This window comes from Podarcis muralis, chromosome 16, assembly GCF_964188315.1.
Source record: "Podarcis muralis chromosome 16, rPodMur119.hap1.1, whole genome shotgun sequence".
In the NCBI taxonomy this organism is placed as follows: domain Eukaryota; kingdom Metazoa; phylum Chordata; class Lepidosauria; order Squamata; family Lacertidae; genus Podarcis; species Podarcis muralis.
The window spans coordinates 9597384-9654075 of record NC_135670.1 but is presented as its reverse complement, the minus strand read 5'-3'; the positions used below and the strand labels follow the sequence as shown (position 1 = coordinate 9654075).

Genomic DNA, 56692 nt, shown 5'->3' with positions numbered 1-56692 from the left:
GGGCAATATTGGGCTGTTTCATTGCCGGGACGTTTACTACGGAGGGAATGTCAAAAGGCAAAACGGGGGAAAGCAGGAAGAGGATACAATATTGAATTAAATGGGAGTCTGCATGATATAGTGAATTTCTGTTTAATTATAATTTGCTGATGTTTGGGGAGTTAACTTTACTGTTATATGTTAATAGATGATTGAATATCGCTTTATTCGATGTAAGTCGTTGCATTTTAAAGTTTTATTGTTTTATTGTGACTTTTTGAATTGGATTAGATTATTTTAAAGTGTGCAATCTTTGTTGTTATATTTTGGTGCTGTAAATCGTCTTCGGTATAGCAATATAGAAAGACAGTATACAAATTAATAGTAAACTGAAATGGAATACAGGTACAGACCACCCCGTCAGTCCGTTACAACCTAAGCTGCTCCAGATTCCACAATTTGGATGGAAAGGCCTGTTTTACAAGCAGAAGGTTCAACATACATATCTCTACACAGACCAGGGGGAAAGACTCCAGGCCTGAAACCCTGGAGAGCTTCTGCCAGTCAGTGTGGGCATTATTGAGCTAGGTGGACCAAAGCTTTGGCTCTGAATAAGGCAGCATCTGACATCCCTACCGAAGCCAACCCTATGAGCATGGAAATCTTAAGTGCTTCCTAGAGGGAGCCTGTTGCAGAGTGGCAGAATATGGCACCTGCTTTGCCAAAGGTTGGAGGTTTGATTCCCGGCCTCTGTAGGTATACCTGAGAGACTTGCTACCCAAAGTGCTGAAGAATGACTGCCAGTCAGTGTGAGTAGTATAAGGCAGTTTCCTATGCCCCTGTTTTAAAACCAGCCCTTTAACTCAGAACCATGAGAACTAGAATCTTGCGGTCATATTTAAGAGAAGGGCCGTAGGTCAGCAGGGCAGCACAGACAGGAAGGCACCAGGTTATTATTGATTGATTGATTGATTGATTGATTGATTGACTGATTGAATTTATATCCCGCCCTATATCCGGAGGTCTCAGAGCAGTTCACAGAATATATGAAACCACAAAATGCATAATCAAAATAAAAACAACAACCCAATAACACCCCCCCCCAAAAAAATACATTTTAAAAAGGCACTGGATCCTCACAACATTTAAAGTACGACAATGAACAAACCTGGACAGGAGCCACTCATTGGAAAAACCATGATCTCAGAAATGTCTGTGGCAATATTTATCAGTGAGGCAACACTAAGCTACAGGGACCATTTGGTCTCACTCGCTATATGGCAACTTCCTTTTTTATTTTTAGATTTGCACTTCTAACAAAATCTTATTGACTTTCCAATTATTTTTTAACGTTCTCAATCAGATGTAATTAACCATAGAAAAAACAGACACAAGACTCCCTCGCATCCTTGGACCTCCCTCCACCCTCCCAGGGGTTCCATGTTTAACATTTCCTGCTGCATATTTCATGTCCTCCATTTATTCCATTTATATTTTATATCGTAAGTCTCTGTTAACTCACAAGTGTTATTTCAGTCCTGTTAAAGAGCTCAGCTGTTTACAGGTATAAAATAAATTTCCTCCAGTCTTTAGCAAAACCTCGGTTTTCCTGGTGTCTGATATTTCTAGTCATTTTCGCCATCTCAACATAATCCATCGGTTTAACTTGCCGTTCTTCTCTGGTGGGGACTTTTCCGTCTTTCCATCTCTGGGCCAGCAACTTCTCTACCTTCCTTTCTCAACTCAGCCATTTTATCAGAACCGGGCAGGCGGACAGAGGTGGGGATGAAGGAGACAGCTTAAATCCCACAGAAAGCCTCACCTTGAGGGCCTGGTAGGCGCTGACGACGGGCGAGATCTTGTGGCCCGTGTGCGTCCGGCGAACACGACACAGCTGGCAGACTAAGCGCTGGCAGCTCTTGCAGTAATGCGTCACCTCTTCCCGGTGCTCTGGACACGTCAGACCCTGCGCAGGACACAGAAGGAGGCAGGTTAGTCACGGTTTTACTTTGTTCGAAGTCCCTGGCACTCGCGGACACAAACGCAGGCTTCCTAGTCTTTGTGGGATGAGGACTTTCCATTTGAATCTGTTACTTTAAGACAGGAAGCCTCAGATCCAGAGGTCGCAAATGAACTGGAAAGCGCCTACAAAGTGCGCCTTAGTAGCTCTCTGTGACGGGAAAAAGGCCTTTGGGAACAGGAAACAAGACCAAGGAAGATTCCTAAGGCATACCCTTGAGAAAGGCCCTGGATTGGGAGAAATGTGGGGGGAAACTTGGTCCGAAAACATGGACACACACACACCAAGAGGCAGTGTGGTGCAGTGGTTAAAGTGTCAGACTAGGACCTGGGAGAGTCCGGGGTTCAAATCCTGACCTGGCCATGAAACTCACTGGGTGGCCTTGGGCCAGTCACTGCCTCTCAGCCTAACCTACCTCACAGGGTTGTTGTTGTGGGGATTGAGGAAGAGGGAGAACCATGGAAGCCACCCTGGAGGAAATGTTGGGATATTATTATTATTATTATTATTATTATTATTATTATTATTATTATATGCTGCCCATCTGACTGAGTTGCACCAGCTACTCTTGGTGGCTTCTGACATATATAAAGGCATAATGAAACATTACAAAAGGCTTCCCTAAACAGGGCTGCCTTCAGATGTCTTTTAAAAGTCAGATAGTTGTTTATTTCCTTGACATCTGATGGGAGGGCTTTCCACAGGGCGGGTGCCACTACCAAGAAGGCCCTCTATCTGGTTCCATGTAAACTCACTTCTTGCAATGAGGGAACCGCCAGAAGGCCCTCGGAGCTGGATCTCAGTGTCCAGGCTGGACAATGGGGGTGGAGACGCTCCTTCCGGTATACAGAGCCAAACTGTTTAGGGCATGGGTAGGCAAACTAAGGCCCAGGGGCCAGATCCAGCCCAATCACCTTCTAAATCCGGCCCACGGACAGTCCGGGAATCAGTGTGTTTTTACATGAGTAGAATGTGTGCTTTTATTTAAAATGCATCTCTGGGTTATTTGTGGGGCATAGGAATTAGTTCATTTCCCCCCAAAAAATATAGCCCACCTCCCCCCCAAGGTCTGAGGGACAGTGGACCGGCCCCCTGCTGAAAAAGTTTGCTGACCCCTGGTTTAGGGCTTTAAAGGTCAGCACCAACACTTTGAACTGTGTTTGGAAATGTACTGGGAGCCAATGTAGATCCTTTAGGACCGGTATTAAATGGTCCTGGCACCAGCCTGGATTAGTTGCTGTTTCCAAGTCACTTCCAAATAAACAGCAAAGTCTTCCCTCTGGCCCTCGGAGGAGTTGGACGGAGCTCCTTACCTTGGGCCGGAACGTGAGCGTGGGTGGGGTGGGCTCGTGCTGGGCTTTCTGGGTACCCCACGGGTGGTAGAGCTTAAAGCACTCGTTGCAGAAGCTGGATTTGCACTCGGTGCAGCCCTTGGTGGCCTCCAGCTGCGGCGGCTTGCAGAACTGGCACATGATGGCGGCGCTGACGTTGATGGTGTGGCGGTAGCGCTCCACCACCCTCTCCAGCGTCAGGTTGCGGAAGAGGCTGCCCAGGCCCCTCTCGCCCAGGTCCACATCCCTCTGGCACAGCGGGCAGGGGAAGAGCACGCTCTGGGGGTGCAAGAGGCCGCCTCGCTTGCGCCCCGGGTACGTGCCGAAACCTGCAAGCACAGGGACACCAGAACAGAAGGCAAGGTGACGTTGCGCACACAGAAGATGCCTCCCCGGAAGATGCAGGGACTCCCATCAGCCTCGGGGAAACTGGCCCATGGGCAGGGCTGATGGGATTTGTAGTCCGGCAACATCCAGAGGGTCACAGGTTCCCCAACCCTGTCCCAGCCAATCAGGTGTGGGAACCTGCGAGCCCTCCCGGGTCTTGCTGGACTCCAACTCCCATCAACCTCAGCAAGCATGGCCATCAGTCAGAGGTGATGGGTATTGTAGTCCTTCGACATCTGGAGGGTCACAGGTTCCCCACTCCTGTCCTTGACACGTGTCCCAGCCAATCAGGGATCACATATGAAATGCGGTCAGAGACTGGCTTGGACGCTGAGGAGCGGTGGCTGGATACTGATGAGCGGCCACTGGGAGAAGTGGGGTTGGGAAAAGGGACCAGTGATCTGGGGGAGCCTGTAACAGCTAGGAGGCGAGAGGCAGGAGAAGCTGTACGATTGGAGGGTGAAGAACAAGTGCAGGAGGAGAGAGAGATGGGTCAGGCTGGTGGAGAGTCACAGGCTTCCACACCTCCTCTCCTGCCTCATCTCTCCTACTCCACTGTCTCCCAGGACCAGAAGAGGACTGAAGCAGGAGGAACAGAAGGCTAAAAGCAGGCGTAGTCTTCACCTGCTTGCGTTCAGCTCAGATGGAGAAGATACCACAAGCCAAAGTTAGGGACGGGGCCTCTCTGTTGTGGCAACAGCCTCATCGTGTGAACGCCCAGGAGTAGCTGAGAGACAGGAGACTGATGGACATCCCTTTTCTTTTGACAATAGTGAAATCCTTTCCCTGGACTTTCCTCGTTTGACCGTGGCATGTAAGCAGGTGTGGGGAACTTGTGGGCCCTCCAGATCTTGCTGATAACCCAAAGCCCCTCTTTCCACTTTCCTCCCACCCTGTTTCCCCAGTGCCAAATTTTAATTTGTAACATCCTCGGGGCAAGGACCTGCCCTTTTGTGCTTGCAGCACGAACTGCAAACATTCCTACGGCCCAACCGCTTTTACCTTCAACCAGGTAAAGTTAAAGGTAAGGGACCCCTGGACGGTTAAGTCCAGTCAAAGGCGACTATGGGGTTGCAGTGCTCATCTCGCTTTCAGGCCGAGAGAGCCGAGTTTGTCCGCAGATAGCTTTCCAGCTCATGTGGCCAGCATGACTGAACCGCTTCTGGCACAACAGGACACTGTGACGGAAGCCAGAGCACACAGAAACGCCATTTACCTTCCCGCCGGAGTGGTGCCTATTTATCTACTTGCACTGGTGTGCTTTCGAACTGCTAGGTTGGCAGGAGCTGGGACAGAGCAAACGGGAGCTCACTCCATCGTGGGGATTCAAACCACGACCTTTGGATTGGCAAGCCCAAGAGGCTAAGTAGTTTGGACCACAGCGCCACCCACGTCCCATCTTCCCCCAGGAGGGGATGCCCTTGCCCTACGTGTCTGCCAGCCCGCCAGCAGAGGGCACCGCCACACCGCCCTCCTCCCCACCTGACTTGAGGAGTCGGTCCAGGCGCTCTGGCTTGGGGATGACCCGGCGGCCCAGGCGAGGGCTCCGCGTGGCTGGCGTGGAGGCCGGCGAGGTGGGCTCGGAGGTGGGGTCCGGACAGACGTAGCCTTGCTGCAGCAGGACCTCGGTGGCGCAGATGTGGCAGACATTGTGCATGCAGGGAAGCACCAGGGGCTGCTTGTACATCTCCTTGCACACCGGGCACAACAGCTCCCTCTCCATGTTCTTCATGCTGGTCTGGAAGGACAAGGAAGGAGGGGAAAGGAAAACAGGTTTCAAGAGAACAAAACCGTGATTCCTGCAAATAGAGGCTGGTTCTAGCTCAACACCAGTATTATAACATACTGTAGGATCCCTGCAGAAGGGACCTAAGAGGTTTGGGGACAACAACAAGGGGTGCTGAGGGTGTAAATGACTACCAGACTTTGAAAAGCTGGTATCGCTGGATCAATTTTGTTCAATTACTTAAGGCTGAATAGTTTTAATTAGCTTTTGAATGCATGTTCAATTAATTTTGTTTTGCTCTGATTTACTGCCTGCGCCGCTTTTCGTTCGAAGGAATCCCAAAGCGGCTTACAAATAGTGAATAGCAATAACACAACGCCACAAATGCAGCATAAATCCCACAGAACAATGAACAAATCATCAGCCTAACTGTTGCAACCTATAAAGCACCGTTAGCAAAGCAACAACTACAAAAACAAGCTGAGCATGGCAATGAGAGCAAAAGTCGTCTTACACGATTAACGAACCAAAGGGGCATTTAGAATCTATTAAACAAGAATTAACAACGCTGATGAAATAGCAACCAAAAGAATAAATTGAGCACTGTTAAGTTCACGCAATGCACACACCCTTGTTGTTCCTGTTTTGAATTTTACCGTGTTACCATCTTCCTTAGTGGGTCGTCATGCAAACCGATATTCAAAGAATCGCAGAATTGTAGAGTTGGAAGGGGCCACAGGGGTCATCTAGCCCAACCCCCTGCAATGTAGGAGGCTGCAGGAGGCTCGAACCCACAACCGTGAGATTAAGAGTCTCATGCTCTACCAGCTGAGCTATCCTGACTGCTCTGAACAGTACTTTTTGTAGGGAGCGCTGAGGATGTGTTTATGTAACCAAGGCATAAATGAAAAAGTTTGGGAACCACTGGCTTAAAGGAAGGATGGGGGGGGGGGGAGGAAATACAGGGCAAAATAATGAATAATAAAAAATAAAAATAATAACGATAGCGGCTTCCTCCTCTTCGACACTCTCAAAGAGTTTGCCCACCGCTCGCGACCTCCCCTTGCAATCTGGAGCAGGGGTTGTAGTCTCACCTCTCCCTGGCCAATCACAAGGCAGCGTTGTGCTACAGGGAACCAGGCACAGGGCCTTTTCGGTAGTGGCGCCCGCCCTGTGGAACGCCCTCCCATCAGATGTCAAGGAGATAAACAACTACCTGACATTTAGAAGACATCTGAAGGCAGACCTGCTCAAGGAAGTTTTTAATGTGTGACATTCTAATGTATTTTTAATCTTTGCTGGAAGCCGCCCAGAGTGGCTGGGGAAGCCCAGCCACAAGGCCAGGGTACAAATAAGAAATTATTATTATTATTATTATTGTGCTGCCCATAGGAAGAACAGACCAACGGTGCGCCTTAGAACACTTCCCAGAATCCTTTGCAACATGCTTTGTTCCATGGCCAATGTGCAGGGGAGGGAAGCGTTTCCCTGCAGCGGCTAAGGGAAAGGATCCTGGTTGCTAGTTGCAATTATACCCCCCCCACCCACCCCGCTGCCGCCCCCCCCCAACCCAAAAAATACAGGCTCTGCCTTGAGATTTATATTCATCTCTTCAGGCTATGAAGTCTGAAGTCGCTAAAATAGCATCACCCACGCACAAGGTTTGTAAATGTACCCAAACCAAAAAAAGTTTAGCGAGGGGGGGACCCCAGCTGGGGGCTGGGGGACAGGGAATACAACCCCACAAGGACTGAGCATATTCACTGCGCCAACTAACTGTTGCGAAGAGCGGGGAAGGGAACAAAAAACTGAGAGTGGGAATCGAATGGAGCTGCTCTGGCTAGCTGGGATCCTGAACAAAAATGGCAAATTTTGTGGCATATCCCATCTGTATATTATGAGTATTAATGTATCATATTTGTATTAGCAGTAAGTATTCTGCATTTCCTATCACGCATAGGGTGTGTCTCATTTGCATCCTCAAACGACCCTGTGGGATAGGCAAAGCAGAAAGCAAATGACTGGCTTAAGTGCATCCATTAAAGCTTTGGGGGTTGCATGCGACTCAAAAATTTGCCCGTGTCCTGCCCATGGGTGCAAGCAAGGAAGCCCTTGAGGTCTTTCCTTGGCACCCACAAGGCTTCTGACCACACACACACACACACACACACACACACACACAAAAAAACCCTCCTTCAAAAGAGCATAGAGATGAAGGAGGAAGTTGCAAGAGTGACACTCTTTCCCACTTCCTCTCTCAGCTCTATGTGCTTTCCATGTGCTTAATTTACCGCTTCCGACTTTTACCCGGATCCCTTCAAAATGGCTGCATTTTCTGTCTCTTGGCGGGTGCAGCAGGGAGGAGATTTGGGGGACAACAGACCAGGAAGGGAGGCGACGCCCGTGATGTTCCCTCAAAAGTGCAAACGTGCCCACATGCCTGAAAAGGTTGCCAACCCCTCTAACCACTGCTCCATGCTACCTCACTAATAATGCTTAGCTGTCCTGCTTCACGTGTGTTCAAAGGGTCTCATTAATACACACACCCAACCACCTTGTAAACCAGGACACTGTTTAATATCCCCATTTTGCAGATGGGGCTGCAGGACTTGAGGCACAGAAATTTGCATCAGGGAACTTGCGGACCTGGGAACGTTGCGCAGTTCAGTTTTCCTTCAACCATTACACTGCAGTGTTTGGCCTCAGAAAATAACAAGAAGACCTGACCACTGACCCATCTAGTCCAGCATGTACTAGGATTTGGGTTCGAATCCTTCTTGAGTCACAACGGCCGACCAGATGCCTCAATAAATATTCGAACCCAAAAGAACTCTCCTTGCCTGTGTTTTGTAGAAAATGGGATTCAAAAACGTTACTGACCATGGAACCCCCTAAGCATGTACAGAGGGCCAGTCTCACTCTTGAGGCACCCCAGCAAGATTGCATGTGTCATGAAAGGGGGAAGTGACAGAAACATGAGTACAGTATGAGCCAGGCTTTGAGACTACATACAGCTCCTTCACTCCCACTCTAGATTATGTTACAAAATAAGGTGCCTTATACAGAGTCACCAACGAGCTCAGCACTCCCTGCACTGACTGGCAGCAGCTCTCCAGGGAAGATTCCCAGTCTTCCTTGGCAATGCTAAGATCCTTGGTCAAGCTAAGGATCTTACCCGCTATTTATTTGACCACCCAATGATTTGCACTGTAATTTGAATAAATTGCTGAAAAACCAGAGCGGTTTAACAATCAATCCCTCTTCCCAGGGAACTCTGGGAATTGTAGCTCTGTGAAGGGAATTGAGGACTCCTAACCACTCTCAGCATCCTTAACAAACTACAGCTCCCAGAATTCTTTGGGGGAAGCCATGACTGTTTAAAGTGGCTTCATAGTGCTTTAAATGTAGGCTGTGGATGTGGCCTATGTGGATGTGACTCAGAAGTAAGTCCCACTACTCACTGGTAAGTGGAAGCAAGACTGCGTCCTTAGTTATAGGGTAGTAGTTAATAGCAACACTGCAATGGTTAGGCCTGCCGTCTGTCCAGATTTATCCAGACATTACCAGGAAATGCAGCGCTTTATCCTGGATTGTAGGCAAGTCAATCGTGGTCTTTCGGTGTTTTTGTAAAAAAAAGAAAGCTCAACAACTTTGGGGTCTTCCTAAAAGAAAGCTCAAGAACTTTTGGGGTGTCCTGGCTTTTACTTTTTGAAATATGGCAACCCTAGCATTGGTGAAGTCTTTTCAAAGGGTGTTGATACTGTGAGGTAGGGGTGATATCAATAATAGAAGCATGATTTATTTTTTAAAAAAATCTATTCACACAGACATAAAATAGATTCCTAGAGTTTCTAAGGATTGAACCTGGAACCTTCTGAATGCAGGGCATTGTACTTAGCTACTGAGGTATGGACCTTCTATAATCCCCCCCCCAAAAAAAAAACCATCAGGAATTTATTTATGTTCTTACAATATGCAGAGACATGACCATTAGCGAGAGAAACATCACTCATTTCTGGGGACAAAGAGATTTCCCAGAGGTCAATAAACTATATGTGCAAGGGGCATAGCGCACACCTTGCATGCAGGAGGTCCTGGGTTCAATCCCTCACATCTCCAGGCAGGGCTGGGAATGCCCCCTGCCTGAAACTCCAGAGCGCAGCTGCCAGTCCGTGTCGACAGTGCTGAGCTAGATACACCAATGGTCTGATTCAGTATAAGGCAGCTTCCTCTGCTCCTATTTAAATCAGGCCTTTCTCTACAAACAGGAGGAGTGGGGGTCTTCCTTTATTTGTAGGGGGCGGTCCATAGCTCGGGGGGGGGGGGGGCAGAGCATCATCTGCTTTGAAAGTCCCAGGTTTCAATTCCCGGCATCTCCAGGAAGGGCTGTGTCTGAAACCCTGGAGAGCAGCTGCCAGTCAGTGCAGGGAATATACAGTATAATGCTCCAAATCAGTGTCAGCCGCTCACGCCCACCCACCCAGATTCCCCACTCGTGCAGCTCAAAGGCAGGGCCAGCCTGCTTTCCCCATCGCTCGGCACACAGGCTGGCGGGCGGCGGGGGTTATAGGGAGAGAGAGACCCCGCCTCCCAGTTCTTACAGGCAGTTTGGCAGCCAGCCCAGTCTCTGCTGCGTCCCATTCAAGGGCACTCTTGTCCTTTGGCCAGGGAGTGGGGTGGAGGGGGCTCTCCCCCTGCCCCAAAGCTCCATTGCCTTCCGCTCCGGCTGCCCAGCGATACAAGGCACCCGGGGAAGAAGGTGGTCCAAAAAACAGTAAAGAATCCCCAGTATCTGATCTTTTGCCAAAGAACCATTCATCTTGCAGCTTCCAGCCAAGGCTTCCCCACCTAGAGATCTGCCGCCACGGGGCCCCAAAGGCATTTCCCTTCCCTGCCATCCATCCATCCCCAAGGGACGGGCACTCACCTTGCCCAACGCCCGCCTGGATGCCATCTCTCTTGGCAAGCGAGAAGGGACACACACACACATACACACACACACAAAGCAGGAGGAGAGGGGAGGGGATGGATGGATGGAGAAGGGCGGGGAGGGAGGGAGGGAGGGAGAGAGCCACAGCGGAGGCAGACGCTGGACCAGGCAGGCCCTGGCAGCCAGCCCTGGGAGGAGGTTGCCATGGCGACGGAGGGATGTGCTCGGATGCTCACAGCATCCTTCACTTAGCCCTGAAGGGAGTCCGGGGAAAAACTGATGGAGCTTGGGGGGGGGGGGGAGGGAATGAGAGCGTCTAGGCTAGTTGTCAAGAGGGGAGGGGCAGCACCTATTTTATATGCGGGGGGTTATATGATTTCCAGGTTTTTTTGCGGGGGGGCAGCTCTTTTGATCCCAGTGGCAGCAACATGGATCCCTCATCATGCCGACGCACTCGGGAGACAATGGGACGCCCATACTAGATCTCTCTTCCTCACACCCCCCTCCCGCAAAGCATCCCTTCTCATAGCATACAGACAGGCACCCCCACATCGGCTGCCCTAGATTGGGGTGTTTTCTCCCCACACCCTTTTTCTCTCGCCCCCCCCCCCCCCGTTTTTCTATCCCTTGCGTCGCCCACCCTCTTTCCCCCCCGGTTCTCACGCTGATTCGGACGAGGGCATCCATGATCGACGTGAAGGAGTGGAGGTCCTCGCCCTCGGCCATGACTCCCGGGGGGGACGGGGGGCTTCCGGCCTCCGCACCCCCGCGCCGCCCCGGCAGCGCTTCGCAAACGCCTCGGTCTATTGCGGCCGAGAGCCCGGGCGAGCCGTCGGGGAGGGAGGAGGAGAGCCAGCAACGCGCATGCTCCTCCGGAGAGGCTCGGCTCCGGGCGCCCTGCCTCCCTCTCGCCGCCCCCCCCCCCGCGCTTTGAAGTGATGGAGGGCGCGTGTGAGTGTGTTGGGTTATTAATAATCATTATTTTATTGCTGGTGCAGCAGATCCCACATGTAGAGCGCTTTATGGGGGAGGAGGAGCAGCCAAGGGGAGCGGGGGGCAGAAGGTTGATGGGGAGCTGCCAGTCGCCACATGCCATCCCAGGGTGTGGTCATTTGTTGAAAGGCTTTGCTCCTGCTTTCCACAGGCTTTGCATGGGCAAGGGTGCATCTGAGCATAGGCAGAGTGCATTCCCTTAGCTTCTAAATCGGAAGGTGCAAGGTTTCGAGAAGCTGTACATTTTGCATTTATTACTATCGTCGTCGTGTCATTATCGTTAAACTGCAGTATTCATTCAAGTGACCAGGCCTATAAATGCGGAGGCAAGACTCGAACCCGCGACTTCCCGGGCCTGCCAACGTTCTCCGGCTCTGGTCCTTTGTTCGCTGAATGCGCGTGTGCTCCCCCTAGCGGCCAGCCGGATGAAATGAAACGCAGCAAAGCCTGCTATGGGCGCCGCCGGCCGCTAGGCGGGGAACGTGGCGCGACGCACGCTTCTCCGCCCCCTCTCAGGCGGCGGGGGAGAGCGGCGCGCTTGCGCGGAGGCGCAAATTACACGTCTCCGCTCAGAGCCGCGCCTGCGCGTCAGAGAGAACTCCCTCTCGCCGAGGGAAGGAGGCGCAAGAACGGCGCATGCGCGAGAGAGAAAAGAACCAGGGAACTTTGGTTCAAACCGGGAGCGGACACATCGGAGGGCGCTGCGCGGTGTATTATGGGTAATGTGGCATTGGGGTTGGGGAGGTGGGCGACATGCATGCTCCTGGCCTGGAGAGGGGTGGGCGCTGCTGCCAGCCTGTGCTCAGGGCGCCTTGTGGGTGAGGAGCATGGGCAATGGTGGCAGAGTGTGTGCTTTGAGTGCAGAAGGTTCAGTCCCCAGTGGCATCTCTGGGTAGAGCTGGGAACAGGCCTCCCCTGTCTGAAAGCCTGGGGAGCTGCTGCCAGCCTGTGTTGTTGTCGTTTAGTCGTGTCCGACTCTTCATGACCCCATGGACCAGAGCACGCCAGGCACTCCTGTCTTCCACTGCCTCCCGCAGTTTGGTCAAACTCATGCCGGTAGCTTCGAGAACACTGTCCACCATCTCGTCCTCTGCCGTACCCTTCTCCTTGTGCCCTCCATCTTTCCCAACATCAGGGTCTTTTCCAGGGAGTCTTCTCTTCTCATGAGGTGGCCAAAGTACTGGAGCCTCAGCTTCACGATCTGTCCTTCCAGTGAGCACTCAGGGCTGATTTCCTTAAGAATGGATGCGTTTGATCTTCTTGTAGTCTATGTGGGACTCTCAAGAGTCTCCTCCAGCACCATAATTCAAAAGCATCAATTCTTCGGCGATCAGCCTTCTTTATGGTCCAGCTCTCACTTCCATACATCACTACTGGGAAAACCATAGCTTGAACTATACGGACCTTTGTCGGCAAGGTGATGTCTCTGCTTTTTAAGATGCTGTGTAAGATGCCAGCCTGTGTAGGCAACACTAAGCTAAATGGACTCAGTATAAGGCGCCTTCCTGTGTCGTGGAGGTGCTGTCGCTCAGTGGCAGAGCATCGGCTTGGTCCCAGGTTCAATCCCTGCCATCTCCAAATAGGCCCCCACCTTCCTCAAACCCCAGAGAGCCACTGTGAGTCATTGCGGACAATACTGAGCTCAGCAGATGAATGGGCTGGCTGGGTTGCAAGGCAGCTTCCTAAGCTGAGGAGAGGCTGGAGCTCAGCAGTGGAGCATTTGCTTTGCATGTAGAGGGACCCAGTTCTAATCCCCTGCACCTGTACAGGTATGGGTAGACCAGGGACTGGGCACCTCAGACCTGGCAGCCAAATGTGGCCCAGCAGGCCCCTATCTCGTGCCCTCAGGCCGTGCCACACTGAGCCTCCATATCATACACCCTCACCAGGCCCTGTTTGACACTTTCCTTGAGTGATTTTTGGGTGTCAACTTGTAAACCCAGTTTGAGCGTCAGTTACAGTGGTACCTCGGGTTACATACGCCTCAGGTTACATAGCTTCAGGTTACAGACTCCATTAATCCAGAAATAGTACCTCGGGTTAAGAACTTTGCTTCAGGATGAGAACAGAAATCGTGCAGCGGCAGCAGGAGGCCCCATTAGCTAAAGTGGTACCTCAGGTTAAGAACAGTTTCAGGTTAAGAACGGACCTCCGGAATGAATAATGGTAAGTAGTTAACCCGAGGTACCACTGTACTCGGTTTCAGGGGCAGCAAAAAAAGCAGGGTTCGTGGCACAAAACTCTGACACCAGTTTGGAGTCAATCAGACAATGTTCAGTTTTGGGGTATACCTGTGGCCCCCAGTTTGAGCATCAGCTACTCAGTTTGCGGGGTGGGGTGACAGAAAACACAGGGATCACATCACAAAACTTTGGCACTGGTTTGGAGTCGATTGGCCAATGTTGGGTTTGGGGTATTAAATTGTGACCCCAGTTTGCTGTGTCAGTTACTCAGTTTGGGGGAAGGCAGCACAAAGTGTGGGGTTCGTGGCACAAAACAGCCCGAAAATGTTGTGCTCACATATTAATGGCGCTTGTCCTTTGTGCTTCTGCCAGCAGAGGCGAGTGACCCTTGTCTCTTTCTCTCTCCGCAGCTGTCGGCACGGGTACGTCGTTGGTGCTTTCGTCTCTCCTGTGCCTCCTGCTCTTCACCGGGATGCAGATGTACAGCCGCCAGCTGGCATCCAGCGAGTGGTTGACCATCCAAGGGGGCCTGCTGGGCTCTGCCCTCTTCATCTTCTCCCTTACCGTATCCTCCTACGTGCAGCATTTTGCTTGGGCATTTTCAGCTGGGCTGGGGCTGTCAGAATGGGATGGGGTCAAACGGGGCACCCATTGGCATCAGCTGATCCAGCAGGAAGGTGACGCATAAAGGGCTGCAGCTCTGTAGGTAATAATAATAATAATAATAATAGTAGCACCTTAAAGACCAACTAAGTTAGTTCTTGGTATGAGCTTTCGTGTGCATGCACACTTCTTCAGATACATGTGTATCTGAAGAAGTGTGCATGCACACGAAAGCTCATACCAAGAACTAACTTAGTTGGTCTTTAAGGTGCTACTGGAAGGAATTTTTTTGTTTTGACTATGGCAGACCAACACGGCTACCTATCTGTAATAATAATAGTAATAATATTAATAATAAAATTTATTTATACCCCGCCCTCCCCAGCCAAGGCCGGGCTCAGGGCAGCTAACAAGCAATAATAAAAACAAGTTGAATGAATACAACTTAAAAACAAGATTAAAATACAACAATTAAAATATTGAAACATTAAAATCTTAAAATGCAGCCTCATCACAGGAGGAGAAAGGAAAAAGAAAGAAAGGAAAAGGGGGAGGGAATCAAATTGGCTCCAAGCCAAAGGCCAGGCGGAACAACTCTGTCTTACAGGCCCTGCGGAAAGAAATCAGATCCTGCAGGGCCCTAGTCTCTGTGACAGAGCGTTCCACCAGGCTGGAGCCAGAGTTGAAAAGGCCCTGGCTCTGTTTGAGGCTAATCTAACTTCCTTAGGGCCCGGGACCACTAGGGGGTTGCTATTTATGGACCTTGAGGCTCTCAGTGGGGCAGACCGGGAGAGGCGGTCCCGTAGGTACGAGGGTCCTAGGGTCTGCTTTGTAGGAGATCCCAGGCTCCATCCCAGTCATTTCCAGGTAGGGCTGAGAACGTTCTCGTCTGAAACCTGGGCATTTTGCTGCCAGTCAGTGTAGGCACTCCTGAGCTAGAGGGGCCAGTGGTCTGAACTGCAGCTTCTTACGTCCCTGTGTTATAAGTGGTTCAGCCTCTGCTTTGCGGTGCAGAAGGTTCCCTGGCATTTTCAGGTAGAGCTAAGAGCTAACATTTTCTTCTAAATGTTTTATTTCCTCAAACGGTGCTGCGGAAGTAATATTGATTAAATTACTAAATATAAATTAACTGACCCACCCCCAGCTTGAACGCTGTTTCAAAACTCAGGTTACATTTCTTGGAAGTGCAATATATTCTACAAATAGCATTGAGAATCTTTTTTTTAAACATAATATTCAAAGTGCTGTTTTTCTAGAAAAAGAGGTGCCAGAATGCAGCGTGAACACCTCCATTGTCCTCTTAGAATGGCAACGGGGCCCACCTGAGAGGTGCCGGAACTGAATTTCAGTGAAAAAAGCCCTGATAATAATAGTAACAATAATAATACAGTGGTCCCTCGGGTTACAAACACCTCGGGTTACAAACACTTCGGATTACAGACTCCGCTAACCCGGAAATAGTACCTCGGGTTAAGAACTTTACCTCAGGATGAGAACAGAAATCGCGCGCTGGCGGCAGCAGAAGGCCCCATTAGCTAAAGTGGTACCTCAGGTTAAGAACGGACCTCCGGAACGAATTAAGTTCTTAACCAGAGGTACCACTGTACAGTGGAACCTCAGTTCTCAAATGTCTTCGTTGATGAACATTTCAGAACCCGAATGCCGGAAACCCGAAAGTAAATGCTTCAGTTTTCGAACGCGCTTCGGAAGCCGAACAAACTTCCGCTGTGTGTTTTTCAATTTTCACCATTGAAATTGACGTTCTCCCTTTGTGCCTCAGTTGTCGAACGTATCGGAATTCAAACAATCTTCCAGAACGAATTAAGTTCAACAACCAAGGTTCCACTGTAATAAAAATAATAATGTTATTATTTGTACCATGCCCAACTGACTGGGTTGCCCCAGCCACTCTGGGTGGCTTCCAACAGATACAAAAGCATAATAAAACATCAAGCATTAAGAACTTCCTAATTATTATAATAAATAATACTAATTTTTTGTTTACAGCGTTCATTGTTTTCAATAACCTGTGATCAAAACGCTCCAGCTACAAGCAATATATTTTACAGATTGCTTTACAATACAATAGAAATAATCCCTTGCAAGTAACGTTGGGACAATACCCTTTTTTGGGCCGAGAAGTTCTGCAACAAAATGTTGCAGTAGAGGGTGCTTTTGTTTAGGGAGCCAGCCAGCCGTGCCCTTCTCTATAATACTCCATTGCGCTCCCCCTCCCACCCAGTTTTCCATTTCCCCCCAACAGTAAGCCAGTCATCTGTGGTCGCTGAGCACACACAAACCTCAGAGTTCCCTCAGGCCTGCTGATCCCTTCCTCTTCCGTGTAGGTGGTTTGACTTGGACTACGTAAAAGGGTTGTCACTAACCACCTGAACTTTGGAAATAGAGGGAATCACATGAAATGACATCAGAAACGTGTAACCACATGCTTTCAATTCCCCCCAAACCATTAACTCCCGCCTGAATCAGCTTTCTAGAGAAGTTGGGAGGGTTGGCTTTGTTTTTTACTAAACTCATTATAAAGGTAAAGGTGGCGCTGTGGGTTAAACCACAGAGCCTAGGACTTGCCGATCAGAAGGTTGGCAGTTCGAATCCCCGCGACGGGCTGAGCTCCCGTTGCTCGGTCCCTGCTCCTGCCAACCTGGCAGTTCGAAAGCACCTCAAAGTGCAAGTAGATAAATAGGTACCGCTCTGGCGGGAAGGTAAATGGCGTTTCCGTGCGCTGCTCTGGTTCGCCAGAAGCGGCTTAGTCATGCTGGGCACATGGCCCGGAAGCTGTAAGCCAACTTCCTCGCCCAGTAAAGCGAGATGAGCGCCACAACCCCAGAGTTGGCCACGACTGGACCTAATGGTTAGGGGTCCCTTTACCTTTACCTTTAAAGGACCCCTGACAGTTAAGTCCATTCGTAAACGACTCTGGGGTTATGGTGCTTATCTCGCTTTATTGGCCGAGGGAGCCAGCGTTTGTCCGCAGACAGTTTTTCCGGATCATGTGTAGCATTATCCCTATTGCATCGCCAACAGATACCTTAGATAGCCCTTTTTTAAACAAGTGAAAAGTTCAGAAAAGTAATTAAAACCGATAAGCTAAAAACCAGTTTAAAACGCTAGACGACTTTCAACACATCTAGATAGTCTTGCTGAAGCAAAATCTTTTTGGTGGGTGCCGAAAAGAGCACAGCAAAGGGGCTGGCCTAGTGTCAAAAGGCAGGGACTTCCAACGCGCAAAGATCGGTTTATACAAGTGTGGAGCGCATGTTATGTGGCACCTGCGATCTCACAAGCAAACTGGGAATTATTATTATTTCTTAAATTTGTACACTGTACCACCCTTTGTCCGCAGATCTCAGGTAGGTTCACAACATTTTCCCCCTGGCCTGTGCTTCTGAGTGAATGAATCATAGAATCATAGAGTTGGAATAGACCACAAGGGCCATCGAGTCCAACCCCCTGCCAAGCAGGAAACACCATCAGAGCACTCCTGACATATGGTTGTCAAGCCTCTGCTTAAAGACCTCCAAAGAAGGAGACTCCGCCACACTCCTTGGCAGCAAATTCCACTGTCGAACAGCTCTTACTGTCAGGAAGTTCTTCCTAATGTTTAGGCGGAATCTTCTTTCTTGTAGTTTGGATCCATTGCTCCAAATGGTTCTACTTTGGCTACGTAAAGATTGTAGACCCCCAGATCTTGTCCATTTAGTGTGACGTTTTCCCTCTGTTTTCCCTCTGACGTTTTCCCTCTTTCCAAGTTCTCCAGAAAGCCTGAAGATGCTTTCTGGAGAACTTGGAAAGCTTACGCATTTCTGACCTTCCACCTCAATCTCTCTTCTTTCCAATGACCAAGCAGTGAGTGACAATCTTTATGTAGCAACAGAGGGGAGAGTATCTGTACGTCTGCGGGGGCAGGCTTCTTACTTCCCTGACATGTCAGCGGATGTTTTCCTTGACTTGAAACCCAGGCCTTCAACAACCTTGAAAATTTGATTTTCGGCAAAGGATTCCAAGCTAAGATCTTCCCTGAAAGTAAGCTGAAGGGATTTAGGGTGATCATTTTCTTTTCAGAGAGGTGGGGAGCTGAGAAATTGGCTGGCTTATATGTAGCAGCTGGTGATTGGCTGATATGGGGAGGGTTTTTTTTGGGGGGGGTAGGGCGGGGGTTGTTTACAAAATAATAATTTCTCGTCCTTTTTTTCCCCCTTGCCAAAACGCACCTCCTTTTCCTCCGCAGTTATTACCTGCCTGCTGCTGGCACTGTTTGCTTCAGGGCTGATTCATCGGGTCTGCGTCACCACCTGGTAAGAACGGGGGATTGTGTCCCAACACACACACACAGGTCGTAACAGATCCGGATTAAGGAAATCCAGCTTGCATCACATCTGAAGCTGCTGTCAGGGCCAGATCAGGAACAGAAGCCCCCACGATTAGCAGAGCAAGCAGGAAGGCCCCCAAAACACGGCCGATTGAAACAGGAATGTCGGAAGCTGCCTTATACTGAATCAGACCTCTGGTCTAGCTCAGCATTGTCCGCACTGACTGGCAGCAGCTCATGCAAAGGCTGCCAGGGACTGAACCGGGAGTCCTTCTGCTCTGTTGCCGATCTGAGTCCTCTCCCCTAAAAATAAAGCAAGATTCTAGTCCTCAAGGTTCTGGAGCAAGGGCTGGTTTAAATAAGGAGCCGTCTGACGTTGAGTGAGCTGATTCTCCGTCACGCTCAGTGTTGTCTGCACTGACTGGCAGCTGCTCTCCAGGGTTTCAGGCAGGGGGCACCCCCAGCCCTACCTGGTTTTAACCTTTAAAGCCCTATACGGCCTTGGACCCTTGTACCTACGGAACCGCCTCTCCTGGTATGTCCCACGGAGGAACTTACGGTCTTCAAACAAAAGCGTCCTGGAGGTCCCAGGCCACAGGGAGGTTAGGCTGGGCTCAACCAGAGCCAGGCCTTTTTCGGCTGTGGCTCCAATCTGGTGGAACGCTCTGTCACAAGAGACTAGGGCCCTGCGGGACTTGACATCTTTCCGCAGGGCCTGCAAGACAGAGCTGTTCCACCAGGCCTTTGGCCAGGGCACAGCCTGACTCCCTCCTTTGGCAATCTTCACAGAACTTTAGCCTAATGGTTGCCATCAATTTGAGTTGAATTAATTTTAATGAAATGATTTTAGAATGTTGTATTATTTTATTGTTGTTAGCCACCCTGAGCCCGGCTTCGGCTGGGGAGGGCGGGATATAAATAAAATTTATTATTATTATTAATATTACCTGGAGATGTCAGGGATTGAACCCAGCTCCTTCTGCATGCAAGGCAGATGCTCTACCACTGAGCCATGGCCCGTTCAAAGACATTGTTACACATCTGCAGACAAGCAGCTCTTCCCTCGCAAAAGGTTGGACTCCCAATGGCCGTCCTCCCAGGCTGTTGGCCATGGTGCTTGGGGGCTGATGGGAGTTGGAGTCCAGCAAGCTCTGCAGTTTCCGATAGCTCTGGTTTAGCAACATCGCCCCTCCTCTGGCCGCAGTCAGGGCTGATCGTCAGAGATGCAAACCTGGGTGTGGGGGTCAAGTCGGTCTGTGTGTAAGCTAGCCCACCGCACAACGGCGAAGATGTGCATTTGCCAGCACACCCACTTTTGCACGTGGCCCCCGGGGAAATTGCTCAGAAGAGAATGTGGCCCTCGAGGGGGAAAAGATTCCCCACGGCGGGACTAGGGAGCTGAGCTATGGAAAGGGAGGAGGTCCTTTGGGGTGCTCTCTGCAGGCCACGCCCCTTCCTCACAAGCCACGCCCCCTCCCTGGCCCTCCTTTGCAAAGCAGATGGTCTAGCCTTGAGCCCTTCCCTGCGATCGAGTCTTCCTTGCAACCCACTTACCCCTCTGGTTTTTCTTCCCAGTTTCATCTTCTCGATGATCGCCCTCTACTACATCAACAAGATCTCCTCCACGCTGTACCAGTCGACCACGCCGGTGCCCGTGGTTGCCAAGACGGTCAGTAAAGGCAGGAAGAGGAATTGAAGCAGAGGACCATCCTCAGCGCAGTCGGAACAGCCAATAAAACATTTCCTTTTTTAAAAACAAACAAGACCCCGTCCTCTTCTGAGCTTGTTATTTCAGATAAGGATGAGGGGGGGGAAGTCTCCGCCCCAATGTGCTTGCATTCCAGAACAGGTGTGGGGAAGCTTTGCCCCTCCAGATGTTGCTGTGTCAACAACAACAACAATAATAATAATAATAATTTATTATTTGTACCCCGCCCATCTGGCTGGGCTTCCCCATGCCTGTTCATCTCGGCCATGCCGCCTGGGGCTGATGGGAGTTCAACAATATCTCGAGGTCAAAGGACTGACCCCCAAACCTGTAAGTGCATTTGGTACGTGATCCCTGATTGGTTGGGACATGTGTCCAGGACAGAGATGGGGGACCCTCAATCCTCTAGGTCAGGGTCCCCCAAAGCTGTGTCTCCAGCTGTTTTCAGACTGCAACTCCCATCATCCCTAGCTAGCAGGACCAGTGGTCAGGGATGATGGGAACTGTAGTCTCAAAACATCTGGAGGGCCAAGTTTAAGGAAGCCTGCTCTAGGTGTTGCAGGACTACAATTCTAATCAGCCCTGAAGCATCAGCCATGCTGGCTGGGGGCTGATGGGAGCTGGAGTCCAAGAACATTGTTGAACTACAACTCCCATCAGCCCCTGCCATTGGCCACATTTGCTAGGGCTGATGGGAGCTGCAACATCAGGAGGGCCAGAGGTCCCCCACACCCTGCTTGAGGAGAATGACAGAACTTGGGAAAGAGGGAGCAAAAGGGAAGCACATGGGGGAGTAGGGAAATCAATAATAATAATAATAATAATAATAATAATAATAATAACAATAATAAAAATTGTACCCCACCCATCTGACTGGGTTGCCCCAGCCACTGGGCAGTTTCCAACATATATAAAAACATAATAAAACAGTACACATTAAAAGGCTTCCCTATACAGGGCTGCCTTCAGGTGTACTCTAAATGTCATATAGTTATTTATCTCTTTGACATCTGATGGGAGGGTGTTCCACAAGGCGGGCGCCACTACCGAGAAGGCCCTCTGCCTGGTTCCCTGTAGCTTCACTTCTCACAGTGAGGGAACTGCCAGAAGGCCCTCGGAGCTGGACCTCATTGTCCGGGCTGAACGATGGGGGTGGAGACGCTCCTTCAGGTATACTGGGCCGAGGTCTGTTAGGGTTTTAAAGGTCAGTACCAACATTCTGAATTGTGCTCGGAAACGTACTAGGAGCCAATGTAGGTCTTTCAAGTCTGGTGTTATGTGGCCTTGGCAGCCGCTCCCAGTCACCAGTCTAGCTGCCGCATTCTGGATTAGTTGTAGTTTCTGAGTCACCTTCAAATGTCACCCCATGTAGAGCGCATTGCAGTAGTCCAAGCGGGAGATAACCAGAGCATGCACCACTCTGGCGAGACAGGTAAGGTCTCAACTGGTGTCCTGGCTAGTAACCGTCAGTAGCTCTCCATGAATTTGTCTAAGTGTCTTTTATAGCCAGCCTAGGTTGTTGGCTGTCGCTGCCTCCTCTGGGAACCAGTTCCATAGTTTTTAAATATGCGCCTCATGGAAAAGTCCTTCCTTTTATGTCTCCGGGGTTTCAAGTAGTAGGGCTTGCTCCCAGCCTTACCTGGATCAAACCTGCGACTTTGCGTGCAAGGTGGACGCAATTACATACTCCAGCGACAAGTAATACCAATATTTCAAGCAACATTGTGTTTCCGCTGTCAATCGCCTGAGTAAACAATAATGCCGTTTAAATTCCTGCTGGCTGTGAACAATGGAGGCAGACGCACTTTGCCAGGAAGGGCATTTCGTAAACAAGGAGCTGCCACCAAGACGGCCGTCGGGTATCCATGCCAACTGGGCAGTCCCGTCCCCCCAACAGCACCACTCCTATGGCTCCGCTGCCAGTTGCGCAAGATAATACACCAGTCATGTGCCCATTACTAATGTGCCTTGCAGGGGGGTTGGACTAGATGACCGTTGGGTGCCCCTTCCAACTCTTATGATTCTATGATTTCCCAGCCTTGGGTCTCACTTGCTCTCTCACCACCATTGCTATGTGAGGAGGCCTCCGCCAGGGGGCGCTGCAGGACTGCCAGAGATCTGAGTCGTTTTTTAAAAGCGTCTGGATTGAGGAAGGCAAGCTGCAAGCCTCTGGTTTTAAATCACTGCAATTGTTGCACAAAAATAAAAGGGATTAGAACAAGCCTTGTTGTCTCTCAGGACGAAGCTTCACGAACAAAAAGGGCAGATGCACGTGCACAACAGGCCTACTATTCATTTGTATGAAATGACAACAAACAATAACACACTTTATAAGCTTTTTACAACAGCCCAGTAAGGTAGAATTGTTGTCGTTTAGTCGTGTCCGCCTCTTTGTGACCCCCTGGACCAGAGCACGCCAGGCACTTCTGTCTTCCACTGCCTCCCGCAGTTTGGTCAAACTCATGCTGGTAGCTTCGAGAACACTGTCCAACCATCTCGTCCTCTGTCGTCCCCTTCTCCTTGTGTCCTTGAGTCTTCTCTTCTCATGAGGTGGCCAAAGTATTGGAGCCTCAGCTTCAGGATCTGTCCTTCCAGTGAGCACTCAGGGCTGATTTCCTTCAGAATGGAGAGGTTTGATCTTCTTGCAGTCCATGGGACTCTCCAGAGTCTCCTCCAGCACCATAATTCAAAAGCATCCATTCTTCAGCGATCAGCCTTCTTTATGGTCCAGCTCTCACTTCCATACATCACTACTGGGAAAACCATAGCTTTAACAATACGGACCTTTGTCAGCAAGGTGATGCCTCTGCTTTTTAAGATGCTGTCTAGGTTTGTCATTGCTTTTCTCCCAAGAAGCAGGCGTCTTTTAATTTCATGACTGCTGTCATGATCTGCAGTGAGTAGGGTAGGATACAATACGATAATTATCTTCCTTTTGTAGGTGGGGCGAAAGGAGGGAGGTTGTGGCAGAGACACAATAAAGCCATGAAGGAATAAATGGGTTTTTAAGGTGCCACGAGACTGTTGTGGTCTCTCTCCCCCCCCCCCCCCATTTTATCCCCACATCCATCCTTTGAGGTATAGGTTAGACTGAGAAACAGGGACTGGCCCATGGTAAGCACTCTGGCTGAGTGGAGGACTGAGCCCTGGTTTCAGAGTTGAACCCAAACCATCGCACCATGCTGACTCTCCTAAACACACTCACCTGGGAATAAACAAGGAGGGTTACTTCTGATTCCTAGGACTGCAGTCGCGCGCACACACACACACACACACACACACACTGACTTTGGAGTAAACCCCATTGAAGCCAATGGAACTTACTCCTGTCATGACACAGGGCTGGACGGATCCATCAGAGAATTATACAGTCGGCAGGGACCCCAGGGGTCATCCAGCCTGACCCGTGCAATGCAGGAATTGCAGCCAAATCCCCGTTCTCTCAATCTCTCCTTTTTCCAACCTTAAATCCAGTTCTCCGCATTTCCTCGTGAAAATGTGTCAGAGTGTAATGTGGATTTTTCCTCACACGTTTCATTTTGACTTAACGTACAGATTTCGGCAATGGATTCTCCCTAACAAAATGCATTTAGTATGTTCTATATGGTCACCCGGGGGACGCGGGTGGCGCTGTGGGTAAAAGCCTCAGCGCCTAGGGCTTGCCGATCGAAAGGTCGGCGGTTCGAATCCCCGCGGCGGGGTGCGCTCCTGTTGCTCGGTCCCAGCGCCTGCCAACCTAGCAGTTCGAAAGCACCCCCGGGTGCAAGTAGATAAATAGGGACCGCTTACTGGCGGGAAGGTAAACGGCGTTTCCGTGTGCTGCGCTGGCTCGCCAGAGCAGCGATGTCACACTGGCCACGTGACCCGGAAGTGTCTCCGGACAGCGCTGGCCCCCGGCCTCTTGAGTGAGATGGGCGCACAACCCCAGAGTATGGCAAGACTGGCCCGTACGGTTTCCCCAGCCACTCTGGGCGGCTTCCAACAAAATATTAAAATACAATAGTCTGTCAAACATTAATAGCCCCTGGATGTCCCTTCCAACTCTACATATACAGTGGTACCTCTGGTTACGTACTTAATTCGTTCTGGTGGTCCGTTCTTAACTTGAAACTGTTCTTAACCTGAAGCACCACTTTTGCTAATGGGGCCTCCCGCTGCCGCTGTGCCACCGGAGCACGATTTCTGTTTTCATCCAGAAGCAAAGTTCTTAAACCGAGGTACTATTTCTGGGTTAGCAGAGTCTGTAACCTGAAGCGTATGTAACCCGAGGTACCACTGTACATTTGGATGGGTGCCCCTTCCCTCTCTCCCACAACCTTCCTTGCAGATGTCAGACAGCTCTCCTTCCATAAGCTCCCTGCCCCACCTCTTGAATTTCAGCCTGGGGGAGCAATTCAGGCTGGGATGAAGACCACCTCGTCTCTCCCCCTCTGCAACAAACCTGCCCCAGGTAGGTTCAAATGTCAACCCCTCCTTTCGAACACCAAGGCCTCCTTCCACCTTTGACCTCTGTCCCCCAGGCTGCAGGGAAAGAAAACAGTTGCCAGCCTGAGATTTTTTGAGGGGGGGGGGGAGGCCAAGGGTTTAGCAACAAGCACAGGGGGGCTGAGCCCCCTTCCCTATTCAGCCGCATTCCAGAGCGAAATCGCTCAACGCTCCTGTTTGTTTTGTAACTCAAACCTCTCCACAATTGCCTGTCTGCTCCTGTCCACCTTAACTTTCTGCCAGAGCTGAAAACCGATCCAGTTTCCCCTCAGCTCTTGTTGGGGAGGGCAGGGGGCTTTTCTCAGAAAGAAGCTGCGTCCTGACTTAGGAAGGGGCTGCGAGGTCTCCTTCCCACCCACCCTGTGCGATTTGGGACACGGGTGCAAAAAAAAGAGAGAGATCAGACAGTAGGCGGGCAGATTTTCCGAAATACAATAATTAAGGAGAGCATGGGCCATGTTCGCAGCCGAAGGGCCGCATTCTATCCTCGGAGATCCTCTGAGGGCCACATGCCAGGGATGGCTGGGGCCAGAGGCCAGAGTGCGCAGAGTACTGGTTGCTGTTGTTCAGGAGGCTTGTGTCCACACACTCGGACTGCCCAAGACACAATGAGCAAGAGACACGACGAGGAATTCAAGGGCAAATTCCAGCCAGGCAAAAACACTCTAGAAAGGTCCGAAGCAGGGACGGCAAGGGGTGTGGCCTGGGGAGAAAGTTTGAAGGGCCAAACAGCAGGACTCAGAGGGCCAGGTCCTGAATTTCCCCACCCTTGGCAGAAAGTATTTGGGACTATTGTGGGGGCCATAAATAAAGACCTATACATTGGGACAGAGAGAAGCGGTGGGAAAGATTTCTTCCCCAGCACACCTTCCCCTTCCCATCCCATAATATTTAGAGCTCAGGATCTCCCGGCGGAGTTGATTTGCAGCAGAGAAGGAGAGGATTATTCCTCTGAATGATGCATAATCCGTTTGCGGAATCTGTCGCCGCAGTGGAAAATGGGCTCAGACACCTCTGAGGGGGATTAAGGCAAATTAGGGGAAGAGGAGACGCCCGTCCACGGCTGGCGTTGGTCATGAGAGCGAGACGCAACCCTCCATAGCCAAAGGCAGTCTATCTCTCAATGCCTTATTGCTGGAGGCAGGGGGAGGCCTGTTCCGTTCCTGCCCGGCTGACGGGCTTCGCAAGAGGCGTCTGCCTGGCCGCAGCAAGGAAACAAGACATTGGGCTCGACGGGCCTGTTTAGCCATCATGGTTAGGAGCTGAGCATCCATGCTCAGAGGCAGTCTATCTCCGGGTACCAGTTTCTGGGTGGCGAACAGCAGCAGCCGGGAGGGGTGAAGGGGATACTGGGTGGCACCTCCGCATCCAGGACCAACATACTGCCAAATTTCTGCCATTGGAGAACAAGATGGGATAGCTCAGTCAGTAGAGCACGAGACTCCTAATCTCAGGGCTGTGGGTTCAAGCCCCACACTGGGCAAAATGTGGGTTCCTGCATGGATTGGAAATGCCCAAAAAAGATGCTAGATCATTTTTGTATGTCACCACAGCGGCAAGGCTGGTATTAGCAAAAAATTGGAAATCAAGAGTTTGGGGAGCTGGCTGACCTGACCGGAAGAATCCACGAACAGAAAGAGGAGGAATACCAAGATGATTGGATGAAATTTAAAGAATATTTAGCCAAATACTGTAATATAAGATAATTAAGAAGATACGTGAAAGCATTAAACAGGCCTAGGATTATAATATGAATGTTGTATAGTAAGATGGATTTAAGACAATGAGAAAAGAGATGAAGATAGTAAATGGAAGGAACTGATTGTAATAGAAAGATGTTTGGGAGAACTGTTACAAGGGAACATAATGAAATCCAGTTAGGGGGATTTGAGGAAGTCACGTAATAACGGAATTTAAAATGAATATAAGAAAGAATATGTGTTTATATTTATATTTTTTTATTTTTCTTGTAGTACAGTGGTACCTCAGGTTACATACGCCTCAGGTTACATACACTTCAGGTTACAGACTCTGCCAACCCAGAAATAGTGCTTCAGGTTAAGAACTTTGCTTCAGGATGAGAACAGAAATCGTGCTCTGGCGGCGTGGCGGCAGCAGGAGGCCCCATTAGCTAAAGTGGTGCTTCAGGTTAAGAACAGTTTCAGGTTAAGAACAGACCTCCGGAACGAATTAAGTACTTAACCCGAGGTACCACTGTATTGTAGTGTGTGTTTTGTTTTGTATGTTTTATTCATTATAGATGTAAAAAATCAATAAAAAAAATTGGGGGGGGGGGGGAATGTGGATTCCTGCATTGGACCAAATGATCCTTGTCCAACTCTACAATTCTATGAGCCAGGCTGGAAGGACACAAGCCATGAATTTAAAACTATGGGGCTACAGGGGCTGGTGGTTCTGACCTGGCCATGGCATTATTGACGGCCTTCTTTATAAGCGGAGCCTCCATGCAGAGGGGCAGTCTATCTCCATGCACCTTGGGACAGCCAACAGGAGATGGCAGTCCTCATCAGTGGTCTTCCTAGTAAGAGCCAGCCGGCCGCTTTGCTGGACTGGGAGGGCCAGAAGGGAATAAGAGCCCCGCAGGGTGCAGAATATTTCCCACCTGCGTTCAGCCGAAGTTCAAAGCCTGAAGCGCAGGGCTCAGCAAGAGTTTTAGAGGCATTAGGCCTGGACCACACAGATGTTCGCAGATCCTTCCTCCCCACCTCTTCATCTCCTGGGTCTTTTCTATTTTCCCCGCACAGCCTTTGTCCCGGGATCGCCTTTCCTCAAGTTCCAGACTCCCAGCGCTTACTCATAACACAGCTGTGCTCCGTAGGCTGAGCTTTTTGAAAACGCAGCATATGTCTCACTGTTCTGGGAGACGCCATGGATGAGTTGCCTGCCTGCCTGCCTGCCTCGAGGGGTCATCGTAGAGACTGTTTGGAGTTTGCAGCGCTGATCAGGATGTGTGTTTTTTTACTGGGGCGCTGGTTGAAGACAGACAAGCTCCTCCACCCTGCAAGTTTTAAGGGTTATGCAGACTATTGGCTGTCTGCAATCTTAGCCCTACTGAGAGTAGTCCCACTGACATTCATAGACCAACCTAGAAAGCGGCTGTGAGTTTTAATCTGTTTGCAGTCTATTGCTATTTAAACTTTGTGGAAGTTTTAAATTATTGTCATTCCTTTTTCCTGTTGATCTTATCGTTCTATCTTTTTGAAAATCGCTCTTTTTTTATTACAGTGGCATATCAATTTTATGAGATAACTTAATTTACGCGCATTAATTTTCTCTTTTTTGTAATAGTATTTTGTTCTTTTTTTCCATCTAGAAAGTTACATTTGTTACTCAACAATTATATTCCAATTCAACAAAACTAGTGACATTTGTGCCCACCCAACACTGATGTTTAATTTCATCACACTAATTTTCACTATGTCTATAGCCCCTAAGGAGATCAAGATCAAGCCTTTTATCCTCACAACAGCCCTGGGAGGTAGGCCAGGTCGATGGGCAGTGAAATGCATGGCGGAGTGCAGGATTTGAACCCTGGTCTCCTAGTTCGAAACCCAATACACTATGCAGACTCTCCTGTGCACATATTTAACTGCAACCCTATAAACATTTACCTGGGCATTACCTCCGCAGAAAAACAAAGAAGCTTACTTCTCCTGACCTAAAGGCTGCCACCCCATAAGTTCACACTTTCCTGGGAGTAAGCCCCGGGATCGCCTGCAGAGGATGGCACCAGGCTGCTTAAAAAATAAAAAATATCCTTATTCACACGGTGCATAATTAAACTCTGTAATCTGCTCCCAGGAGAATTAGCGGTGGCCAGCAACTTTGGATGGCTTTAAAGAGGATTAGATAAATTCATTCAGGAGACTATCAATAGCTCCTAGTCAGAGCAGCTTATATATTTGCCTCCAGTATCTGAGGTAATATATTGAGCGACAGAATAATTTGGCCACAATAAGGAAATTTTGTCCACGGTATGAATATTTCCCACTTAGTCGTTTTGACACTTTGGCACCCTCTTTGCGAAATTTTAACAATTCCAAAATGCAGATGCGCTTTCACTTTCGCAAGATTGAATATACTGCCTTCGGCTGCACTTGAGGGTTGATTTCAAAAAATTCCACTGCGGAAAAAATGCTGATGTCCATGTGGAGATGGCAGAATGGAGTCGGTGCTCATGTGCTTCTGGCTTGCAATCTTTATAAAGATTTGAGGAGTGAGGTTATTACCCCTCTATTGTTGTCCATGCCGGGTCGCTCAACAACCATTGCTACCATGTCCTTTCTTTGAGCAGATCAAGATGGTCAGGTGACAGCAAAAACTGCAAGGTTTTTAATAGGGGCAATTAGAATAAGATCTAGGTAAAGGTAAAGGTACCCCTGCCCGTACGGGCCAGTCTTGTCAGACTCTAGGGTTGTGCGCCCATCTCACTCAAGAGGCCGGGGGCCAGCGCTGTCCGGAGACACTTCCGGGTCACGTGGCCAGCGTGACATCGCTGCATCTGGCGAGCCAGCGCAGCACACGGAACGTCGTTTACCTTCCCGCTGTTAAGCGGTCCCTATTTATCTACTTGCACCCGGGGGTGCTTTCGAACTGCTAGGTTGGCAGGCGCTGGGACCGAGCGACGGGAGCGCACCCCGCCGCGGGGATTCGAACTGCCGACCATGCGATCAGCAAGTCCTAGGCGCTGAGGTTTTACCCACAGCGCCACCCGCGTCCCAGAATAAGATCTATTATCTGATTATTAATGTAAACCTCCAAAATGTATTTTGTGTAGTTAAGTTTCTACCTCTGTCTGCAGTACATATTATTTTATTGCTATGGCTAGTGGCTAATGCAAAAAAAAAAAATTATTATTCTATTAGCCAGAGCAGCTTATATACCTATTTGCCTCCGGTATCTGAGAAAATATACCTCTGAACACCAGTTGCTGGGAATCTGTCGCTCTCAGGTCCAGCTTGTCGACATCCTATTGGGATGTTTAGCTAGATGGGCCTTTGTCTGCATCCTCTTAGAATCATAGAATTATAGAGGTGGAAGGGACCCAGGGGTCATCTAGCCCAACCCCCATAATTCAGAAACCTTTGGGCTCGAACCCATGACCCCTAAGTGTCTTATGCTCTACCGACTGAGCTATCCTGCAGAGATCTTCTTAGGATCTTCTTACCATCCTTCAGGGACGCGGGTGGCACTGTGGGTTAAACCACAGAGCCTAGGGCTTGCCGATCAGAAGGTTGGCGGTTCAAATCCCCGTGACGTGGTGAGCTCCCGTTGCTCGGTCCCTGCTCCTGCCAACCTAGCAGTTCAAAAGCAAGCCAGTGCAAGTAGATAAATAGGTACCACTCTGGCGGGAAGGTAAACGGCATTTCCGTGTACTGCTCTGGTTCTCCAGAAGCGGCTTAGTCATGCTGGCCACATGATCAGCTGTATACCGGCTCCCTCAGCCAATAAAGCGAGATGAGCGCCGCAACCCCAGAGTCGGCCACGACTGGACCTAATGGTCAGGGGTCCCTTTACCTTTACCACCCTTCAGAGAAAAGTGGCCAGATCCTGCAGAGATCTTTTAAGGATCTTACAAGATCTTAACAATCCTTCTGAGGGGAAAAAAGGAGATGCGCCCTTTTCGCACTGGGGATTCTGTGGCATAATCCTCACTAAGTTTACAACTTTAATCTCCTCTTCAAAAAAAGATCATTGCCCTACATCCCAGAAAACATATCGATGTAACTCCTAAGCAGCCAGCAGGGTCAAGCATGATGGGAGTTGGAGTCCGCCAACATCTGGAGGGCCGCAGGTTCCCCATTCCTGATTTAGAGGATCCAGAAGCCTTGCCTGGGATCAGTCAGGGCATTCCACAGAAATCCGCTTGCTCCGCTCCCCCTCTACCCTCTCTGTTTAGACCTGCACAAACAGCCAGGGAAATCCTAGGAAAACCAGGCAGGTAGCAGCAGGCCCAAGCGCTGAGAATCTATTTACTTGACATTTGAAACAAGGGCAGATATTCTCTCCTTTTTTCCTCCCCAAAGGGAGGCAGGGCTGGAAAATAACCACCTGCCCTCCTCGCCTGCTGAGATCTGACTCCAGGCGACCAGGAGCGTTGTATATTTTTGCAAAGTGGAAGAACATCTTTTCTTTTCTTATCGCTTTCGGGCTAACGGAAAGGTCCCCCCAAAAACCAAGTACAGTGGTACCTCAGGTTACATACGCTTCAGGTTATATACGCTTCAGGTTACAGACTCCGCTAACCCAGAAATAGTGCTTCGGGTTAAGAACTTTGCTTCAGGTTGAGAACAGAAATCGTGCTCCGGTGGTGCAGCAGCAGCAGCAGGAGGCCCCATTAGCTAAAGTGGTGCTTCAGGTTAAGAACAGTTACAGGTTAAGTATGGACCTCCGGAACGAATTAAGTATTTAACCCGAGGTACCACTGTATATATAGAAAGTATCAAAGGTGGTGACAGTAATATTAATGCAACAAAACAACAACACCACAAACGGCTTATAAGTATAAAACCAAATTTACTAGAAATAATAACTAGAATAGAGATAGACTTGTAACCATTCAAGCCAAGCCAGCTTTCAAATAGGGCTGGGAACTCTGAAAAGACGCTGCCGGTCAGTGCAGACAACACTGACCTAGCTGGACCCAATGGTCTGACTTAAACCAAGGCAGATTCTCGGCTTTCCCCCTGCCCTGCTGCCCACGACTCTGTTCAAGGGCGACGAAGCAGGTTGAGCCCATGTGTGCGGCGCATGTTCTCAGCCACCACCTCATGCGCCCAGGGCCAAGGCACTTTGGAGTCCCTGCTACCTGCAAGAAATGACATCCATTCATCAGGTTCTTTTGACAGGATCTCTCCTGGCTCCATCTCGCTGACTGACAGAACAGTTGGAAGAGCCTCTCCCAGGCCAAAAAAAAGCTGAGATGTTAACTCTTGGGTGTGTGCAAAGAGATGTATTTTGCATCCTGAGCATAAAATGTACATTCAGCATCGCAGGCGTGACCGTCTGTCTCAGAGCTGCTGTGTGAGCATCCTTTCATTGCAACCTACCGTAATTTTTGCTCTATAAGACTCACTTTTTCCCTCCTAAAAAGTAAGGGGAAATGTGTGTGCGTCTTATGGAGCGAATGCAGGCTGCGCAGCTATCCCAGAAGCCAGAACAGCAAGAGGCATTGCTGCTTTCACTGCGCAGCGATCCCTCTTGCTGTTCTGGCTTCTGAGATTCAGAATATTTATTTTCTTGTTTTCCTCCTCCCAAAACTACGTGCATCTTGTGGTCTGGTGCGTCTTATACAGCGAAAATTACAGGAATCATCTATTTTGGGGCGGGGTTATTTGTGTCATTTCCCCCTCCTTTAAAAAAAAAAATAATTTTTTTCTTTGGTAGCCAACGAAAAGTTCAAGCTACAAAAAGAAAGTCGCAGCAAATAAGCCAAAATTCCAAACCATGTATCGCCACATCCTGGAAGGACCAAAATACAAAGATGCAGGGATAATTAAAAATTTACTCACACTTACTTTTGGGATAGTATTTATGAAGAATTGGGGGGGGAGGAATGTTCGAACGAACTTGCGTCAAAATGCCCGAAGCGTTTCTCTTGGGTTTACTATCATCAGATATCCCAAGCCATAAAAGAAGGATATTTTTATATGCCACTACAGAGGCAAGAATGCTTATTGCCAGAAAATGGAAGGTGGAAGAGATTCCAGTAATTGAAGAGTGACAAATAAAGTCATTTGAATACATTGAGGTGGCTAAAATGACAGAAATAATTAGGTTTTGGTTTCGGGACGGACTTCCGGAACGGATTAAGTTTGAGAACCAAGGCACCACTGTACTGACCCAGGTGGGCCAATTTAGTCTGATTCCGGAAAATGGAGCTCCCTGTGTGTTAAAGCCGAAGCGAAACCAGATAGAGGAAGAATCACGGCTGTTTTTGCTGTAGTTTGTAGTTACCAGCATGGGAGAGAAACTAGCGGGGGTGGGAGGTGGGGAGTCAGAGATGGGGCAGAAAGTGCCTGAGGGCAAGTGAGGTTATTTCTCATAAATGATGGACTGCATGGACCATCTTTCCCCAGACTTGTCACTTTTTCTCTTTCGGGACGTCATTCCTCCAACAGCCTGACGCACAACCAACCTTTGGAGTGGAACAACCTCAGCCAGAGGAAAAACCCATAATATTCAAGCCGGGGCACGCTTGAGGTGGTCTGGGGAGGTAGAGTCCTTGTTGTTGTTGTTGTTGGTCAGAGAGGCACGTTCTAGAGGCCAAGGCTCCTTCCCGGCAGAACTAGATCAGACTGACCCAGGTTGGACAGGGTCAGCTCAGAGTTCGGAGTTAGAAGAGGCCTCCGAAATAATCTAGGCTGGGGGACTTTTGGTTCATCGGAGGTTGCTGGGCTCTGCATATCCCCGCCAATTGGCCATGCTGGCTGGGGCTAGCCCAAAAGCCTCTGGGGAGCCGTGAGCTCCTCATCCCGGCTTTAAGGTAAAGGTAAAGGGACCCCTGACCATTAGGTCCAGTCGTGGCTGACTCTGGGGTTGCGGCGCTCATCTCGCTTTATTGGCCAAGGGTCATGTGGCCAGCATGACTAAGCCGCTTCTGGCGAACCAGAGCAGCACATGGAAACGCCGTTTACCTTCCCACCGGAAGGTACCTATTTATCTACTTGCACTTTGACGTGCTTTCGAACTGCTAGGTTGGCAGGAGCAGGCACCGAGCAGCGGGAGCTCACCCCGTCGCGGGGATTCGAACCACTGACCTTCTGATCAGCAAGCCCTAGACTCTGTGGTTTAACCCACAGTGCCACATCCCGGCTTTACACCCCTGCAAATGCATTTAACATGTGGTCCCTGATTGGTTGGGACGTGTGTCTAGGAGAGGGACTGGGAGCCTGTCGGACCCCAGCTCTCTCTCTTTTTATTATTATTATTTTTTAATATATCATTTTCAACAGTTATTCAACATAGGTCACATCTTATACAGTTTTTTGTTTTTTTTTTGGACTTTCAGCAACCATATCTGGAAATTTTCCAATTTTTCCACTTAATTTACATTTCTTAATTTCACTATTGCTTTTAATTATCTTATCTATTGACTCTCTCATCATAGCCTTCCTTACAATATTTCATATATTCCTCCTTACAAAACTTCTTGCAGTCCTACTAGTGTAATCTGTTGATTACAGTTGCTTTTCAAATAGTTCACATATTTATTCCAGTCTTCTGAGAATCTCTGTTCCCGCAGGTTTCGAATCCGGACCCCAGCTCCTCTCAACATCCCTGACCACGGTCCATGCTGGATGGGGAGTTTCAGGGAGGGGAAATTCCCAGCCCTACTTGGATGCCGGGGCTTAAACTTGACTTATGGCCCTTTGACTTCACAAGGAGTGCTTGAGATATTGAAACAGGTTGGCTGTCTATCTGTCTGTCTGTCAGGCACGCTGGCGTTGCAAGTTTCCAGTTCCTTATTACAGTTTGATGTCCAGCAGAGTGCTTCTACGTTGCATGCATTAGGGTTTAACAATTTCGTCCCGTTTACTAATTGCATGTTTCGTATTTATTGCCATCTAATTTGCTCCCTTAAATGATTCCTATCAGAGATGTGGCAACCTGCACATCAATGCCAACCTTTTTGCTCGGTGTCAGGGAAGCCATCAGCGGCAGAATTCCTACATTTGGTGGTGGGGTTGGACTAGATGAACTTGGAGGGCCCTCCCAACTTTGACCATTCTGTCCTTTTGCCCTCTGACCACCTCCCCAACTTGTTGAAGTTAGCTCTGGCCCTCTGAAGAAGCCGTGGAATTGAAACTGATGAGAGGGCAGGATCTGGGCGATTGCCCTCAGGGTGCTAGATCCGCCCTCATTCAGGAGGCAGACGGGTGCCAGCCTGAAGGAGCAGACGCCACCTCCATAGCTTGGAGATTCCCCCGCCAGGTTTGCTGCTTTCAGCAGTTTTTCGATAAGCTTCAACCCCCCCCCCCCTTCCAAAGTCTGTAATCTAATGAGAGACACATTCCTGGACAAGACGCCTTAAGGGAGATCTTTGCAGACTGCAGCTGTCTGCTTCAAAAGGCTTTGCAAAGGGAGAAAAGCAGGCATGTGGAACACCTGGCAGTTTGTGTATGCTCAGAGGAAAGCGGGGTTCTGCCTTCCGCTGAAACAGGACTGCGCCAATGAAACCGATTAGTGAGGTGGCTCAGAACTGCCAAAAAAACGCTTCTTCACACGGCACAAATTTATTAACTGAACCAACTTGGGCTCCATACCGCTCCACTTTGAGCGGTCATCACCCCCCCCCCAAGAATTCTGGGAACTGTAGTTTGTTGAGGGCGCTGTGAGTTAGGGAGGTCTCCTATTCCCCTCTGAGAGCTACAATTCCCAGTGATCCCCGTGAAGAGGGATTGGTTGGGTCTGAAAACCTAGCTTTCTGAGGAAAGTTGGATATGGAGAAGAAGGAGAGGCGATATCAGGGCTTTTTTTTAAACTATGAGCTCCGGCACCTCTCAGGTGGGCGCCATTGCCATTCTAAGAGAACAAGGGAGAAGTTCATTGTGAGCTCTGACACCCTTTTTTTCTGGAAAAATAGCACTGGATGATGATACAGTAATTTATTGTTTATACCCCGCCCATCTGCCCAGGCTTCCCCAGCCACTCTGGGCGGCTCCCAACAAAATATTAAAAACACAATAAAACATCAAACATTAAAAACATCAGATGTATTCTAAAAGCCAGGTAGTTGTTTATTTCCTTGACATCTGATGGGAAAGCCATCTTCTAATATCTGAAGATGGAGTTTGCTTGTTTTCTCCTGCTCCGAAGTGCAGGACTAAAATCAATGGATGAAAGGAGATTTTTACTCAACATTAGGGAGAGCTTTCTGAGGGAAAGCCCTACCTGGACTGGAACGAAAACTCCCCACGCTGCAACATTTTGTTGCAGCAGCAACCCACTTGTTTTCTTGAAAGCCATGAGTGTACTAGTTAGGTGGTGTTGACAGATCCGTCTGCTTCAATTCAAAGGCCTCCCACGAGCTCCATCCTGAGTCTCACACTTCGCCAACATTTCCTTCAGCTATCCTCCGAATCCCAGCCTCGGCCGGACACGGAGGAAGCCAGATGCTTCCTGCCGAAACCGCCTCGATTCTTCCAAAGAGCCACCGAGAGGAGAATAAAACAAATCACTGCTTCCTCTCCAGTTGATTCTTGGAATCAGGCACAGTTTGTGGAGAAGGTGAGGTGGCTCTGTTTGTGGCAGAGGTAGAAAGTCTGAGCTGTATCCAAATAAACCCTGCTCAGAGTAGACCTACAGAAATCCAGGACCAGGCCTAACTTAAGCCCATAAATTTCATGTGCGCTATACGTTTAAAGCCATGTCCTACCACAGGGACGCAGGTGGCGCTGTGGATTAAACCACTGAGCCTAGGGCTTGCCAATCAGAAGGTCGGCGGTTCGAATCCCCACAACAGGGTGAGCTCCTGTTGCTCGGTCCCTGCTCCTGCCAACCTAGCAGTTCGAAAGCACGTCAAAGTGCAAGTAGATAAATAGGTACCACTCTGGTGGGAAGGTAAACGGCGTTTCCGTGCACTGCTCTGGTTCGCCAGAGGCGGGTTAGTCATGCTGGCCACATGATCTGGAAGCTGTACGCTGGCTCCCTCGGCCAATAAAGCGAGATGAGCGCCGCAACCCCAGAGTCGGCCACGACTGGACCTAACGGTCAGGGGTCCCTTTACCTACCACTTTAAACAGTACCATCCCCAAAGAATTCTGGGAACTGTAGTTTAAGGGTGCTAAGAGTTGCCAGGAGACACCCCCCATTCCCCCTCACAGAGCTACAATTGCCAGAGTTTCCCGGGGAAAAGGATAATTGGTTGTTACACCACTCTGGTAAATGTAGTTCTGTGAGGGGGGATAGTGGGGGACTCCAAAGAACTTACAGCACCCTTAACAAAACACAATTTCCCAGGATTCTTTGGGGGAAGCCACAACTGTTTAAAGTGGTCTGATACTGATTCTGCCTTAGTCAGACCACACCTGGAATACTGCGTCCATTTCTGGGCAGCACAGTTTAGGAAGGATGTTGACAAGCTGGAAGGTGTGCAGAGGAGGCCAACCAAGAGGGTCTGGAAACCAAGCCGGATGAGGAACGGTTGAAGGAGCTGGGTATGTTTAGCCTGGAGAAGAGGAGACTGAGAGGAGATGATAGCCATCTTCAAATATCTCAAGGGCTGCCCCATGGAAGATGGAGAAAGCTTGTTTTCTCCTGCTCTGGAGGGCAGGACTCGAACCCTTGACTTCACGTTTCAAGAAAGGAGATTCCGACTAAACATCAGGAAGAATTTCCTGGCAGCAAGAGCTGTTCGAAAGGGGAACGGTCTCCCTCGGGAGGTGGTGAACTCTCCTTCCTTGGAGGTTTTTAAGCAGAGGTTGGGTGGCTTAAGCTGTCCTGGATGCTTGACTTTTTCATCCTCAAAAAAGTTTTTGATTTGAGTTTCCATTGAAATGAGGCTGTATTTCAATGTTTTAATGTTGTATTTTAATCTTGTTTTTAAGTTGTATTTCAATCAATTTGTTTTTATATCGGGTGTTGGCCGCCCTGAGCCCAGTCTAGGCTGGGGTATAAATAACATTTATTATTATTATTATTATTATTATTATTATTATTATTATTATTATTTAGCTGAGATTCCTGCATTTCAGGGGGTTGGACTAGATGACCCTCGAGGTCCCTTCCGACTCTACAATGATTCTATGATACCACTTTAAATGTATAGTCAGCATGTCCGGGGAATGTGGGAGCTGAAGTCCCGCAACATCTGGATGGCCACGGCTTTCCCCTGCTCCTGTTGCAGACACTGCCAGGCTAGATGCCCCGACTGAGTCTCGGGCAACTTCCTCTGTTCCTCTGCCACCAATTAATCCACCTCCATGCCCCACTTGGGTGCCAAGTTTCGTGGGCCCCGGGCTGTGCTGAGACAGGAACTGGGTTGGGAGCTCAGAGGGGGTTCGGCTGCCTGCTCCTGGCTGCGCGCTTGCAGCCTGGCACCGATTACAAGCCACTTCCCTCCGCCTTCCTTTGTGATGTCAAAGTGGGGAGCCGGGCACTGGGAACCAGCCGCTCAGAGGTTCCCACTGGTCTAAGCCACACGAGAAACAAGGCTCTTGATCAGGGTCCCCATTCTGACATCAGCGGTCAGGGAAGTTCAGAGTTCGTGCCCAGCCGGGCACCGATCCAGGCAGGAGGCGCAAGCGAACAGGAGCCCTGCCCTGGTTTGCTTTGTTTTAATTTCTTTGAATTCCCCAAACTCCTGCTTTTTACATACTCTTGTTTATTATATTTGTGTTCTGCTGGATTTGTTTGCGACATTTTGGTTTTTCAACAAGACGGGCTTGTTTTTTTAATTTTGACTGAAAGGATAAATATCACGAAAGAAACTATCGTTTGCTGCCCAAAATTAACATTGCTGAATATTTTCGACAGTACCATACTGTCAAAAGGACAGGACTTATATAAGATCTTTGCAGTGCAAATAGTAATTGCAGCTCAGTGAAAAACAACCCAAAATCTTACACTGAACACTTGGTACTGGTCACTCTGGCACACAGCTATAAAGAAGAAAAATACATATAATTTGATATTTTTGACAAGGGCTGGAACCTCCAAGCACATGAATGACTCGAAGTTTGTCATGCCCATTCTATTCAATGGGCGTCGTCTCAGCACAGCTGACATTGGATTATTTATTTTATGTTGTATGCCGCTTAAAGAGATTTTTAAACAAAATATTAAGCAGTTTATAATAATAATAATAATATATATAATAACAGTTTATTATTTATACCCCGCCCATCTGGCTGAGTTTCCCCAGCCACTCTGGGCAGCTCCAAATCAAGTGTTAAAAACAATACAGCATTACCGTAAATATTAAAAACTTCCCTAAACAGGGCTGCCTTCAGATGTCTTTTAAAAAGAAGATAGCTGCTTATTTCCTTCACATCTGAAGGGCGGGTGCCACTACCAAGAAGGCCCTCTGTCTGGTTCCCTGTAACCTCACTTCTCGCAATGAGGGAACCGCCAGAAGGCCTCGGTGCTGGATCTCAGTGTCCGGGCTGAACGATGGGGGTAGAGACGCTCCTTCAGGTATACAGGACCGAGGCCGTTTATAAAAGCTTTTGAAATTACAGTGGTACCTCGGGTTACATACGCTTCAGGTTAGAGACTTCGCTAACCCAGAAATAGTACCTTGTATTAAGTACTTTGCTTCAGGATGAGAACAGAAATCACGCTCTGGCGTCGCGCCGGCAGCGGGAGGCCCCATTAGCTAAAGTGGTGCTTCAGGTTAAGCACAGTTTCAGGTTAAGAACAGACCTCCGGAACGAATTAAGTACTTAACCTGAGGTACCACTGTATAAAAGATTGCATGTAGAGGATCCTATCCAATTAGACCCCCCTCTGAAGTACACATTTAAAGCAGTACCATACCACTTTAAACAGACATGGCTCCCCCCTAAGAACTCTGGCAAGTATAGTTTGCTAAGAGTTGTTAGGCGACCCCCCCACACACACACACAGAGGGAGCTACAATTCCCAGAGTCCCATGGGAAAAGAGAGTGACTCTTAAACCAAACCCCTCTCCCTGCTGAATTTGTCTAATTCTCTTTTAAAGCCTTCCAAGTGAGAAGTCAGTGGCCATCATCGATGCCTCTCGTGGGAGCGAGCCCCATAGTTTAGAGCCGGTGGTGTGGTGTAGTGGTTAGGGTCCCAGGTCTAAGATCTGGGAGAGGCCTGGGTTCAAATCCCTACTTGGCTGTACGAAGTTCACTGGCCATAACGTCGGGAAGCAGTCCCTGCCCTTCCTCAAGGGAATTAAATGAGGATTTGGGAGAGCCATGCAGGCCACCTTGAGCTCCTTGGAGAAAAATGAAGGTGGAATATAAATGCAGCAAGTAAATTAATTAATTAATTAATTAATTAATTAATTAATGTAAAATGAACTACTGGCTTTTTGCAGAAGTCTTTCCCTTTTTACTTGCCCGGAACCTTCCCACATTCTTCTTCTTTGAATGACCCCCAGGTTCCAGGACTTTATTACAAGAGAGAAAGCGGTGCAGCGGATTTCTCCATCGACTTTCCCCCAGCCTGGATAGCTCTGTTGGTTAGAGCTTTGTGCTGATAACACCAAGGCTGCAGGTTCACACAGCTGCATATTCCTGCATTGCAGGGGGTTGGGCTGGACGACCCTCAGGATCCCTTCCAACCCGTACGGTTCTATGATTTTATATCCCAGTATGATGCCTCTTCCCCGCCCCGAGTCGCCTTTTCTCTACCCTAAAAAGCCTCAAATGTTGTGAATTTCCCTCACAGGGGAGTTGCTCCAGTCCCTGGATCATTAGGGGCGCCCCCGTTTTCTCAACCTTTTCCAGCTCCGCAACATCCCTCGCCCCAAGAGGGCATCCCCTCCCGTCCCGAGTGCGTATCACGCGACTGCAACGCGTTAATACTCTGCACATGCTCAGGGGCGCCCTTTTTATCTACCTATCTACCTAAGGCTGGAGAAAAGGAAACTCCGGGACGGGAGGGGAGGAGCCCTATTAAGCCCGGGAGAAGTTTATGAAGTTTTGCTGGGGACGGAATTACGAACTAAAGAAAGAGGTTTCCAAACGACGAAGGATGGGGTGGGGAGAGAGAATAAACTACAACTCCCAGAATGCACCGCGGCGCGCAGCCTAATGCCTGGCTCCCGGAGGCGGCGGTGATTGGCTGGAAGGGGAGAAGGCGTCACCCCGCGCGCGACGCGCACAGGAACCCAGCGCAAGAGCAGAACCCCGAATACAGCGGCGCTGCTGACCAGGAAGGAAATTTCCAGGTGGGAATTCCAGCCTAGGAGAGGAAATTGACAGTTGGTGGGGGGAGATGGGCAATTGTTGCAGGAATCTGGGAGGATTGCATTGGAGAAATCATAGCATTTACCCCATTCCTTATTTTAAATGCATAGGAAGCACGCTTGGGACTGCCAACTTTACTCTCTTGCAGGACTCCTGTGCCTTTCCTACGAGAGTGGGGAGCCATTAGTGTTCCTCACTTCGTCTCTCCACTGTCCATTCATCACGGATTAAGCCTGCGGCCAAATGGATGCCTTGTCTGTGGATTTGAGGCAGTGTGGCGTAGTGGGTAGAGTGGGAGGGACAAGGGTTTACCAGCCAAGCAAAGCAGGGTGCAAAGCGGGATTGGCGAGGGGTGTGGCTTGCAGAAGGTCCCGCAGGGCCAGGCAGAGAAGTCTGGAGGGCCGCACAGCCCAGAGGTCCCCTACTCTTGCTCCCGAGCGCTGACACATCTCCTCTTCTCTAGGCTCGGCCATGACGAAACTCCTGCAGTGGCTCTGGACTCTGTCTATCCTGGGCGCCGTCTGGGCGGCTCTCACTCTCAACCTTTTGGGGCTCGACCCGCTGCCCCCAGCCTGGCACCAAGTGCTGTGGCCCCTGCCCACCTACCTGCTGGTGGCCTTTGGCTGCTACTCGCTGGGCGTCGTCGGGTACCGCTTGGCCACCTTCAACGACTGCGAGGAGGCGGCGAGAGAGTTGCAGGAGCAGATCCGAGAGGCCCGGGAAGACCTCTCCCGCCGCGGACTGCAGTTCTGACCCTCCCTGAGGCAAGGACATGAGCACAGCACCCCGATGGAAAGAAGCACCCCGTCTGGAGCAATAAATAAAATTTCAGAGAACATGACTGAGCTCTTTGGTGGCCTGGTGGTGGATTTTTAAAAGAATCGAATCTGCTGGGAGTGGATTGCCTAGGTGCCGGTGCGAGGCAAAAGATTGTGAACCAGTGTCTCCTATATTACACATTTTCCCCCCTGAATTGTAGAATATACACTGCCCTATTTTCAGCATTAGCAGAAGCTGGTGGGTTCTCTACTCCCCAGCACTGGCACATTGGGGCTCCTGAGATGAAGAGAATCTGATTTGTGTTTTTCAACAGAGGCAGTGATGGCTCCCTCAGACTAGCTGGGAATAGCTGGGCTAGATTGGTTAGCTGAACTGAAGCAGGTGAGAGAAAAGCACTTTGCACGTGCTCAGGAGAACTCTCAGTGGTGTGTGTGGGTGTTGTGGTTTTTTTAAAAGCACCTTGTGTTTCAGGACTGACATGTAAAGAGAGCCAGTGGTGGCGTAGCAATTAAGAGACTAGGACCAGGGAGACGGGTTCAAATGCCCACTTGGCCACAAAGCTCACTGGGTGACCTTGGACCAGTCACTGCCACTTGGCCTAGCCTACCTCACAGGGTTGTTTAAGGGATTTGGGGAGCGGGGAAACCATGTATGCCACCTTGAGCTTCTTGGAGGAAAAGGTGGGATATAATAAATGAAATCAATCAATCAATCAATCAAGATATCCCCAACCTGATCTCTGATACACACGGTGGCTCCGCATGTGCCTTTAGGGTAGGGTGGTTGTGGAAATTTTCCTTCTGCCTTATAACTGGATCCCAAAATGGCCTAGTTTCTGTGCAAACTTGAGGCTTTGTCGTTGGCACCGTAACTTTGGAAGACTGTTCCTGTTGAAATCAGGAAGGTGCTTGGAATCCTGATATTTTGTCACCTGCTGAAAACATTTCTGTTCTGCCAGGTATTTTTAGATAATTAATTTGATTCAGTGTGGGACGTTTGGCCTGCATTTTATGATTTCATAATTCCATGGTCTTTTTAACGCTTTTCTCATACGCTGCCACGATACAGTTTTGCACGAGTCGTCAGTTCAGAAAGTTTCCTAAAAATGGGGCAAATAGAACCTCCTGGTTCAGGGGCAGTATACCCTGCTGAATAGAAAATATCAAGGAGGGTGAATGGGGAGGCAGCGCTGTTGCTACTGTGCCTGCTTGTGAGCTTCTTTATAAGTTTTGGATTGGCTGCTGAAAAGGGATTATGGCTGTGGAGGAACAGGGAGGGAGGGTCTTGACCAGGGGTCAGCAACCTTTTTCAGCTGTGGGCCGGTCCACCGACCATCAGACCTTGTGGGGGGCTGGACTATATTTTTTTGGGGGGGGGGAACGAATTCCTATGCCCAACAAATAACCCAGAGATGCATTTTAAATAAAAGGACACATTCTACTCATGTAAAAACACGCTGATTCCCAGACCATCTGCAGGCCGGACTGAGGAGGCGATTGGGCTGGATCTGGCCCCCGGGCCTTAGGTTGCCTACCCCTGGTCTTGACTTAAGACCAAACAGTTTTCCTGGAAGCATCTGATCGAGGGCTGTGGAAACAGGTTGCTGGTTTGATCCAGCAAGGCTTCTTCCTGTGGCTTTACAACTATTTCTCAAGCATCAGGTTGCATCCTAATTTCTACTCAAAAGTTGTTGACATCTGTCTGCCTTGAGAGACAATGGGAGTCAAACCGCTGAATTAGCAGCACCAAAGCGACTTCCTTGGGGCGCAAGCCTGGGCCGTGTGTCTGGAGCAGGGGTCAGGAAACTTTTCCAGCAGGGGGCCGGTCCACTGTCCCTCAGACCTTGCGGGGGGCCAGACTATAAGCCACCCCCGACTCTCCCCTCCCTTCCCCACAGCACCGGATGAGCCCCAGTGGCTGCTTACCTGTGTCTTGCGAGCGGCGGGGGCTGGCGGTGTGGGACGATGAGCGGCACGCGAAAAGGCTCCGGAGAGGGGCTGCTTAAAATGGCGGCCGCTCGAGCGCTGCTGCTGCTGCTGCTGGCACCAACAAAGTCCAGTCCCCTTCCTCCTCTAGGCAGGGCAAGGAGAATCCAGGAGGAGGGAGGGAGGAGGAGGCGCTGTCGCCACCGCCGAGGGAGGGAGAGGGAAAGAATGAGCGTGCTGGCGATCCACACGGCGATTCCTGGACCGTCAGGCAATTGGGCCTGATCTGGCCCACAGACCTTAGTTTGCCAACCCATGGTCTGGAGGCTCTGAGCTGCCACACAACAAGATCCCCCCCCCCCCCCCAGCCTCGAAGGTGTGGTCCAAAGGTAAGCAGAGCAAGATGTTTGGCACCAGCTTGGGTGCAGGAGATGCCAGAAGGAGGCATACAAGGTGCCACCCAACTGTCTTACGGACTCTGCTCCTTAAGTTTACTCCTTAGCCTTTTCTTCTCCCGAAGATACCCTGCAAGGCAGCAGAACAACTGTAATCAAGTTTTTAAAATATGGAATGATAGGAATCAAAGGCTTGGAGCAGAAAGGGATCCTTTAAAATTGTGCTGAAGCGAAGGTTTCAAAGCCAAGTTGAAGCTGTTTCAGAGCAGATCCATTGGGATGTAGCCCCCCCCCCCCCCGAGTCAGCCATGCCCATCAACTTCAGTGGGTTTACTCTTGGGTATCCAATGTTCAATACAACCCACTATTTCTTTCCTGGACTCTATAGTCTGCAAAAGAATCCTGTGTGACTCAGAAGCTTGCAACCTCTACCCAAAATGCTAGTTGACCCAATTTCTCTTTCAAGTTATCCTCTCTCCATGGTTGCATTTCTTGTTCCACGGTGCCAAACGCAGCCCCCGAGGCCGCGATCGTCCAGAACAGCCTGCCCTGTGCGTCAGGCGAGCTTCTGCCATAAACCAGGACCTCCCCGTCCTCCTGGCCCTGCCAGGTCTCTCCTTGTTCCAAAGCCAGGATTTTCTAGATTTTTAAAATTAGCACCTGCACAGCTGGCGTGGCAAAGTGAGTTGGATAATTAGCAGGAGCGAACTAATGACTGGCTTCCGGGGATATCGGTGGCTTCCAGGACTGGGAAGGTGTGGTGAGTTTTTCCCTAGAGTACAGCACACTTGATATATTCTGAGGCGGCTGGTCACGGCGCTTGGCCTTAAAATCTTGGCTCCTGAATCACAAAAACCTGTTGGCGAGGGAGGCGCACTCTGCACGCGAACAGAGGCATGGCGCTGCTGTGAACCACAGGACAGCTCGGGGATTAGAAATGGGTTCAAGCTCCCAGAGAGAATTACGAACGCTTCTGCAATCAGCCCGTTTTGGGGCGGGAGACAGAGACGTTCAAAGGGGGGACACCCCACCCCACAAGTTCCCTAAGGAAGAAGACGCTCTTGCATAGCACGTCAAGACAGCTTGTGCAGGAGAACTTCCTGCTGGGTGGTGGACGCAAGAGTCCTCATAAGGGAGCTGTTCCTGAAGGAAGAACTGTGAGGGGAGAGACTTCATCAGGCAAGGCCTCCTTCCACCTGCCTTGCTCCACCCTCTAGTCTCTGCTTCTCAAAGTGTATTGTATTGTTTTATGTACTGTGGCTTGTCGTTGTTTTATTGATTATAGATATAATTTATTGTAACAGTTGAGTGGATTTCTGTTTAACTTTTATATGTTGATATTATTTTATATTATTCTAATGCCGCCCTGAGCCCAGCCTTGGCTGGGGAGGGCGGGGTATAAATAAATAAATAAATTATTATTATTATTATTATTATTATTATTATTATTATTATTGATTGTTGAATGTTACTTTTTTGATGTAGGTTGCCTATTTTAAAGTTATGTTTTATTATCACATTTCTGTATTGCATTAGATTGTTATAAGATATACATTTTTTGTTTCTTCAGCTTGTAAACCGCCTTGAGTATTGTTAGAAAGATGGTATACAAATTAAAAATGATGATGATGATGAAGAGAGAAGCAGGGCCGTTCCACCAGCTTTGCGGAAAGGGCACTCCTACCCCTGGGCTCTTTCTGTGCCAGCCAGTCATTATGTATGAACTGCTATCTGAGAGTTGGCGCCTGAGTTTGCTTTCTTTCCTCTTCCCTCCCTGATATTCTTTCCTCTTTTGCTGTTTTTCAGGTTGTAAGCCTGTGGGGAAGGACTGCCTTGTTTTAACTGATGTAAGCCACTCTGGGAGTCCTTTTGGCTGAGAAGCAGGGGACCAAATTAACTGAATTGTCAATAAACAAACCAAATGAAGAGCCCTGTTGGACCAGGCCAAAGGCTCGAATAGTCCAGCTTCCTGTTTCTTATAGTGGTCAATTAGATGCTTCCAGGGAAGCCAACTGCCCTCTCTGGGATAAAAGAAAGGACTGGGATCTTTACTTCTAGGGGGCGGTAGCTCGGTGGCAGAGCATCTGCTTTGCATGCAGGAGGTTCCAGGTTCGATTCCCGGCATCTCCTGGGAAAAGACCCCTTGCCTGAAACCCTGGAGAGCTGCTGCCAGTCAGTGTAGACAATACTGAGTTATGTGGACCAATGAGCTAGGCAGCTTCTCATGTTCCTATTGCAATCAACCCATGAGGACTAGAACCTTACTTTATCTCTAGGAAAGAGCCACAGTTCAGTGGCAGAGCACCCGGTTGGCAGAGAGAGAGACTCCCTTGCCTGAAACCCTGGAGAGCAGCTGCCAGTCAGTGTAGTCAATACTGAGCTACATGGACAGCTGGCCTGACTCGGTATAATGGCAGCTTCCTCGATTCCTACACAGAAAGAAGGAGGATGCAAGGCGCGTTCTCCTCCCAGAAAACAACCTGGTTTATTACAAGGCACTTCGTGTGGAAAGTCACAGCTTCTTAGGAAAGTCCTCTTGTGGAGCTCAGAGCCGAGCAATCGCTCCAGAGACGGGGGCAAGAAGACAGGGGCGGAGGGGGTGTTTGTGGGGCAGTGAGACGAAGGGGAAAGCAGGGGGAGAGAACTTGGTCAAAAGGCACTCCCAGGGGATGGAGGCGGAAACTGTGGCATCCTCACTGCTCAGGCGGCAGAAACAGTTGTCCGCAGAACGGGGGGAGAAAGTCGCCTTCTGGAAGTAATGCATTAAAGCGAGGAGACCCCCAACATTTTCTTTTTGGGGAGCAGGGGGGTCTCCACTTTTACACCTCCTAGGCCTAGGGTGAAGAACGTGGGTGGCTAGTTAGGATGCTCCTGGACCCCAACTCCCATCAGCTCCAGCCAATGGTGAGGCATGATGGGAGTTGTAGTTCAACAATGTTCCAGGACTCCAGCTCCCGTCAGCCAGCATGGCCAATGGGCAGGGATGATGGGAGTTGTAGTTCAACAATGTTCCAGGACTCCAGCTCCCATCAGCCAGCACGGCCGATGTGCAAGGGATGATGGGAGATGTAGCTCAACAATGTTCACAGACTCCCGTTCCCATCAGCCCCTAACCAGCACAGTCAGTGGGCAGGGATGATGGAAGTTGCAGTTCAACAATGTTCCAGGACTCCAGCTCCCATCAGCTAGCACGGCCAATGGGCAGGGATGATGGGAGTTGTAGTCCAGCAGCACCCGGCGGGCCACTGTTGTACCCTGGAAAAGCAGCAGGCCTCTGGCTCCCTGGTTTTCAGTCTGCACCATACAGCCCAAGATGGAGGAGGAATTAATTGTTCCTGCCACGGAGTCCACTTGCACAGTCCGGATGGTCGGGGGGGGGGCTCCTGAGGGTGCAAGGAGAGCTGGGACGCAGCAGCCACACCCAGCGAAACTCAGCGCTTCTCCCCCTTCCTTGGCCAAGGGCGGTCATAAAACCCATCCCCTGGGTCCTCAGGCCTGCAGCGACTTGTAGGTTTTGTTGAGGTCCGGAGGGAAGCGCCAAAAGAGCCAGAACCGGATGAGGCTGGTGGCTATGCCTGGCACGTTGGGGACCTGGAAGAGGCAGAAAGGAGGTCAGTGGCAGACCATCTGCTTTGCTTGCAGAAAGTCCCCAATGGCACCTCTCCAGGCGGGCGGCTGGGAGAGATACCCCTGCCTGAAACCCTGGAGAGATGCTGCCAGTCAGTGCAGACAACACTGCGCTCGGTGGACTCAAAAATCTGACAGGCAGCATCTGAAAATCTCTTAACCCGGGAGGGAGATATGGGGAGGAACGAGGTGAAGGGCAAACAGGAGAAGGGGGGGTGGGAGAGAGAAAAACCAATTAAAAAAAATCCATTTGCATCACCACCACCCGCTCTCATGATCCTCTCTGCCGAGGGTGGTTTACTGGCCTCTCCGTTTAGTTAATTAAAATCAATGCCGCATGATTTATCAGAGGGCAGAGGCGGGGGCACAACCGTTCAACGGACACTGCTGTGGCCACCTCCTCGTGCACAAAAATCGGGCGCACACAAACGTGCGCTGCTCACCGCGATGTAAACATCCTGAAGCAGAATCCCATACAAGGTCCAGGAGGCAGAAGCCAGGAAGGTTGTGACCGTCAGCGGAAAGGAGAGGCACTGCGTGGAGCGGCTCGTCACGATCTTGGCCTGCGAAAACGCAAAGAATTGTCCGGTCCAGAGGTGTCAGAACCAATAATAATAATAATAATAACAATTATTATTTATTAGTTATACCCCGCCCATCTGGCTGGGTTTCCCCAGCCACTCTGGGCGGCTTGCAATCGAATATTAAAAACAATACAGCGTCAGACATTAAAAACTTCCCTAAACAGGGCCACCTTCAGTTGTCTTTTAGAAGTAAAATACAATCTACCTCAGGTTAAGTACTTAATTCGTTCCGGAGGTCCGTACTTAACCTGAAACTGTTCTTAACCTGAAGCACCACTTTAGCTAATGGAGCCTCCTGCTGCTGCTGCGCCGCCAGAGCACGATTTCTGTTCTCACCCTGAAGGGAAGTTCTTAACCTGAAGCACTATTTCTGGGTTAGCGGAGTCTGTAACCTGAAGCGTCTGTAACCTGAAGCGTATGTAACCTGAAGTACCACTGTAGTTGTTTATTGCCTTGACATTTGGTGGAAGGGAGTTCCACAGGGCAGGTGCCACTACCGAAAAGGCCCTCCGCCTGGTTCCCTGTAACCTCACTTCTTGCAGCAAGGGAACCGCCAGAAGGCCCTCGGAGCTGGACCTCAGTGTCCGGGCAGAATGATGGGGGTGGAGACGCTCCTTCAGGTATACTGGGCCGAGGCCGTTTAGGGCTTTAGAGGTCAGCACCAACACTTTGAATTGTGCTCGGACCATAAGGACCGAAGCCGAGCTTGGCTGCTGGACCTGACCCCCAATCCCACCTGGGCCCACCATCCCAGTCTCGCAGTGGCCAACCAGATGCCCCGATGGGAAACCTGCCAGCAGGACCTGAAAGTGCCAGGTTCGATCCCTAGGTAGGGCTGGTGCGGAACCTGAAATCCTGGTAAGACGGAAAACCCGCTAGACGAAAGGGTTTTCCGTTTGCGATGCGCTTCGCAAGACGAATTTCCCTATGGGCTTGCTTCACAAGACGAAAACGTCTTGCGAATCTCGCCATTTCCCCCCCGCTTCCCCCCCCTTTTTCTAAGCTGCTAAGCCGCTAATAGCCTTTTAGCAGCTAAGCCGCTAATAGCGCTAATCCGCTTAGCCGCTAATGGGGTTGCTTCGCAAGACGAAAAAACCGCTAGACGAAGAGAATCGCGGAACGGATTCTTTTCGTCTTGCGAGGCACCACTGTGTGTGTGTGTGTGTGTGTGTGTGTGTGTGTATACACACACACACACACACACACACACACACACACACACCCTGCCCATCTGGCTGGGTTTCCCCAGCCACTAAGAGATATATGGACCAATAGACTCGATATAAGGCAGCTTCTTATGTATCAGGTGTGACTCTTCCCTTTATGCGGCAGGTGATATTCCTGTCAGACACACACACACACACACACACACACACACACACATGCATCCCCCATGCAGGCAGGCAATTGGTATTTAAGGAAAGATTTTCACCAGGAAAAAGCTCTCATGGAGATGGTACAGCAGGGATGGTGGCCTGGAGCCGGGTTTCCCAAACCTGGGTCTCTAGCTTGTTTTTGGGACTACAATTCCCATCATCTCTGACCACTAGTTCTGCTAAGCAAGAGGTGATGGGAGTCGTAGTCCAACAACAGCTGGCGATCTAGTTTGGGAAAAGTCATGCAGGCCAGAAAAAGAAAAAGAAAACCTCTTAAAGGCTGAATTTGGCCCACAGGCCTTAGTTCCTCTCAGATCCCTGTACCAAACCACACTTCCCAGTTCCACGTGAACTGGGACCAGTGTGTTCGTTCAACAACCCGAGTCCTGCAACTGATCCTGTTTCTCGGGATCACGAATGCTCACTCTCTCTTTCTCTCCCTCTGAACAAGGACATTTCCTTTTCACCTTAAGAAAACAATAATAATGAAGGACTTGCCACGCCGCCACTTGGCAGGCAGGCCTGGCTTCCGGAAGATTCCGGTCCTGCCGTTGTCTCATCACAGGAAAAGGCACTGGCCTCGCTAGACACCTGAGCTGTGGTGCGCAAATGTTTTGGATGGCTAAGCAGGGTGGGGATGGGATCGGGGCCAAAGCGGAGAGTTACGCAACACAGGATGAAGCCACAGGGATGACTAGGCCTGATAGGGCTATGCCATCTGAGGGCAGGCACTTATTTAGTCGTAAATTCACCCATCTTATTCATTTCTTTTTTAACAAACCAACAACACCCTTAATCCGTTTATATCCTAGCCCTTCCAAATAACAGTTTCCAGGATGCTATATTTAATTGGTCAGCTGAATGACCAGAGGGCGGGCACACTTCAGACTTGGGGGTCAAATGTGGCCCTCTAAACCTTCCTATCTGGCCCTTGGAACTCTCACCAGGCCACGCCTGCTTTGCAGCCTCCTGGGGTGTTTTTTTCCTTGGCAAAAATGTGCCCTTGAAACTCTGTTCAGGCCTCTTGGCTTGCCTGGGTAGAAAAAAACCCAAACACTTGAAAATGTACGCTTGGGAAACATACAGTGTGCCAGCAGCAAACTTGAGTTCCCATTAACAATTTCAAATCAGCCCTTTTTTTAAAACTTGGGGATTTTAAATGATGGTTTTGAATTGCCTTGATTTAAAACGGGTTCACCCTGAAAAGCGTAGAGCAAGAGAACCAAAACGGCCATTGAGGCATCTGGTCGGCCGTCATGTGAGAACTGAACTATTATGGGCCTTGGGCCTGGTCCAGCAACCAATCTCTTTCTTATATGGTCTTAGGTTCACACGGTGCCTGTGGAACTCACTCCCACAAGACGGCCGCCCACTTGGATGGCTTGAGAAGGGGCCCGGAAGATTCCAGTAGGAAACGGGAATATCAGTGGCTATTGGCCACAATGGCTGCATCCTGTCAGCTCTGTCGAGAGGGCAATATTACTCCTGTATGCTAGTTTATGAGAATGGCAATCTTTTTTTTCCGTTTTTGCATACCAGGTCAGCTAGTGGCGAGAGGTACATGGTGATGGTGAAGAGGCTGCAGAAGAGACCCAGGCGCGTCAGGCGCACGGAAACATCCGGAACCAGCAGGTTGAAGTAGCCATAGCCGAGGAGGAGCACTGCCAATAAGCCCATGGTCTTCAACAGCACAGACCGCTAGACGAGGGAAGAGAAAAGGAGGTGGTTATTTGGAATCAACAACACTCATGATTTAAACTTCTACTCCATTTATTATTATTTAAATAATTCCTTATTTAAACCAAGGATGGGACACAGATAGCCCTTCAGACACTGCTAGCCTACAACTCCCATCATGCCAAACCACGGATCCTACTGGTTGGGGCTGATGAAAGCTCGAATCTAACCATTAGGCTGCCCATCCCGGACTTCTACATAAGATCGGGAACCTGTTTTCTCACTCCCATCTGCACCATGTGCTTAAAATATGGTTACCAGATGTCCCCATTTCCCAGGGACAGTCCCCAGATTTACAAATCTGTCCCCGGACAAAATCCGTCCCCGGATTTCATTTAATGTCCCCGGATTTATATTTAAATGTTGTAGATTTATTAGTAGGGCATGAATGTTGTTGGTTCAACGGCACAAGACATCATATGGGGACTTCCGGCGAGGCAAAATGGCGGGCGCCGCAGCAGCGAGCAGCTCCTGAAGCCAGCCAGAGCCAACTGCGATACCAGGCTGGCTCCGTGGAGACTGCCGCTGCCGTGGGGGAACCAGGGACACCCGGCGCGTCAACTGGGGGGGGGGACCGCTGACACGCCCCCCACAACCCAAATCGAGCCAGGAGCGAAGAGTGCCCAGCCACCCAGCCAACTGCCCAGCGACGCTCTGGGGCCAGGAAAACCCTGGAGCCGATGCAGGGAGAAGGAGGAGAGGAGAAGGAGAAGGAAGAGAGAGGAAGAGGAAGGAGAAAAAAGAGGGGAGCCCTGCCGCCACCGCTGAGGAGGAGAGGTAGGAGAGCACCGGGAGGGCAAGGACACGTGGCCAAGCCCAGGCCCAACCCAAGCTTACTCCACAGTGGCTAGCACTCCAAGAGAGCAGGCTGGGACACAGAGGAAGGCCATGCGACAGAGAAGACCACAGAAGAGAAGATATTGCTTCTTTTTTGGAAAAATAACTAATTTTTAAAATATTTTTTTTCTCTTTGTTTTAAAAAAGTGTCCCCGGATTCTTTGAAAAAAATCTGGTAACCTTAACTTAAAAGTAGTAGCATAACCACCTTAAGCACTCATGGCTCTCTCCAGGGAAGTTATGCTTGGAACCATCACCAGTTATTTTTAAGGATCGGGTAAAAAAATGTTTCTTTTCAGCCAGGCTTTAAATTAGCAAATTTTATACAGTATATTGTGGCGTATTTTAGTATTGTGTTAGACCACCTTTGATGTCTATGCACGTTGTTAGCTTTCATTATCTTTTCATAGAATCATAGAATTGTAAGGGACCATTTAGTCGAACCCCCCCGCAATGCAAGAATATTTTTGCCCAGCGCAAGGCTCGAACCCATGACCTTGAGTCTTCATGCGCTGCCAGCCAAGCTGTATTTTAGCTTGGTTTCAATTTTTCGTATTCTACTGGCAGCTGCTATGAGTTTATTTTTTCGCCAGAAAAGTGACTTAAGAAGTGCAATGAATAATAATTATATACATTATGCACATTAAATATATACATTAAAAAAATCATGCAAGGCACTTGGTTGTTAAAACGCTGATTTTGTGTGTGTAATACAGAAGTCTCCCTCCATCCTTCCGCCGTGCCCTGCAAATGACCCAGGGATAGTAAGTCAGGCGTGGCTGGAGCACTATGGAAAATTTATGGCCCATCAAAACGTGGCCTGTTGTTGATTCAAGATACCAGCCCTCTTGAGTCAACAGCCTCTGAATGTAGGCTTGAGGGTGCCAGGAAAGAGCCAATTGGAGCGCTCGTTACAAAACGGCACATGGTACAGGCTTCCTGGGACTGTACCACTTGAGCAGGTGCAGGGGTCTCGAGCCAGGAAAGTCCTCCCCGTGTGTAAAAAGCTAGCATCTTAGGGAGAAAGGGTTCAGGCCTTCCAGAAAGCAGGATGCTGGACCAAATGGGCCTTTGGCCTGATCCTGCAGGGCTCTTCCAATGTGGTTAACCTGTCTGATTTTGGCCACATTCCCCACCCACCTTCTCGGAGCTGAAGTAGAAGTAGACCAGGATGTAGAGAGTCTGCAACGTCACGCCCACCGCGTTGACGAGGATGAGAGTCCAGTCTCCCTTCAGGAAGCCGTAACTCAGCCAGCTCAAATTACTGAGGGGGAAAGAGAAGGTAAAAGTTGTTGCTTTTAACGAGGACAGCCATTCCGGTAACTCCAGATCACACAGTGTAGCCGGCACAGGATGTACCTCAGAAGGGGTCTGGGTGCCAAAAGAACTGCATCTCTGCTAATAGCCATATCACAATTATGTACAGTGGTGCCTCGCAAGACGAAAATAATCCGTTCCGCGATTCTCTTCGTCTGGCGGTTTTTTCGTCTTGCGAAGCAACCCTATTAGCGGATTAGCGCTATTAGTGGTTTAGCGGCTATTAAAGGCTTAGCGGCGTAGCTGCTAAAAGGCTATTAGGGGCTTAGCGGCTTAGAAAAAGGGGGGGGGGAGCGAGAAAAAAATTGCAAGATTCGCAAGACGTTTTCGTCTTGCAAAGCAAGCCCATAGGGAAAAACGTCTTGCGAAGCAACTCAAAAACGGAAAACCCTTTCGTCTAGCGGGTTTTTCGTCTTGCGAGGCATTCGTCTTGCGGGGCACCACTGTACACCCAGAGCTCAAGTTAGCCTGCAGCAGAATCATGGCCTAAGCTACCAGGTGCAAGATCTCTGCATCCCAAGAACCTCAGGCTGCATTTGTAAGATGTCAAGTCTCTAGTCCTTATGGGCAAAGCCGGCCAAACAATCGTGCGTACTTTGTAAAAGGGAGGTGGGGTTTCTGTCTGCTGCTCTTTGAATTACAGCACAACCCTAACCATGTCTACTCAGATGCAAGTCCTGTTGAATTCAATATTATTCCCAATAGTTGGGGTTAACAATACAGCCGGTGATCATTTTGAGGGCTTGTTGTTTTTAGATGCCCTAAAATAAAATGCATTTTTCAGTATTGTTACGTTGCCTCGGGACATTTTTGTAGTAGATATGCAACAAATGAAGTTAATAATGATGATGATGATGATGATAAAGATAATGTAAGAGGGGAAGAAAAATGTCCATTTCCTATCTTCTGGCAGATTGCTATTATTATTATTATTATTATTATTATTATTATTATTATTATTATCACCATCATCAACATTCAGTGTCTTGCATGAGTAGCAAATCAGAATAAAGTATTTTTAAAAAAAAGTTTTAATGTTACATGGAAAAAAAATACGAGAGACATTGCACATACTTTTGTAAATCAAGAAAATCTTTAATAAAAAAATAATAAAGTATGAATCAATCAAAATAAGAAATCATGCAGCCATAGAAAAATATGCTTTATTCAGGCTGTGGAATCTGGTGCAGAACAATTGCTGGTTTTAGCAGAGCTCACACTACAACCTTGTTTACATCGCCCAGGTTGCAGCTCCAACCCCAAAGGGTAAACCTCTGCACTTGGGCAGACTTGCCTAACGACCACCCAAAGACACGCTGCAGCAGGAGCCCGCTCTGCGCAATCCCAACCAATCAGGGATCACCTATTAAATGCACCTACAGAGGTGTAAAGTAGGGATGGGGAACCTGCAGCCCTATAGGTCATGGGTAGGCAAATTAAGGCCCAGGAGCCGGAGCCGGCCCAATCGCCTTCTAAACCCAACCTGCCGAGGTCCGGGAATCAGCGTGTTTTTACATGAGTAGAATACCGGTATGTCCTTTTCTTTAAAATGCATCTCTGGGTTACTTGTGGGGCCTGCCTGGTGTTTTTACATGCGTAAAATGTGTGCTTTTATTTAAAATGCATCTCTGGGTTATTTGTGGGGCATAGGAATTCGTTCGTTTTTTATTTTGTTTTTCAAAATATAATCCGGCCCCCCACAAGGTCTGGGGGACAGTGGACCAGCCCCCTGCTGAAAAGTTTGCTGACCCCTGGTTTAGAGCATGTTGGACTCCAATTCCCATCAGCCCTTGCAGCCAGCATGGCCAAAGGTCAGGGGTGACGGGAGCCCAGCAGCATTTGGAGCATCACCACGCTCCCCACCCTTGTCCTAGACACAGGTGGTCCCAACCAATCAGGGATCACCTATTAAATGCACCTATAGAGGTATAAAGCAGCGAAGGGGAACCTGCGGCCCTCTAGATCGTGTTGGACACCAATTCCCATCAGCCCCTGCAGCCAGCAGGGATGGTTGGAGGTGGAATCCACCAACGTTTGGAGGACCACAGGTTCCACAACCACGTTAAGCAGAGCTCCCCCAAAGAGTCCCAGGCCATACTTGACATCGGTGGTGAGGAACGGCAGGAACTGGATGTTCTCCACACTCTGGGTTGCAAACATCTGCTTCAGGTCAGACCTGGAGAAGAGGCGAGAGAGGATACCTTGTTATCATGGAGGCTGACGTAGTTCCCCATTTGATTGCAACCAGGCGCCTGTGTGCCCAAAGCTCCATCACCCGTCCCACCGCTCTGCCCCACATCTCTTCACCCCTACGTCGGATCCATCCACGCTCGTTTCCCCCACTCACATACCCAGCTCTGCGCCAGCTGACCCCGTTTTTGTATTCATATTTAAAGCACCCGCAACTGCACCAAAGGATCCTGGGAAACGTTGTTTCCTCTCACGGCGCTACAATTCCCAGCACCCTGAGCAAACTACAGTTCCCAGGATTATTGGGGGGTGTATGTGTGCTCTAACTGTGTATGTAGTCTGTGTTCCCCACACCATCCTTGGTTCTGTCTGCCCCACATCAAAACACACCCCATGCCTTAAGCCACATAAATTATAAGTGTGGCACTGAACCAAAAAGTCGTTGGGAGCGAGAGAAAACACCTGGAATAATAAAGATCTGAACCTGAGCCTCTTGCCCATATATCCTGCTCCATAGCAACCCACTTCCTGGTAGGTCCGCCCCATAAAACTGTTACTGTCAACACCTCTCACCCAGAAACACGTCGCTGGAGCGCTGCCCCACCGCGATACGTGTTACACTCCACGCCACGTCGCATTCACACGTGCACAGGGCGGTATTTCGCTGGGGGAGCCCCACGTGTCTATCTCGGGGGCAGAGCCCGGCACCTGCTGGGGAAGGAGGGCAGGAGATCCACCTCCCCCCTCCATACAGCCCCACATTCCTGACCCAGCCAGAACCCCCCACCCCCCGGCCTTGACGTGTTTTGCCCCCTCCCCACAACCAATGCCCCCCACCACAAAATGCGCTCACAGGCCAGTCCCGAACATGCCCAGGGAGAAGAGCAGGCAGGCCCCCGAGAGCAGCTGCAGCCCCACCGGACCCATCGCCGAGGCCCCGTCCGAGATCGACCCCCGGGGAAAGCCCTGCGGGGAAGCGCTGGCTGCCAGCCTCCCTCCCTCCCGGGCAAACCCCCCGCGATGGGGCGCCCGGCCGCCCTCCTTCCCGCCTCGGCCGGATCCTCCTCGCCCGGACCCGCCTCCCGCTCCGCCCCGCCGCCAAAGCGGCCCCGGCAGCCGCGGCTCCGCCTCGGACGGGGCGGACCCGGCGAAAGGGCGCGGCCTTCAAGGCTTCCCTAAAGGGCAGGAAGGATGGGGCTCAAGCAAAGGGGCTCGTGAATGGCTTGGGAAGGGATCTCAGCCCCTGCACCTTTTTTCTTTATTTCTCCCCCCTCGATTGGGTTTTGAAAGGGAGAGAGAGGTTCTGGGGCTCACACACGAAGGGGAATGGGCTCCAGGGTTCAGTCCCTG

The 56692-nt window shown here is 49.7% G+C and overlaps 4 protein-coding genes across 5 annotated transcripts in view; 2 read left to right on the top strand and 2 right to left on the bottom strand.

The window, feature by feature from the left end:
- TRIM46 (tripartite motif containing 46) overlaps nucleotides 1-11241 on the bottom strand; it is a 24666-nt gene extending 13425 nt beyond the window's left edge. The window contains exons 1-4 of the mRNA XM_077920026.1: nucleotides 11037-11241; nucleotides 5200-5455; nucleotides 3313-3659; nucleotides 1776-1945 (exon numbers count right to left, since the gene is read on the bottom strand). Of these exons, the coding sequence (XP_077776152.1) occupies nucleotides 1776-1945; nucleotides 3313-3659; nucleotides 5200-5455; nucleotides 11037-11099 (836 nt within the window). The 5' untranslated portion in view covers nucleotides 11100-11241. The remainder of the gene's footprint in view (nucleotides 1-1775; nucleotides 1946-3312; nucleotides 3660-5199; nucleotides 5456-11036) is intronic.
- Nucleotides 11242-11926: 685 nt separating this feature from the next.
- On the top strand, nucleotides 11927-20244 carry KRTCAP2 (keratinocyte associated protein 2). The gene is made up of 5 exons (XM_028709814.2): nucleotides 11927-12085; nucleotides 13960-14114; nucleotides 18130-18193; nucleotides 18399-18465; nucleotides 20055-20244. Exons 1-5 carry the CDS (start codon nucleotides 12082-12084, stop codon nucleotides 20173-20175), a joined length of 411 nt encoding a protein of 136 aa, XP_028565647.1. The 5' UTR covers nucleotides 11927-12081; the 3' UTR covers nucleotides 20176-20244.
- Nucleotides 20245-40461: 20217 nt separating this feature from the next.
- Nucleotides 40462-41419, top strand: DPM3 (dolichyl-phosphate mannosyltransferase subunit 3, regulatory). The gene is made up of 2 exons (XM_028710993.2): nucleotides 40462-40555; nucleotides 41038-41419. The coding sequence occupies exon 2, from the start codon at nucleotides 41046-41048 to the stop codon at nucleotides 41325-41327; it is 282 nt and encodes a 93-aa protein (XP_028566826.2). The 5' UTR covers nucleotides 40462-40555; nucleotides 41038-41045; the 3' UTR covers nucleotides 41328-41419.
- A 4715-nt stretch (nucleotides 41420-46134) lies between these two features.
- SLC50A1 (solute carrier family 50 member 1) lies at nucleotides 46135-56422 on the bottom strand. 2 transcript variants are annotated; one of them, XM_028710714.2, is made up of 6 exons: nucleotides 56196-56422; nucleotides 55251-55328; nucleotides 52976-53099; nucleotides 50798-50959; nucleotides 47745-47864; nucleotides 46135-47265 (listed from the first exon to the last, which is right to left on the bottom strand). In XM_028710714.2, exons 1-6 carry the CDS (start codon nucleotides 56267-56269, stop codon nucleotides 47164-47166), a joined length of 660 nt encoding a protein of 219 aa, XP_028566547.2. In that variant the 5' UTR covers nucleotides 56270-56422; the 3' UTR covers nucleotides 46135-47163. The 2 variants fall into 2 exon arrangements, with proteins under 2 accessions (XP_028566547.2, XP_028566548.2); XM_028710715.2 differs by lacking the exon at nucleotides 56196-56422 and adding an exon at nucleotides 55916-56064.
- Between the last annotated feature and the right edge of the window lie 270 nt (nucleotides 56423-56692).

Coding starts and splice junctions, on each gene's coding strand:
- KRTCAP2 (XM_028709814.2), top strand. Junction 14,115..18,129: donor TCTTCATCTTCTCCCTTACC/GTATCCTCCTAC, acceptor CTTGAAACCCAG/GCCTTCAACAACCTTGAAAA. Junction 18,466..20,054: donor CGGGTCTGCGTCACCACCTG/GTAAGAACGGGG, acceptor TTTTCTTCCCAG/TTTCATCTTCTCGATGATCG.
- DPM3 (XM_028710993.2), top strand. CDS start 41,046: ATGACGAAACTCCTGCAGTGGCTCTGGACTCTGTCTATCCTGGGCGCC.
- SLC50A1 (XM_028710714.2), bottom strand. CDS start 56,269: ATGGGTCCGGTGGGGCTGCAGCTGCTCTCGGGGGCCTGCCTGCTCTTC. Junction 50,960..52,975: donor TCTACTTCAGCTCCGAGAAG/GTGGGTGGGGAA, acceptor TCCCTCGTCTAG/CGGTCTGTGCTGTTGAAGAC. Junction 47,266..47,744: donor TTCAGGATGTTTACATCGCG/GTGAGCAGCGCA, acceptor TGCCTCTTCCAG/GTCCCCAACGTGCCAGGCAT.